The sequence below is a fragment of the Panthera leo genome, chromosome A1 (assembly GCF_018350215.1).
Source record: "Panthera leo isolate Ple1 chromosome A1, P.leo_Ple1_pat1.1, whole genome shotgun sequence".
NCBI lineage: Eukaryota > Metazoa > Chordata > Mammalia > Carnivora > Felidae > Panthera > Panthera leo.
The window spans coordinates 193462113-193521695 of NC_056679.1; the positions used below are offsets into that span (position 1 = coordinate 193462113).

General features: G+C 39.1%; 1 long non-coding RNA gene across 2 annotated transcripts; it reads right to left on the bottom strand.

Annotated features, from left to right (window-relative positions):
• Positions 1-32031: 32031 nt before the first annotated feature.
• LOC122201674 lies at positions 32032-48441 on the bottom strand. Of its 2 annotated transcripts, none has more exons than XR_006194294.1 (3): positions 48245-48441; positions 44727-44774; positions 32032-32427 (listed from the first exon to the last, which is right to left on the bottom strand). It is a non-coding gene; the product is annotated as an uncharacterized LOC122201674 (long non-coding RNA). The 2 variants fall into 2 exon arrangements; XR_006194293.1 differs by lacking the exon at positions 48245-48441 and adding an exon at positions 47676-47921.
• Between the last annotated feature and the right edge of the window lie 11142 nt (positions 48442-59583).

Genomic DNA, 59583 nt, shown 5'->3' on the forward strand with positions numbered 1-59583 from the left:
AGGAGAGTGGTCCTGTGGGCCGTGGTTCAGGGCTCATGCATCATGCTAAACGGGGTAGGAAAGTATGGGGGAGGTTTGGCTTTGGGTGTCTTATGACACCACAAGTCTTACCCTTGAATTCACACTGAGCTGAACGGTGGAGAGCACTCAGAGGGGCTGGGAGAAGTGGGTAAGGAGTGTTGCAGAGAAAGGTGCCCTTCTCCAAATCCACCAAAAAGGGACTTTGAAAATGCAAGTACCGGGCATGACCTTATTATTTCCTAACTTCTGCCTGAAAATCTGCCCCTGTGGTCCCACTAGGGCCCCAGTGATGACAAATCCACATCCAGGTAGTTTTTAACCTGTGTTTTCTGAGGCAGACGTAGAGCTCTGCTCTTTCTTGCTCCCTCTCTGGCCTCTGATGAAAGAGCAGCCAGAGCCTACAGAATGATTCGCTGTGATGCTTTTGGCAAGCTGGAGGTGTCTTCACCCCATACCAGGTCCTCCACGTTGTAGGCAAAGAATGAATACTTAAGGATGAGCCGCTTTAGAAGCTGAAGGATAGGAGACCAGACCCTGTTTGGAGGCATTTAAACTTATTTCACAGTTAATACAGCATCTGGGGCACATTTTCCTACTTTTATGCCAATTTTTATGTGTTTCTGCCACACAGTCGGAAGCCGGGATCATAAAAAAGAAGGAAAACGGTACAAAAAATAAAAGTAAATAAGCGCATTCTGCTTTAACACTCCCCGGAGCACCGAGTCCGGCAAGTTTATGAGTTGGAGAAAAACAAAACAAAACAAAAACCTATACCACTGTGTATAAAGGAAAGGAAATAGTCTACCTTTGTATTCGAGTACATCAAGCAAAGACAGGACAGGAAACTCGGAGCAGACAGTAGGCAGAGCTGTGTTAAGTCTAGAATGTACCCCCAGTTATCCAAGGGGCTGGGACTCAGCTGAACCTCTTCTATGGGTCTATTTCTTATAAAATACAGGTTTGTACTAAAATCATTTCTAAGAGTTTCTACTTCTATAATTATGTTTATGATCCTTCACACTGTGCTGGGCACAGGGGATCCAGGCCTAGATAGAGACCTGATGCCTGACCTCAGTGAATCGAAATATGTTGTAAAAACAAGACTTGCTTTGCCTTACCTCCTTGAAAGCAGGGATTTCTTTTTTTTTTTTTTTTAATTTTTTTTTTTAACGTTTATTTATTTTTGAGACCGGGAGAGACAGAGCATGAACAGGGGAGGGTCAGAGAGAGGGAGACACAGAATATGAAGCAGGCTCCAGGCTCTGAGCTGTCAGCACAGAGCCCGATGCGGGGCTAGAACTCACGGACCGCAAGATCATGACCTGAGCCGAAGTCGGCTGCCTGACTGACTGAGCCACCCAGGCGCCCCAAGCAGGGATTTCTTAAACTACACTGCTATGGAACAGACTGAAACCCTTCTTAAAAACTGAAAAATGTCATTTGACTTCTAATTTATAGAAAGAAAGCAAATTAATGGACGGCATTTTCCGTGTTGAGGACTCTAAAACAGATCTACACCTCAGTTTATACTAGATGATGTAATTTAAAATGTTATGTAGCAGCAGGTGATATATGGCTATTTTGATTTAATATAACATGTTTTACGACCTTCCATAAATAGTTTAGACTTTAAGTAGGCAAAAGCTCAGGGGTTAAACCAGGAACTTCTATGTTATGCTTGAATTTGGGTTTAGGCTCTGACATTCTAGCCGAGTCTTTGAGAAAAGCCGTTTCCGAACCCATTTCTTCAACTACAAAATGGGAGTAATAATAGTACCTACCTCACATATGTATTGCGGGGATCCAGTCAAGTAAAGGCATGAAGCATTTGGCACAGTGTTTGGTAAAGTATGTGCAATGTTAAGTGTTAGTGGGATACGTCACATGGATCGTAACTCGGTGAGTTTGAACTGGGCTTTGAAAGAGGAGTAAGACTCAAAATAAGGAAACAATCCCATTTGGCAGTTACAGTTGATTGCAAAAATAGCCCTGATGCTCCATAACTTCTTGTATTCACACCCTTTGTAATATAGCTTTTTTAGCTCCTCCCACGAAGAGATGGAATCTGTTTCCTCACCTCTTGAATATATAGGTAGTTTTATAACTCTCTTTAACCAATAGTGTATGGCAGAAATAGTGTTATGCCAGTGTCTTGCACATTGTTACTCATTCCTTTGGCATTCAGCCTCCATTATAAGAACAAGTCCAGCTGGCCAGCCATAGGATAGAAGTCATGTGCAACAAAGTACACTCAGCTAAACCGTCCAAGCTGAGGTCCCAGATACCTGAGGGGTTCAACTAGAACCCCCTAACTGGTTTTAACTGATCTCTGATGTGTCAGTAAGCCCTGCCAGTCCAGCTAAGATCAGCAGAGGAACCCAGGAAACCAGATGTCTGAGAAATGATTGTTGTTTTAAGCCACTAGGTATTGGGTTGGTTTGTTACACAGCAATAGCTAACAGATAGTGTGCTGGTGGTGGTAGTAGAGAAAAACGAATGGGAAAATGGTTTCAACCGCAGGAGGAGATTAAGCTGAGTAAAATAGATGCTGTACATCTATTAGCTGGAGAATATTAGGTTTTGTGGCAGAAAAAAAGACAAGTTATGGAGTATATTACAATGTACACAAAAAATCAAGAGTCATTTATTTTTTATTTTTTAAAACTTTTTTAACTTTTTTATTTATTTTTGAAGGAGCATGAGTGGGGGAGGAGCAGAGAGAGAGAGGGGGACACAGAATCTGAAGCAGGCTCCAGGCTCTGAGCTATCAGCACAGAGCCTGACGTGGGGCTCAAACTCACAGACTGTGAGATCATGACCTGAGCCGAAGTCAGACGCTTAACCCACTGACCCACCAGGCACCCTAAGAGCCATTTATTATAATTTGGGTGAAAGTGAGATTTTCTGAGTGAAAACACCACAAACTGGAGTGTAAGAAAAGGGACAAATGATCTTTAGAGCAAATGGCATTAAAGATTAATATGCTTAATATTCTGAATTTTAAGCTATCAAGAAAGAGGAACCTCCCTCCAAACCTGTTAAAGCCAATAGCAAGTATTCCCCTTTTCTCAGGCCTGTTGTGCATGTTGTTAGCAGCCTCCTTCCATCAACCTAGCTGATTTTATTCACATTTTTTATCTTAGTATCTTTTCAGGGAAGCCTTTCCTGAACCTCCAGATTATATTATAATAGGTTCTCCTGATAAATGCTACCAAAGCCACCTGCTCTTCTCATTTCACTTCTCATTATTTGTGCAATGTCTGTTATCTCCACTGGATTGTAAATTCCATAAGGCACGAACTGAAACTATTTTGTGCACCAATATAATCCTGGCATCTGGCAAAATACCTGACACGGGATAGACATTCAATAACTGTTGGAAAATAAATGAGCCCTTGAGTGAGGGCCGTAAAACAAAATCACTTACCAAAAAAACAAATAAAAATAAAAACAAAAGTATGATTACAAACAGCCAGTACCCAAGAATGAAAAGTGCAGTCCAGCCACACGTGTAATCAAGAAATGCCAATGAAAACAAGATATTTAATGTAGCTGAAAAATAAGGGCTGCAAATAATAAGGCTCCATGTTAGAGAGTTTGTGATAAGCATGTAGAACTAAATTGATTATCAGCTGATGCGATTGTTACAGAAAGCAATCGAACGAAGTATTGATTCAAATCCTCACCTCCTTTAACCTAGCAATTGCGCTTCTAGAGAACAAACAATCAGGTGTGGCCTGTTTTAGGACCGAAGATGACTATTGATCCTAATTTTAATAGAAACAACATGTATGATAGTAAAATTATTGTATTTAGAGACCGTATGCTTTAGAAGTTTAGCACGTGAGGTCTGCAATGAAATAGAGAATTCTAATCCTGGGTCCCCCAGTTAGCAACTCCATGCTCACAGCCTCATTCAACTCACTGGCCCTTGTGGGTTCATATGCAATGGTGACAGTGCATTAATCCATTAATGGCTGGGGTTTAGGAACTAGTCATTTACCTCATTCTCAACTTACACCCTGAGGAAGCTATAGCTTGCGTTACTTCGGATTCGGAGTTTGCTTTTCTCTTCTTTATAGCCCTAAGCAGCTGATCAAGTTGGGTCTGTTTTGTGTATTAATGTGTTTAAATGTATCTTAGAACTACCAGAGGCAACAATGAGTAGGCAATAAGGAAAGGGCTTCCTTTTCACCCTCCCTCCCCCTCTCTTTGCCTCCCTCCCTCCCTCTCTCCCTCTCAATCTCCCTCTCCCTCTCCCTCTCCCTCTCCCTCTCCCTCTCCCTCTCCCTCTCCCTCTCCCTCTCTTTTTTCTCTCTCCCTTTCCTCTTTCGCTGCCATGGTTTCCTCTATTCTGAGGTACTTTTGTACTCACAAATAAGAATCTTTACTTGAACACAAAGTTTTCCTCCCTGCAAAAATTGTAAAGCAAAAACCAAACCAAAGCAAACAAAAAATGAGCTAATGGCTGGGACTAATAATCATAACTAAGTTTACTGGGCTGTGTTGCCTGTCTCAGTTCTTGACAAAAGATAAGACTAAACCACTAAAAATAGGCCACAAGTGAGATATTCTTAGATGTTAGTGTTATAGAGCTAACATAGCACTTCCATGGTTAAAAAAAAATTTTTTCTGAAACATGCTTTTGTTATGGAAATGAACTTGACTTTAGAAATTAAGCTATCTAGCAATCTCACTACAATTTTTTACAAATTTTTGTTCACACGATATATTTTCTTCAAGAACAGATTGCAGGAAGTATGGAATTCATGGTCAATAATCCTAAATGGTCTGATTTTGGACTTTAAAAATAATTTGTTTTATACTTATCAGGCAATTTAAGCTCCATGTAAACCAAAATACCATTGTATGCCCCTTGGAAAATAATTGAACTGTTTGAATCTTTTCAAACTAAACTTTTTATTAGGGAATAGTTCAATTTACAGAAAATTGCAGAGTAGGACAGAAAATTCTCATATATCCCTCACTCACTGTCTCCCATTGCTAACATCTTACATTTCTATAGTACATTTATCTAAAGTGTGAAGCTGACGTTAGCTATTAACCACACTCCAGATCGTACGTGGATTTCACCATTTCTGTGGTGTTCCTTTCTGGTCTAGGATCCAATCCAGGGTAGGAACCACTCCTCCTCTGTCCCCTTTGGTCTATGACACTTCTAAGTCTTTTCTTGATTTTCATGACTTTGACCGTGTTGAGGAGTATGGGCATCCTGTGAAATATTTCTCAATCCAGGTTTGTGTTTGTTCTTCTCGTGATGAGACTAGGATTCTGGGTTTATGGAAGAATTACCACAGAAGTGAAGTTTTCTGTTTTCAAGTATCACAGGAACCATGATATGGACATAATGTAACGGAAGATGGTAATCTTCATCACTTGGTTGAAGTGGTTTTTGTCGGATTTCTCCACTGCAAAGTTACCAGCTTTGCCTTTCTCTGCTCTGTTCTTTGGAAGTGAGTCACCAAGTACAGTCCATATTCTAACAGAGCAGGCACTATTCTTATCTCCAGTAGGAGGGAGTATCTAAATATATTATTTGTAATTCTTTGGTGAGAAAATGTACCTCTTCTCCCTTATTATTTATTCAATAACTTATTTGAATCAGTATGGACCTACAAATATTTATTTTATACTTTTATATAGTATAATATTATAACATGCAAATAGATTTTTGTTTATATTATTGAAGATTCGGTTATTAAGAGCTCTTTTGGATTGGCCCCTTTGTCCTTTTTCGGTATTTTCTTCTCCGTTTTGGTAAAATACAGAAACATAACTATCTTAATTATTTTTAAGGGTACACTTTAATGGTCTTAAATATTACCACCTTCCATCTCCATAACTCTTTTCATCTTGTAAAACTGAAACTCTCTTCCTCTGAAACAATAACTTTCCATTCCCACCTTCTTCCCTGCCACTGACAACCACCATTCTACTCTGTTTCTTTATTTTAACTACTCTGAATTCTGTATCTAAGTGGAATCATGCAGTATGTATCTTTGTAACTGGTTTATTTCACTTAGCATAATGTTCATAGATGTTGTAGCATATGTCAGAATGTTCTTCCTTTCTAAGACTGAATAATATTTCATTGTATGCATAGAACACATTTTGCTTATCCATTCATCCATTGGTGGCCACTTGGATTGTTTCCATGTTTTAGCTATTGTGAATAATAATGCTATGAATATGGGTGTATAAATACCTCTTTGGAACTCTGCTTTCAATTCTTTTGGGTCTATCTCCAGAAGTGGCGTTGTTGGAACATATGGTAACTCTATTTTTAACCCCTTGAGGAGGCTTCATACTATTTTCCACAGTGGCTGCACCATTTTACATTTCCACCAGTGTGCAAAGGTTTCAATTTCTCTACATCCTTGCCAACATGTGTTTTCTATTTTTTTGATAATAGCTATCTTGAAGGGTGAGAGGTAGTATCTCATTGTGGTTTTGATTTGCATTTTTCCCAGTAATCAGTGGTGTTGGGCATATTTTCATGTGTATATTATCCATATATATGTCTTCTTTGGAGAAATGTCTATTCGAGTTTGATGCCCTTAGTTTAAAAAATCAGGTTGTTTGTTATTTTATTGTTGAGTTTTAGGAGTTCTCTGTAAATTTGGGGTATTAATCTCTTACCAAAGATATGATTTGCAAATATTGTGTTCCATTCTGTGTGTTGCCTTATTATTCTGTTGGCAGTGTCTTTTGATGCACAATTTTTAAAAATTATCATAAAGTCCAATTTGTCTATTTTTTGTTTTGTGGCCTGTGCTTTTGGTGTCATATCTAAGATATCAGAATCAAGCCCAATGTTACAAAGTTTTTGCCCTATGTTTTATTCTAAGACTTTTATAGGTTTAGGTCTTACATTTAGGTCTTTTATCCATTTTGAGTGAATTTTTGTATATGGTATTCAGTAAGGGTCCAATTTCCTTTCTTTGCATGTGGATATCCAGTTTTTCAAACACCATTTCTTTGAAGAGACTGTGCTTTCCCCATTGAATTGTCTTGGTCAATGTCAAAAATCATTTGACTGTATATGTAAGGGTTTATTTCTGAATACTCTATCCTATTCTATAAGTCTCTATATCTGTCTTTATGCCAGTAGAACCCTGTCTTGATTACTGTAGCTTGTACTAAATTTTAAAATCAAGAAGTATGAAGTCTCCAGCTTTGTTTCATTTTTTCCCCCAAGATTGGATTGTTTTGGCTATTCTAGGTCCCTTAATACTCTATATGAATTTTTTTAAGTAATTAAAAAAATTTTAAATTTATTTTTAAGAGAGAGAGAGGTAGACACAGAATCTGAAGTGGGCTCCAGGCTCCAAGGTGTCAGCACAGAGCCCAACACGGGGCTCAAACTCACAAACTGTGAGATCATGACTGAGATGAAGTTAGATGCTTGACCGACTGAACCACCCAAGTGCCCCATCCATATTCTATATGAATTTTTCATGAGTGTCCTATTTCTGCAAAAAATGTCACTGGGATTTTGATAGTGATTGCCTTGAATTTGTAGATGGTTTTGGGTAGTACTGACACCTTAACAAACCATAAACATGGGATATGTTTCCATTTATTTACGTGTTATTTAATTTCTTTCAGCAATGTTTTAGAATTTTCCTCATGCAAATTTTCCATTCCCTTGGTTAAGTTTTTTTATGTGTGTGTATGCACTATTGTAAATAAAATCATTACTTCATTTCTTTTTCAGATTGTTCATTGTTAGGGTACAGAAATGCACCTGATTTTTGTATTGACTTTGTATTCTGTTACTTTAATAAATTCACTCATTAGTTCCAGTAATTTGTGCATGTGTGTGTGTGTGAGTGATACTTAGGATTTTCTACATATAATCATATAATCTACAACCCATGATAATTTTACTTTTTCTTTTCCCATTTGTATGCTTCCCCCCCCCCCCCTTTTTCTTGCTTAACTGCTCTGGCTAGGACTTCTACTATGTGCAATAGAAGTGGAAAAAGTGAATATCTTTGCCTTGTTTCCTGATCTTACAGAAAAAGCTTTCAGTCTTTTCACTGTAGTATGATTGCTTTTTTTTTTTTCTTCATATGTGGCTTTTATTATATGGAGGTAGTTTCCATGTATTCCTAGTTGAGTGTTTTTATCATGAAGGGTGCTGCTTTTTTTAAAAAAAAAGCATTTTGTCAAATGCTTTTTCTGCATCAGTTGAGATAATCATATGTTTCTTTTTCTTTCATTCTGTTAATGTGGTGTATTACATTGACCGATTTACATATGTTGAAGCATCCTTCTATTCCAGGAATAAATCCCATTTGGTTATGGTGTGTAATTCTTTTAATATGCTGCTGAATTGAGTTTGCTACTGTTTTGTTGAGGATTTTTTGCATCAATATTCATAAGGGATATTGGTCTGTAGCTTTTATTTTTCTTGAAATGTCCTTGTCTGGCCTTGGTAACAAGGTAATGCTGACCTCAAAGAATGAGAATATATTTCTTCCTCTTCAAATTTTTACAAAAAAATTTTTTTAAAATATGAAATTTATTGTCAAATTGGTTTCCATACAACACCCAGTGCTCATCCCAACAGGTGCCCTCCTCAATACCCATCACCCACCCTCTCCTCCATCCCACCCCCTATCAACCCTCAGTTTGTTCTCAGTTTTTAAGAGTCTCTTATGTTTTGGCTCCCTCCCTCTCTAACGTCTCAAAAAAATTTTTTTTAATTCAGGCGTAATTGACATATTATATTAGTTTTAGGGATACAACATAATGATCTGATATTTGTATACACTGTGAAATGATCACCAAAATAAGCCTAGTTACCATATGTCACCATATAGCATTACAAAATTGTTCTTTCTTGTGATGAGAACTTTTAAGATTTACTCTTTTAACAACTTTCAAATACGCAACAAAATATTATTGACTATAGTCACCATGATGTACATTACATCCCCATGACTTATGTTTTTATAACCAGAAATTTGTACCTCTTGACTCCCTTCACACATTTTTCTCACCTCTTCAACCTCCCTCCCCCTCTGGCAACTACCAGTCTGTATATATGTTTTGTTTTGTTTGTTCTTGTGTGTGTGTGTGTGTGTGTGTGTGTGTGTGTGTGTGTGTGTTTTAGATTCCACATATAAGTGAAATCATGACAAATTTGTTTTTCTCGGACTTATTTTACTTAGCATAATGCCCACAAGGCCCATGTTGTTGCAAATGGCAAGATTTTGTTCTTTCTTATGAGTAAGTAGCATGCCATTGTACATTTTCTTTGTCCTTTTCTCCATTGATGGACACATAGGTTATATTCATATCTTGGCTATGTAAATAATGCTGCAGTGAACATGTGGGTGCATATATCTTTTCAAATTAGTGTTTTAATTTTCTTTGGGTAAATACCCAGAAGTGGAATTGCTGGATCATATGGTAGTTCTATTTTTAATTTTTTTGAGGAACCTCCATAATGTTTTCCATAGTGGTGCACCAGTACATGAGGGTACCCTTTTCTCCATATCCTCATCAGCATTTTTTTACTTCTTGTGTTTTTGATAATAGCCATCCTAGCAGATGTTAGGTGATATCTTATTGTAGCTTTCATTTGCATTTCCTTCATGACTGGTGATGTAGCTCGTTGAACATTTTTTCACGTGCTTATTGGCCATCTTCATGTGTTCTTTGGAAAAAATGTCTATTCAGATCCTCTGTGCATTTAATTTGAGAAGGTTGGTGTTAGTTCTTTTTTAAACATTTGGTGGCGTTCACCAGTGCAACCAGCAGGTACAGGGATTTTCTTTGTCAGGAGATTTTTGAATGTGGCTTTATTCTCCTTACTAGTTTTAAGCTGTTCAGATTTTTTATTTCTTTATTATTTAGTCTTGGTAGGTTTTTTTTGTTTCTAGAGTTTTCTTTTTAATTTCATCTAGGTTATTTAATTTGTTGGCATACAATTGTCCATGATACTCTTTTGTAATCCTTTTTATTTCTGTAAGTAGTAATGCCTGCACTTTCATTTTTTTAAATTTAATTTTTAATTAAATTTATGTAATTTTTTAACTTGTAAGTGTAGGTTTTTGATTTGAGATCTTTCTTGTTTTTTTAATGTCAGCATTTATAGCTATAAATTTCCCCCCAATACCGCTTTTGCTGTATCTCATAAATTTTGGTATGTTGTATGCTCATCTTCATTTACCTCCAAGTATTAATTTCCCTTGTGATTTCTTTTTTGACCCATTGATTGTTTAAGAATATGTTATTTAAGGGGCGCCTAGGTGGCTCAGTTGGTTGAGCATCTGGCTCTTGATTTCAGCTCAGGTCATGATCTCTCAGCCCACGCCGGGCTCTGTGCTACCAATGCAGAGTCTGCTTGGGATTCTCTCTCTCTCCTTCTCTCTCTGCCCCTCCTCCCTCTCTCAAAACAAATAAACTTAATAAAAAGTTATTAAAATGATAATATGTTATTTAATTTCCACTAATTTGTGAATTTTCCCATTTCTTTTCTATTCATAAATTCATCTCATTGTGGTCAGGGAAAATGCTTTGTATGATATTTATCTTTTTAAATCTCTTGAGACTTAATTTGACCTAACATATCGTCTATCCTGGAGATTGTCCCCTTTGCACTTGAGAGGAATGTGTATTCTGTTTTCTGTATATATGTTAGATTTAGTTGGTTTATTATGTTGTTCAAGTCCTCTATTTCCTTATTTACCTTCTATCTGTTTGTTCCACCCATTAAGAGTGGGATATTGAAGTCTCCAACTATGATTAAAGAACTATATATCTCTCCCTTCAATTCTATTTTTGCTTCATATATTTTGATGGTTTGTTATTAGGTGTGCAAATATTTATCATTGTTTCATTGTCTTGTTTAAAATCCTTCTTTGTCTCTTATAAACTTTTTTGATTTAAAGTCTATTTTCTCTAATATTAGTATAGCCCCCCCTACTCTGTTTGGGTTATTATTTTCCTGGAATATCTTTTTCCATCCTTAACTTTCAACCTTTTGTGTCTTTGGATTTAAAGTGAGTCTCTTATATACAGCATATGGTTGTATCATGCTTTTTTTTTTCCTAACCCATTCTCTCAATCTCTTTTTTTTCTCTTATTTAACACTCATTTATTGTACAGTATCTTTTTTTTCTTTTGCCTTGGACTGGTATTTTCTTTCTCTTTCATGTACAGACATCAACCACATCAACCTAAGTCATGTATTTTTATTCCTGAAAGACTTTTATTGATCATCCACCATGGTTTGTTGAAAGAAACACTCTTCCTTCCTTTGTGTTACTTACAACACAGTACAGGATACACCAGCATCCTCTCAGTCAGCATAACAATAGCATTATCCAAAAAAGCAGCCTTTAATGAGTGCTTGCTATGCGGCAGGCTGTTTTCCTAAACTTTCCATGTATTAACTCATGCCATCCTCATAACCAACTTGAGAGGGAGGACTCTCATCATCCTGATTTTAGGACGAGGAAATGGGGTACAGAAAGGTTAAGTGATGTTCCTGGGCCACAGAGCTGAAAGTGGTTGTCTGACCAAGTAGCTGGACAATATCAGTGTTTTGATTGGAGAATTCGATCAATTTATGTTTAAATTAATTGCTTACAAAGAGGAAATTAATTATGTTATATTTTCCATGTCTTAGCCTTAGATCAGAATTTATGACTTTTAAATGAGCCTTCCTTGGAGTGCCTTGATTTCCACCATTCATTCCTACCACTTAAGTAATTACCACGCATCAGGCGTTGGTACTATATGTTTAGGTGCTGAGCATACAGATATGGTTGTTTGTCAGTATTCTCTATTTCCCTTTCTCTCTATTTCCAGTGAAATGGTTAGACCAAAAATACTGCACTGGTAAGCAAAATGAAAGATGGTGGGACCATGTCAGAAGCTCACTTCTCACCAATCTCTGTTTCTAAAATCTATAGCCCTTGAAGCTTAGGTAATATTCATTCTGTGGATATTACTAGCCAGTTTTAGGTATGGGCCAATAACTGCAAAATGGTTTTAGAAGGATTCAGATTCCATGTGTAACAGTAAGGAAGTCAGCAGTAGATGATTTGCTATTTGATTCATCATAGGTCTTCTCTGAGATGAGACAAAGTAGTCTGATGGAAGGAAGGGAAAATTTGAAAACACACACTATTTTCTAGACCTTTGTTCCCTCAATCTCTCATTATCATCTCCTACCCCTCTGGTCCTCTAAAGATTCAGGCTGTACTAAACGATGGAAACACTGATGATGCTGAGTCATACACACTCTCCATCAGGATTCTGTTCTCTCTGAGTGTCATTTGCAGAAATATTCGGAGTTGTCTTTATTCACCTTCATTTTATGATGCCAGCAAAGCCAGAGGGTTCCTTCAGCCCAGTCCAGGCTTTCCATAGTATAATTCAGAAAATATACATTTCAAACTACCCCCTTCCCCACGTATGTACATGTAGTCAAATATAGGACATGCATTGGATATTTCCATTACAACCAAAGGATTCACTGTAGCTGCAATGTGCCCTGGGACACCCAAACACCTGCTCTTTATATTTAACCAAAAGGACATAGCCTTACTCCCCTGGTTGCTACTTTTCAAAAAATGTCCTGGCCTTGTATCAAGAGACCTCAGGTCTAGTCAAAAGTCAGCCCTTAGACGATGCATGTTATAGTATCTTGACAACTTTACAACTTATGGGAAGAATAAATGAAATTTGAGGAAGTGCTTGTGTCAGAGATGACAGGATTCTAGAAGTCTAAGTGTGGTCAGTCAACAGTCAATAACAATATGGAATCATGACCTTTGAGGACAGTTGCTGGAGCCCTCAGTTGGCATCCTGTTTCCATCACTCCCTTGTCCACAACGCCACCAAAGTGTTCTTCCTCAATACATCTCCAATGCCGTTCATTCCACCCTGAAGACTCATCCACATATTCTTTCAAATGCTATTGTATCATTTCTCAAATTTTAGGGTGCATTACAGTCACTTAGAGAGTTTATTAAAGTGTGAATTCCTAGAATTCAGTAGGACTGGAATGGAACTGGAACTTTCACTCTTAACAAGTATTCCAGGTGAGGCAGGTGACTTAACAGTCACTCAGAACAAAGCTGGACCACGGGATGAAGTCCAGATTCCTTATCTGGACATTCAAAGCTTTTAAAAATCCAGTCCCTATCACCTTTTCTTATGTTATTTATCTCATATTCCAATTAATTTTGCAACTAACAAAGAATTACAGAATTCTTGTCTGTAATTGTGCCAATATCCGTAAGTGTTCTTCCAGCCTGGCCTCAGTCCCTACCCATCCATGATGTGCTCCCAGTCCTTACTAGCCTATGGCAATGTCTCCCTCTGCTGAGCTTTCATTGTATGAGAGCTACCGAATCAAATCTTGGGAAAAGTGAAGGGAATGGCAATGAGACAAGTTTTCCTAGAAGTACATTCATTTTAGTTAGGACTACGAAGAGGGGGAAAGAGTTTTCACCAGGAGAGTTTAAGCATAAATGAGAAATGGCATTGTAGGTGGAAAATCCGGCACAAGCAAAGGTGGGTTCAGTGCAAATTTTTAAAAATAAGTGGTCTGAGACTAAATCATGCTTAATAAATGTGAGAGCTGAAGGTTAGGCCAAGGTCAAGTCACAGAGAGGAACGTAAGAGCCCTTCAAAACATTTGTTCCTGGCAAAGAGAATGGTTGACCATTTGAGGGCTATTGTAATGCTGGCTTGAAGTACTCCTTTCCTGCAAACTCAGGAAAGGCAACAGAAGCTGTCCTGGAGACTGCTTAGGTTTGAATGGAATTTGTCTATTTCTGAACCGTGTGACCTTGAACCAGTTATTTCATTTCTTTAAACCTATTTTCTGATCTGGATTATGGCAAAAATAGTAGATTTCATTTTATAGCATAGATAGATAGATATCAAGAAAATCAGCTCTGAGTAATTATGTGTTAATAAATACTTAATACTCGTATAGCTTATGGGAAATGGGTATCATCCCTCTTCATAAAAATGAAAATAGTCTTAGAAGGTAATAACTTATGTATGGTAACACAGCTGATAAGAACAGAATTGGGCAGTATCTTGCCCTACATAAAAGCCAGATAGAACTTAGGGGACCATTTGTTTCAAGTCCTTCATTTTGTAGTAAAGAAAACTGAGGATCAGGGTTGTGAATCAATGCAGCCAATGTCACACAGCCTGCAGGTATAATAAGTACGTCCCATTGCTGGGTAATAATGGAGATACAAAGGTGAGCAAGATGTTCCCTGTCCATAATGAGCTCTCAGACCAGCAGGGAAGATAGCAGGTGTGGCAAGGGGGCCTGAACAGGAAGAATTCTTAGGGGCTGTTTGGCCAGGAAAAGGGAGTTGTATCTGTGCCCCCCGACCAATAAGCAGATGCAGGAGGGCTACAGGTCAAGTCTGCTGCATACTGGTTAGAATGCCTTCTCAGCAACATACAGTCCGGTTTTTGAAAGAAGGCAACTTTGGAGCAGCCATGTCCTCCTAAAACTACGGTCTATAATTACATTTGCTTAAAAAAAAAAAAAAAAGTAAAAACTGGAGCAGCAGGGAACAGATCCTGTAGTTAGTCCCAAATCCTACCCCCCACCGCCCCACCCCCACAATTCCCCTGAGGCACATGCAGTGACAGCTGTCACTCCCCAAGCAGCTTAAAATCCCACAGTGGCCTTGAAGCAGAGAGTGGAGCCAGGAAAGCTGCCTCCACCCCCGCAGAGGTGGCCTCACACAGTGTGCTGGCAGCGGCCTTTGAAGCACAGCCTGGAACCCAGAGGCACCACAGGCCTTAGCAGCTCCGCTCCTTCCCCTGACAGGCAACCGCTGCGCATCAGTGTGGGCTCTTTTCTCCGCTGACAAACTCTAAGACAGATCTGAAGGCTGGAATCCCCCTCCAGAGCCTTGTGGGGCCACCCGCATTGCTAATCACTCCCAGGGCCTCATGGGAGAGCAGCTTAGGCCAGGAGGACTGGTCATTAAAAAGAGAGCTTGCTGAGAATAGGCTTTTGGAGATGAACACCTTTGGCCTGTTCCAGGAGCTGGCAATCGGGTTGTACATTTCAAGAGACCCTTAATTTGAAAGAGACTGGCATAGGCTAAATGTGTAAGTCAAGGAGGAAGGGCCAAGTAACTTGATGAAAAATGAGCATTTTTAATGATGAGAGAGAAATCCACCCCCAGCCCCCATGGTCTGCTACCTTCCCTGAAATTCTACCACTAAGAGCATAGATAGGCCTTGTTCCTTTGGGTCCCAAAGATTTTCTGGAAAGGATAGCTCTAGAGTCAAGCTTCAATTATCACCTAATAGCATAAAGAAGAATTTCACTTAGGCTCCCTTCCAAAATCTGACCCATAGGTAAGAAGGAACAGGCCACACTCAACACCACTAGGGTTTGGGGTCACATTAAGGACATTGAAGGTGGCAGGTGCCTTGATTATGTTTTGCCACAACCATGCTTGCATCCTTGTTACTGAAACTGCTGTCAACTTCCTTCATTGAATAGGAATCAGGAAGCGTTTAGTCAGATCTAGCCTCTACTCATCTATTCTGCTGGCTATACTCTGTCATCTCAGCAAGGTGGTTTATTATTATTTGTTCATAACTACAGAGGCCATCCAAATTGTTCTTTTCAGAGCATGTTCTGACTCTTAGTCCTATACATCCTTTGAAGCCCTGCAACGATGCCATTTTTCCCCAGGAACATTCCCTTCCCTTCAGCAGCCACAGAGAAGCTCTTTCTCCTTCAAAATACAAAATACAAATATATATATCATATATACATATGCCATATATATATATGATATATAGGTATCACTCTAATAAATCTAATAGAAGTTGAATTTGTTTTCAATAGAGAGGTATTCTCCTTAGCTGGATGTATATTGCACTTTTTCCCACTCTTAGGAGTTGGTATGAAAGAAAAATCATGAACTCAAACCTTTACTAATTAATTGGCCCCTAATCAAATCAGTGTCCATGCACACATCCCTATCTGCTCAATCAATCTATACCAAGGGTTGGCAAATTTTTCATGTAAAGAGCCAGACAGTAAATATTTTAGGCTTTGTGGGGCATATGATCTCTGTCAAAACTATTCAACTCTACTGTTGTAGGATGAAAGCAGCCATAGACAATATATGCATGAATGGACGTGGCTGTCTGTCAATAAAACTTTAAGAAAACAGGCAGTGGGCCAGATTTTGTTCTTGGGTTGAAGTTTGTTGACTACATTGAAGACCATCATGTCATTTTCATTTGACAATTTTCTGTTGATTGTCAGAGTTTAGTCTTGTAACCCAGTGCATGTACAAAGTCATTTTGCAAACCATAAGACAACATGATATCTATGAAAATGATGGGGGGTAATTGCCTGAGTTACACTTTAGCCATGGACAAATGAGAATTTGACAGAATCAAACCAGTGAGAGAGAGAAAAAAAAAGTCATTAAGTATCATAGCTGCATAGGAGCTTCAAGCGAGAACTTGAATATCAAAAGATATAGAAAAGTCCTTGAGAAAACTGATGAACTATCAAATGTTTTAACAAAAATTATTCATTTTTTATGAAGATTTAAGAATCCAGCATCAAAAAAGGGTGGTATATTTTGCTATCACAAAACTAAAGAAAAATTATGCCCATAGATAAGGTGGTTCATATTTTATGTATTATATAATTAGGTTATTGTTGTAATTTTGAATTAAATGCTGATAAATGAAAATACATACCTGTTTTTTATATTTTAATTTTATCTTTTTCAAGATCAGTTCTTGGCCAAAATTTTTCCCTTATATATTTACAATAAGAATTTGGTCCCAGTTTTAAGAATGTTTACTTTAAATATGAATTATCCTTACATAATAAATACTTCTTTTATGTTAAATCCTCATCTTCTTGAAGGAGTCCTTGAAGTTCTGGAGGGTAATAACCATGTCTAATTCCTTCTTCTTTCCCACAGCTTCTAGAATATTTTACAGCCTGTAGACACCAAATGAAATGTACTTCTTTTGTGATTCATTTCACCAAATTTCTCTTAAAAAAAAAAAAAAAAACATATGCAGTCCTGATGTTAGATCATAGTGCAGGACTATAAAAATGACTGTGTGCACTGTAGCCATGGAAAGCAATCTTAATTATTAATGTAATAATTGTGATTCTAGGACCTTTAAAATTTTTATCAAAACATTAAAGCTCTTCCTATTGGTTATTTATATATAAGGAAATAAAAAATAGTAAATCCAGTATTCGTTCAATGTAACTGAGACATTAGAAACAGTGAGTATGAAAGTATTTTATTTCTTTGTAAAATAATCTAGAGCAGATTGTACACCTGAAACTAATATTACACTATATGTTAAGTAACAGGAATTTAAATAAAAGCTTCAAAAAACTTATCTAGAGTGGTTTGAGCAGCGTCCTTGCCTTCTTCGTGTGATATAATCTACCATCAAGAGTGGACATGTTCTCTCTATCTTGGAGAACTGCCATCCCCTTTTCTAATTCTGGATTAGCTTTTAACATTTCCTCCTTTTCTCTTTCAGTGTAATGAATTATCTCCAAGAGTTCCTTGTGTATGAAGTGTTTTGTTGGCATCACTTTTTATGGGATATCTTCATGCTTTTTTTGGTCAGGAATATTTTCCCAGTTAATGTTGATAAATTTGCATCTATTGAGTCTGTTGAGTGGCAGGAATATCAATATTCCTGTGGTCAGGTCAGTGATTTCTTCTATTAACTCCAGTACATCTGATTCAAATTTCATTGCCATTATCACACATTTTTTCATTGTTATACTTTCATCATTGTGGGCCAATTCCCTTTTTTGATTACCCGTTTCTATAAAATGTCACATGGGCTTATCATTTGAAGATAGGAAGGCAACATAGCTACATACTTTACTGTCTGTGTATGAACTGAATACCAGATACACAATGACCAATTACTGACAGACTTTGAAGGAAGGACGATGTGACTGCTCACTCATTATGACATGCACCTGCTATTTACGTAGTGCTTGTACCTGTTATTATGTAGTGATCTGAGTGAAGAATTAGCAAAGTGTCCACTCTATTCAATGATTCACAATTAATACACTGTGGTAACTGAACCATGATCCATGTTGGGGGACTGGTGTGATCTAATCATGGCAAGAAAAATTCGTGCAGATTCAAACTATGCAAAGTGAGGACTGCCTGTACATAACAACAACAACAACAACAAAAATTGTTTCCAACCACATAAATGTATTATTAATTCAAAACCTCGATAATAACTTTTAAACTTCATTATTTTCCATAGTTATGCTCCCAACAACTTCATGATACCATTACATTTCTGTGTATTTTTCATCTAGTGAGATAAAATTTGCTTCTTGAGCAGTGATTCATCCTATGCCTCACAATGGGGAACACAACTGTCCTTGTGAATGAGCAGATGGCCCTGCCCCACCTTCTGGTGATCCAGAACACAAGGAACTTGTCTACACATCCCTCCTGGGCCCACATCCCAGGCTGAAATATCTGATTAAGTGGTACAGGGGAAGAAGATGGTATCTGTGCTGGGACATGGTGGAGACTAAAGCTGGGCTTGGAAGTAGAAGGTCAAGCAAGCTTTATGGTAGCTCGCACATCATGGTTTGAAACATGATCAAGATGGCCCTTTGATATTTTGTACCATTTGACTATGGAATGACATTTTCAAGGATTTTTCTGTCTCTAGAAATTGACAGATAATGCCTACACATCTCCTGACCCTGAAGACTTTCCCAGTGTAACACCAGTGCTCTGCAGCTCACGCATATATAACTCATTTAATTTTTTTATAACAGGCCAGAAAGGGAACGTACATCTATGTTTCATATGATTTTCCTCTTGGACAAGGGAAGTGAGGTCTAGGTGGTATGCATCATTACCAAAGTCCCACTGATCTCTCTGTGGGAGCATGTCTGACATAGTTGCAGATGCTCTAAAAAGTAAGCTAAAAGGTAAGATTTCTCCTGGGGTGGAGATGACGCTGTTCATAAGCTTATGGAAGATATTCTGTGAGGAAACTACATGGCAAAGTGGGAGCTACCTGGGAGAAAGTGAAACTTGGTACCAAGCAGTTCCCAAATCATTTATGTTGTCCTTGTTTCCAAAGCTTCAATAAGTTGTAAAAGGTCATTGTATTTTACCCTTGGATTATTACCTTGTAAAAGCTAAATTCCAGCAAATTACAGAGCAGTGTGATAGAATTAGCCATGTACTAAAAATGGCTCCTTGGTATAAACACATGGTTCTACAGAGAAAGCCAGAGTTCAGCACATCTTTCCTTTTATGGACTTGTCTCACCTCAGTCTTTCCTCCAGAAACCCAGAAGGAACAGACTATAATGCCTTGGTTATGTCCTTATCACTCTTAGCAACACATCTGTGTCTTGTCTGCCATTTGTTTCCAAGACAATCTTACACAATACGAGGTTGAGTGGCAACAAAACATTTATATTTTTCTTTGGAGCAGGGAAATCTAGGAAATGGCTGCTTGTGTTTGGTGTCAGAGAAACCCCATTTCCATCCACACTTTTTTCTTAGGTTTCCTGACAATGAGAATAATCCTTACAAATCAAATGATAGAATGACCATTGTTAGTGGAGAATGGAAACTCAGTATATGAGAAGGAGTGGAAAGAATTACTCTCAAAAAGTCAATTTTCCTGGCTTGGAAGAAAACATACTGAGAGAATTGTTAAATAAGATTGCTGAACCACTGACTAGTTTTTGAAGAACTTTGTTAAAATAGAAACTGCCATAGATAATTAGAGACAGACCAGGAGATTTAAGCAATGCCTGACCAATGAGTATAATGTCAATTTTGGTAGAAAATGTAGAATAAAGTATGTGAAGGTATGTTTTGTAACCCCTTTAAAGAAGTTGTAATTAGTGAGAACCAACATGGTTTAGTTCAGAATTCTTGGTTTATCCTAAAACATAAATGGAAAGCCATGATTTTTTCTGGATATTCATTTGGATACATTGTTAATGACTCAAGTTTCTGCTTTTATGGTGCCTACATCTAGTGGGGTGAGATAGACCAATAAAGTAAAATACTTTCTGTTAATGGTAAATATTGGAAGCAAAATATATTACGCTTAGGTCATAGTATATATAAATTAGCCCCTTTACCCCTTTTTGATATTATTAGTCCAGAGCATGTGGTTCTCAAATGGAGACAATTTTATATCCCCTTCCCACCACCATGAGACATTTGGCATTGTCTGTAGACATTTTTTTTGCTTGTCACAGATGTATAGAGGAGCTTCTTGTATTTAGTGGGCAGAGGTCAGGAATGCTGCCAAACAACCTACAAAACATAAGACAGCTTCCCACAATAAGAATTATCTGGCAAGACTAAGACTGAGAAACTCTGGTCTAGAGCATGCATTCTCTACAGGGGCAATATTGCCCCCAAGGGGAAGAAAATTGGTTTTTAGAGAGTGAAAAATCCTTACTACGTTTATGTATAAAGCACATATACACATATAGCACATGAATAATATACTGTATATCTATGGTAATAAAATTTCAAGAGGCTAGATGATCAGGGCAAAAAAAGTCTCAAAGGACTCCTTCGTGGAATACAGTGAAAAAAAGGTTCGGAAACCCTGGTCTAGAGCAGGGATCAGCAAACTTTTTCTGTAGAGTGCTAGATAGTAAGTATTTTTGTGTTTATGGCCATACAGTCTGTGTGGCAGCTGTTCAACACTGCCATTGCAGCACAAAAGCAACTGCAGATAATACATTAATAGAGCGGGATGGCTATATTCTGATAAAACTTCATCTAAAAAAAAACAAGAGAAGAGCCGCATTTGGCCCACGGGCCATAGTTTGCTGAATTCTGGTTTAGAACATCAGGAGAAGACAACAAAAATTCAAGATACATACCCTATTAATATTCAGTTACATTAATGATAATTATCAATGTTTGTGTATATGTGAACATTAAGAAAGATTCTGTTATATGAATGAGGAATTCTGTACATTACCTTTTTAAAAATTTTTATTTTAAGGAGTGAGTGAGAGCATGAGCAGGGGAGAGGGACAGAGGGAGGTAGAGAGAGAAAGAGAGAGGGGGGGGGGAGAGAATACCAAGCAGACTCCATGCCCAGTGCAAGCCCAATGCAGGGATCAGTCTCACAACCCTGGAATCATGACCTGAGTCTAAATCAAGAGTCAGACACTCAACCGAATGAGCCACCCAGGCACCCCCAGTGATTTTCCCTTTAGATTCAATTAAATAATTGTCCTCCAAAATTTGATGAGTGGATAGATATGAAACTTGAGAGAAATCTCTGATGATATGTCATAAAATAGTATGGCTGGCCTTTCAGTTAAAAACAAAATGAATTGAGGCTTGCTTATCACAGAGTGAAAGCCTAGGTGTGAGGAGGGGGGAAAACTTGATTAAATGGCAGATTAGGGATCACAATGGACAGAAATGGGTGAGGGGCTGAGTTAGAGAAATATAATGAGGTTTGAGTATCAGACTTCAGTCTCAAAGAGCACCTATCTGCCTTCTAAGATATCATGTGGTATAGTAAGAACAGTTGGCTTTAGGTTATAATATTTATAATCTTCTTCATTTACTACCCAAATACTAAACCAATGTCCTATATTCTGGATATATTTTATCTATTGAACTTTGCCTCTGGTACCAGACCACAGGGAATTGGTACTATTTGGTAAACTGTACATATTAGGTGTATGTAAAAGTCTCGACTCAACAGTTGCTTAAGTAAGGTAGTGTATTTCCCTATCATGTAATTGTCTAAAGATAGGCGGTCAAGGGTATAACAGACAAGCTTGGCTCTCTCAGATCATCCAGGTATCCCAACTTCTTATCTATGAGCCTTATTTCACCTTTTCTGTAAAATATTAATACCATGGTTGTACTGTATATCTGTTCATGTTCTTAATTTGTTGCCCTGCCTTCTGTGATATGGCCTCTCATCTGTGCAATCCAATATGGCTTATTGCCAGGAAGCAGAGTGAAAAATGGGAGGAAGAAGAGCTCCCTTTAAGGTCATGACTCAGAAGTGGTACATATCGCCTTCACTCACATTTCGTTGACCACAGTAGCCACGTAGTCATGTCTGATCCAAAGGAACCTGGGAAATGTAGTTTTTAAATGGGAGTTATGTGCTCACATTATATCAGAAATGGTATATAGACACTGACGGCCAACCAGAAGTCTCTGCCACAGAATTTATTTATTTTTATTTATTTTTTCATTTTATTTATTTGAGAGAAGGCAGGGGAAGCGGGGAAGAGGGAGAGAGAGAGAGAACCTCAAGCAGGCTCCACGCTCAGCACAGACCCCAATAGGGGTCTCGATCCCATGACCCTGGGATCATGACCTGAGTCTAAATCACGAGTCAGACACTCAACCAATTTAGTCACCCAGGCACAGAATTTAAACAAAAGCAAACAATGTGGGTTTAGCTTACCATGTCAGGGTCACCAATTGTGGGTTAGGCTTTTGGCTTTGTCCAGCAAAGCCAAGGATGGTAGAAAGGATTACTCAAGACTCCAAAAGTCAAGAGAGGTGAGGGGGAGGTTAAGGGAAGTCTCGCTCAGCTGCTCTCAACCTCCCGTATTTAGTGGGCATACGTTATAGGGAAAATATTGCAAATATGTCAGTGGTTATGTGCCAGTAAGAATGTATAGAAAGTGTGTAATAAAACAAAGCATTCCCAAGACTAAAAGAGCAGATGCCAAAAGCAGGGTGGAGGACAAGATAAGATATCCCATAGATAACATGGTCTAAGGAATTCATGAGCACAGGCAGCACCAACCCCTATATATGCATTAACTACATACTGGTCCGCTGTTTTCAGCAGGACCAGAAAGCAGTGTGATGCATTCCCTATAATCTCCTTAAGCAGGACATAGCTATTTGGTTTCCCACACAACAAGTTTTTGAACAGCTCAAGGAGGGAGGTCAGTGTGTTATAGGGACTTGCAGCCAGGTCATAGAGGGAAGACAGGGATATTTGTATTATAAAGGAAAAGAAATTGGGGAATCATGAAACAGCCTTAAAGCACTTGGAAAAGAGACGGAAGCTCTTCTGTATGTAACCTGTGAGGTCAGTCCCAGGATCAGTAGCTAGAAGTTATAAGGAGGAAATGAAAAAAACAGGGAAGATTATCTTTATGAGTTAAAACAAAGTAGAACTGGCTATTTGTACAAGAGGGCATACTTCTCATTGGTTAAGTTTACAAACATTATTCTGTTGAGAAGTATATATATTTATTGAGTATCTACATAATACCAAGTGCAGGTGTGTGTGTGTGTGTGTGTGTGTGTGAGAGAGAGAGAGAGAGAGAGAGAGAGAGAGAGAGAGAGAGAGAGAGAGAGAGAAGAGAGATGGAATAAAGTGCTATATAATAAACTAGTAGACAAATTTAAGTGCAGTGTCAGGGACTTTTCTGTATTGCTAAGATGTCTTTATATTTCAAAGAGACAAGACGCTCAGATACAAAGGTTTTCATTCTCTCCTACCAACCAGTTGCCTGAGGATCAAAAGCGAGAAAGAGAAATAGTTTAAAGGATGGTAGCCTTAAAATATTTGATATATAGAACACAACTATCCTTATTTGTTTTAAGGACTCGAAATTAAATATTTTTTCAAGGGAGTCTAATTGGTGGTTGCATTTATTCACAAGTCTTGGCCCTTTTCATCCCTGAAGAAAAAAATAATTCACATGCTGGAGCATTCTGCAATCTGTCCCTGGGGGATTCTGACACCCAGTGGGGAGCAATTTAAATGCTGAGTTCCCTGAAAGGAATAATTCCATCTCTATAAGCACTGCTCTGGAGTCCCTATATGAATAGTTTTTCTCAGCTCCTGAGGAAATCAGAATTCATTTACAGAAATAAAAGCAAGAGATGTTTTTCAGTGAGTGGGAGGAGATACACACAGGATGGCAGAACGACACCTGACTGAAAATAAAATGGGGCCTCGATTCCATGTCAACCCCCACCACTAAGTAACAGTACAACTTTGGCAGATTCCTCTGCTTCTCGGGGCTTCAATTACCTCACCAGTAAACTAGGGGCTTGTGATTCCAATCCGTTCTGCCAATATCAGTTATTTAGTTTATACTTATTTCTTTAAAAATTGCTGGAAAATCTATAGGCAGGATGTGACTTATGCAATACACCACAGTCCTCACCACTCCCTAATGCCATGCCTGGGCCCACTTTCTTTGTGTATATTTACCTTCCAGTTATGCTAAGCATTGGAGTTTGAAGCCTAAACTTATGGTAGTTGAGTACTTTCTACGTGTCAGGCATTTGCAAGCATTTGTATACGTTATTTCACTTAATCTTCACAGCAATCCCCCCGAGAAAGGTGCATTTTATAAAGTAGAAACTGAGCTCAGAGAGTTTATGTTAACTTGCTTCAATGTACGCGGTGGGAATTAGTTGAGACAAGATTGTAATCTAGGCAGTTTGTTCCCAGAACCTATACTCTAAACCACCATGTTCTGTTGTCTAAAAAATTTCTGAAGTCATGAGATCTGCCAGCAGTGAGCAAGGGACGAAAGACCTTGGAGAGGAAGAAAAAAATCTGAATTCACATCCAGATTCCACCACTATTAACCTGCATATCTTGTAGGGTTCTTGTGAATTTTAAATAAGGTGAAGTATATAAACTGAGTGCAGAGAATTTGTTCAAAAAGTAGCCATTTTTATGCTAGGAATGTTCTTGTAATGTAGACAGAAGAAGAATTGTTGAATGGATACTGGACACTCATACACAGAGGCAAGAGATGTTGCTAACCAGTCTTCAATGCACCAGACAGCCCCCACAGTGAAGAATTATCCAGTCCCAAATGTCAGTAGTACCAAGGATGAGAAACCTTGGTCTAGACTAGTGCAAAAGTTCCCTAAAGAGTCAGACTCATTCTCCCAGTTGGGTTGGGCAGATGTGACCAGAAACCAAACTAAAACAAACAAACAAACAAAAAATCATCCTGTGTACAGCATTGCCATGTTCTGCTTACATCCCTCAACCTGAACCTGGCTGGGGCCCACAGCTCACTACTTCTAGTGCAGAGAACTGTAGTAACCATGTGGCACATTCCAGTTGCTCCAGAAAGAAGAGACTAACCCTGGGTGAGGCGGCACCCGCCAGCTCCCTGGCAGAAATCTGAAGGAGGCAGGTTTTTCTTGTTTTGGATTAGACTACATGATGACTAAATCCTCATTTAACTTATATCCATGTTGCCTATTTTATAAAAAGCACTGTGCTATGCACACAGGGAAATTTCAATCCATGGGAAGGATAGCTGAGAAATTATAACTTCCAAAAATATACATACATTATTCACTTGATTCACCCATCTGGCCTCTATCTTAAGTACCCAATTTTTGTTACCCAGATCTAGAAAAACCAGCATTTTGTAAGTATTCTTTCTTCTACTTCGGAGATGGAAATTTCCTTGCTATTTGCTGATTTTCCCCTTTACTGTATATTCCTGACTTAAGAGCCCTATAAAGTTCCTAACTTCAAAGTAGTCTTTTGAGATAAGAGCCAGAGCTGCTGAAAGCCAGAGAAATATTCCAGTTTACTGAACAACCCATATGAAGACCAACCTCAAATATGTTTTTATCATTTGGTGGATTCAATTCACAACTTATTTCATTTAAAATAGGGAAAAAAAAACCCAAACCTCAGCAAATTTAATCCCAGTGGCATCTTAGAGTACTTTAGAATACAATAGCCGTAAGTTGGTTAACCAGATGAAAGATTGTATGTTTTATTCTAGTGCTATTAAACCTCAAAATGTCCCTAGTAAAAAAACATTAAAGTATCATTATGAGCATAAAAAAGATTCTGTTAAAGTGGTATCCTGGTGTTTCATATTTATTCCTTCATCGTGTAGCATTTGAAATCAATTCCACTGTCTAAAATGTAAGCAGTTTTCTCTCTAATTGGTAGTAAGGTACATTGTGACATACCAAGAGCAGATGGGGTAAGGGTTGGGTGATACTATGAGTTCACCTGATTCAACCTTGTAATCTTACAGATGAAGAAAATAGAGGCTAAGGAAAAAATCCAGTTTTGTTCGGGGCCACAGTCAAAATGAGGAGTGTATCTTATCCTCAGACAAGAATCCTTTCTTTCCCTATAAAGCATTCTCTAGTAGAAGGAATTTAAGGTGCTTCTAGTTACCTTCCTAATGTAATTGATCCTCATCACATTTTGGTTGGTTTGTCCTTGGAATTAAACTGAAGATGAAGCATACCTGTGGGATCCTAAACCCCAGGAATATTATTGATGATATGCAGAATCCTGAGTAGGTCATTATTCAAGTATTTATTCATGTGCACCTACTATGTGCAGACCAAAGGGTTATTAGAATGCACAGGACCAACAAGATCCCTATCTTTATGAAGCTTATATTCTACTATAAGGAACGGAATAAGTAAAATAAACATAATAATTGTGGAACTCAACAAAGGCTGTGAAGTAAATAGATTCTGATGGGATAAAGATTATTTGGAGTGAGAAGGCTGTGGGGATCGGTGGAGGCAGAGCTCTTTCAGAAAAGGTGGCCTTTCTTGTGAGGCGATATCTCAGGTGAGACTAGAAGGATGAGCAATTTCTTCCAGGGGAAGAAAACTTCAGGCAGAGAGACTACCAAAGGCAAAGGCAGTGATGAGGTAATGGCCTATGGTGTTTGAAGATCAGAATGAGAGTCATGTGAACCATTCAGTTCATAGTGAGTGAAGGATATCTGGATAAGAGACAACATTTAAGACAAAAGCAGAAGATCAGGTCATGTAGGGCCTTATAAGCCATGATAAGCACTTCTGACTCTATAAATCCATATAATCTACATAAACTACAGTGTATATAGAACAAACATAAAAATAATTTGTGATATCAAAGAAAATAGAGGAGTAAGGACTTCTGAAAATCCTCTTGTCCATAAAAGCAACAAGACTATGGGGGAAAATCGCCAGCATGAACTTTTCCAGAACTCTGGAAATTAACCAAAGACCTGTAGAAATCTGAAGATCACATATTCACAAAATGGCTGAATTGTAAGCCTTGTGGCATTTTAATTTACCCTAGTCCCATCCCACCCCTAGCTCTGCATTAGCCTTGAAAAGGAGCAGAATGCAATGGCAATGACAATCAGCAACTGATAGCCACTAGAGGGGACAGAACACAAATGAGGTCTTGCAGAACTCCATTCTAAGAATAATTACCATTTTTCCTCTCTGGTGGTTTCTTGGAAGGACTGACTTGCAAGACTGACTTTATCAGACCTGACTTGGAGCTTACCCAGTGTGAATAGCCTTTACGCTGAGAATGTTGGTTGAAAACAGAGACAGATTTTTTTTTTTTTAATCACTGCACTAGCATGAGGTGGTGAATAACAGTTGGGGCCAACAATAAGGTAACCAAAAGTCTTAAAAATGGAAAGCTAAGGAAGGAAAAATGAAAAGCTAAGTCTTAAAAATGAAAAGCTATATTCATGGATGGCTTTAAAAGTCTCTAGTATATTACCAGCGACCTATAAGGGCACACACATGGAGCTGTGTGCATGCCTGGGACTACATGCATGTTCAGGGATGATCTGAGAAGAGCTCAAGCTCCATCCCTGGCTGACCCTGAAGCTAGGTGTAAGTGGAATGAAGGCTAAAACAGAGTTGTGAATTTCCTGGCTGAGCATTGAGGGTTGGCCCTGACGTACACATCACAGAGCTCCTCAGCAAAGGCTGGGAGACTTGTTGGTTTGATGCATTTAAAGGAAGTTTCCATCTAATCATCAGCTTAACACTAAGATAACTGAGCAGAGATTTCAATGACCACACAAAAAAATATAGCCTTCAGAGAACTGGATGAGAAAAGTCACTAAACAAATAGATAACCAAACAAAAACATCATCATCAACAACAAAACAACAACAAAACAAACCCTAGGGAGGGGGAAGAAAGTCATCTCCTAAGAAAACAGAGAGTGCTGAAAGAGTCTGTCAACCAAGAATTCTTACATCCAGCAAAACTGTCCTTCAAAAATGAAGGAGGAATTAAGAAACTCCCAGATAAACAAAAACAAAGAATTCATTACCAGTAGAACTGGCCTGCAAGAAATACTAAAAAACAGTCCTTCAAACTGAAATGAAATGACATTAGACAGTAACTTGAATCTACATGTAATTACATAGATAAATATAAGATAGCATAAATGCATTAGTTGTAAGTTTTTTCCTTCTATAATTTAAAATAAAAAGACAGCTGCATAAGGCAAAAGCTATAAATCTGTGTGGATGGTCACCCAGTGTATGAAGATGTAATTTATGTGACAATTAAAATACACAAGCAGGGAGAAGGAATGGAGCTGCCTAGGAACAACATTTCTGTATACTATTGAAATTCAGTTGGTATATCAAGACACAGATGTAAAAGCTAAAACTATAAAATCTTAGAAGAAAACAGGTGTAAATTTTGATGGCCCTGGATTAGGACAATGGCTTCTTAGATATGACATAATTATTAGAAGCAACCAAATAAAAAGTTAGATGTATTAGACACCATAACAAAGCTTTTTGTACATCAAGAATGCTATCAAGAAAGTGGGGGGTGCCTGGGGGGCTCAGTTGGTTAGGCAACCGACTTTGGCTCAGGTCATGATCTCACGGTACCTGAGTTCAAGCCCTGCGTCAGGCTCTGTGCTGACAGCTCAGAGCCTGGAGCCTACTTCAGATTCTGTGTCTCCCCTCTCTCTACCCCTCCCCTGCTCACACTCTGTGTCTCTCTGTCTCTCAATAATAAATAAACGTTAAAAAAATTAAAAAAAAAAAGAAAGTGGAAAAGCAACCCAGTTAAGCAGAACATATTTGCAAATCATATAGCTGATAAGGATGTGTAATCATCAATATAAGAACCCTTACAAATCAATAATAAAGAGATAACCAGTGAAAAAGTGGGTAAAGGATCTGAATAGATAGTTCCACAAAGAAGATATACAAATGGCCAACAAGCATGTGAAAAGATGCTCAACATCATTAGTTATTAGGGAAATGCCAATCACGTCAAAACCACAGTGAGGTACCATTCACATCCACTAGGATCGAATTAACCAAAAGACAAGAAAAAGTGTTAATGAGGATGTGGAAAAATTGGAGCCCTTCTACCTTGCTGGTATGAATGCAGAATTTTACAGCTACTTTAGAAAAGTTTGACAGTTCCTCAAAAGTTAAACATAGAGTTACCATATGATCCAGTAATTGTACCCTTAGGTGTATATTTAAGAGAATTAAAAACATTTTCCATATAAACATTTGTACATGAATGTTGATGCCAGTGTTATTCATAACAGTAAAAAATGGCAGTAACTCAAACGTACATCACCTGTTGAATGGATGATTTGCAGTATGGGAGCATACCACTGGCCAGGTCCAGCAAAGTGTTTTCCCTAATCTATTGCTGAGATGGACGGATTCTTCATGTAACAACCAATGAATGGTGTGGAGGTGGACAAATCTGGTTCAAATAGTTTATAGCTGAAGAATTTGAATGGTATAATCAGATTGATATGGAAATTGGGCATCCTGGTTTCTATTTAGCTCCGCCATTATTAGGTGATGGTGAATGGATTTGAAATTTCATGCTAATTCTAATTGATTTGAAATGAATACCTGGATCATTGTGTTAAAAAGGATTCTGAGGCTCAGTCCAGACTTTACAGGGAATTGGTGATGATTGCCATGGGATCGTGGTGGCACATATGTCATAATGTTACAGTTTCCATAAGTCATTCTGTGACTTGGGACAGATCTTCAAAATATATGGTAGACAGATTCTCAGAAAGGTGTGCTGAGTGATCTTTAGGCATCACTTACTTTTTATAGCTTTGTGATTATATGATGTAATGATCCAATTGCCACATCTTTCAAAAATATGATTTATACAGTTTTTTAAAAAAGAATTAAAAAATAAGCAATGTCAGTAGCAAGCATGCACAGTCTGAAATATTTGAGCTGGAGGAGTATATAAATAGCTGTGGTCGATGATCTTGCCTTGTTCTTTTCTAAATACAGTGCTTCTCACTGCTAGCATTTAATTATGCACTGTACTTGGATAAAAATGGGCATTAGGAAAGATTAGCTTTTATGATGGATATGTTGGGTCCTAAATATGGCTTAAATTTTTGCTACTGCAATTGGAAAACCAACAACCCACAGATGAATGCTCATTTCTTATGGAAGTGCACTGGGATATATTTGCTCTTGTATTATTTGAAGACATATGCAATCAGTACAAACTTTAACACATGACAAGATGGATGTGGCAGTCTTCTAAGGGTCTCTATTTCTAGCCAAAATGTCCCACAAATCATTCCAACTCACTTGGCTTTGTCACTCTCTTACTACAGACTATCCTCTAGTCCACTGATCACTTAGAATGACAGCTTTCAAGCCTCTTTCTTCATCAATGTATAGATCAGATGATATTCAAATGGGTAACACATTCCCACCAAGGTATGTACAAATTTTCTTTAGGGGAGATTTAAATACAGATCTCTCCCTTTAATTAAAAAATAATGATGGTAATAGTAATGGCAATTACTAATATTTCACTTACCATATCTCAGATGCTATTGTAAGAACTTTGTATATATTAACTCATTTAATTCAAAACATCCATATGAGTTATTATTATAATTATCCCACATTCTGTTATGAGGCACAACTGAAGCACAGAGAGGTTAAAGAACTTGCCCAAGATCATGGGATAGTGGTGGCACATATGTCATAATGTTACTGTTTCAGCTGCATAAGTAGCTGATCTAAGATTAAAATCCAGGCTGTCAGCTCAGGTGACCATCTTTCTAACCATGAGAGTATACTGCCTCTTGGATGGATGCTAATGAGAGGGCTATTATCATAAGAATGACTATAAATCCAACTTGATGCATAAAAAAGGAAATTACTATGGTAGTTTGTCTACTGATAAAAATGAATATTTGAGATGGACCTTACAAACTACCTTACAGAGAACCATGACCCCAGTGCATCACCATATTGCTGTTCAGAAGCCATGGTTAAGTATATGCTCCCACATCTGGGTCCTAGAAGGCCAGCACTCATCTATCTAACCAACCTTTCTTCTTGTGAATGGAGTTTCCTACCTCCTTACTGTCTCTTGTGTCAGTGAGCCCTCTAATATAAATAAGAATGGATTTTCTTACTGTCACCCACAAAGCTGTGGACTATTTCCTTTTGTTCTAGAGATCTTATCCCTGATCAGTTTATCATGTTTATAAGATGTGCTTATCTGACTACCAGAAAACAATCTCTGTCCATGCTAGTCCAAATACAACAGAGACATGACATCCAGGTACAAAGCAAAGGTTATTTATTCTTTCCTCTGTCCATAAGTCACCTTCATTTCAGACTCACCCGCTCCTCCTTCTGTCTCATAAGCCTCCTCCTAAAGTGCCCCCAGCCACAGGGGAGCATGTATGATTCACCTGGGCATCATAAAGTGTGCTCTCCATCATAGTGTTTTAGGGTTAGGAACATGCTCTAACTTAGACCAATTGCAATTCTTCCCTGATATATTTTTTTAACTGAAATTGTCTGGCAGGGAAGAGCTCTCTTTGATTTCTGGCTACCCAGCTGTGAGTATGAAAGCTACATAAAAATAATTATACATTTCTGGGGACCTCAGATTTGAGAATGAAGCCAAAACCTAGGGAAAAAGGCAGAAAAGAGTGAGAAAGAACCATGTTTCATTGAAATCCCTGGTTCCAGCTGTCTCTAAGGCCAGATCTTCTTCTCATCTGGGAATCTGATTACATGAGACAACATATCCCCCTTCTTCTGCATGAACTGATTGAATCTGAGTTTCTGTCACTTTCAAAAAAGAGATTTAATATAGACTGAAACTAAAAAGGATATTGACATATAGGAATAGTCTCATAATGGAGCAAAACATTGAAAGAAGAGAGTGTTGAATTAGAGTGGAGTAGCTATGTTTAAATACCAAAAAAGGCTAACTACTAGATGTCTATGCTGTGTAACAAATTACCCCCAAATGCAGTGGTTTAAAACAATCACTATGTATCTTCTTAGATTGTTTCTGAGGGTCAGGAATCTGGGAGCAGCATAGCTGGGTGTTTCTGGCTCTGGGTCTTTCAGTAAGTTTCAGATAAAATGTTGGCTGTGACTACAGTCATCTGAAGGCTTGGCTGGCAATGGAGAATCCGCTTCCAAAATAGCTCATTCACGTGGCTTTTGGCAAGAGGACTCCATTCTTCACTATGTAGACCTCTCTATAGGGCTTCTTGTGTATCCTCACGACATAGCAGCTGATTTTCCCTAGAGAGACAGTCAAAGAGAAAAAGATAGAAACTGCAATGACTTTTATGAACTAGTCATGGGAGCCACTTTCTGTCATTTCTGTAATATTGTATTGGATACATAAGTTTGCCTTATTCAGTATGGCAGGTGGTTATACAAGGGCATAAATAAGGCATAATACAAGGGCATAAAAGAGGCAGGGATCATTGGGGGTCATCTTGGAGGCTGGCTCCCATAGGCTATCACTTGGAAGAGAACTTTAGATAGGTCATATAGATTCACAGGAAAAGTTGGCCACCAAGGGAGCTTCCAGCAGAGTTTTGACTCCATATAAATGAAGTCAGTAATGTACAGGGATGACCCTGAAGCAAAACAAAAACAAACAAAAGCATAATAAAAGATCAAAACTACATTGGCATGTAACATGTTCCCTATAACGCTGAAAGGAATAACAGAGATTGCTATTTTAAGTGATATTAAAGAAAGAATCTTAACTTTGCATGGGCTATAAAAGAAGGGGTTGTAGCTGTGGATGTCTTCTGGGATTTCTTTTATTCCTAAAATGTTGTGATCTGACAGCAGTCTGCAGATAAACCTTTCTTCATTTAACTCCTCTAATGCATTTTAGCCAATCTTGTGAAACACTGCCCATATCCCCTTGGCCTGCTCTGGGGGTTACTGATAGATAATGTCTATATATAATTCCTGTATCTCTCTACCTGAGGTTGTTTCTGGCCAAGAAAAACCCTCGACTGATGAAGGACAGGAGTTATAAGTACCCAGCTTCCCTGCTCTCTGGTGGGATAATTCTAAGCCATGGATCCACAAGGTCCCACAGCAATATCCCTTTAGTTAACAAATCAATTACTCACTTATATTCCTTCTCTATCTCACTCCTCCACTCCTTATAGTGCTTCCTGGAATCACTAACACATTAGAGCTCTCCATGTCCAAGTTCTTCTGTAGGGCTCTTTTTAGGAGAACTTTAAGACACCCCTCCATTCAAAATCTTACAACTGAGCACTTTTGCATAGTTCTGGTTATTTTGATATATATGCACTCAACATATAAACCTCCTACTCTTGAGCAACATATTTTATGTTTTTTGTTTCCTCAAATCTCAGTTATATGCTCCAACTCAAATATGGAGGAGGAATCCCAGAATTGTTGGTAACTTAGAAGTGCATATCGGCACTGGATTAGGAATCACAAGACCTGGTATCTAGCAGTTCTGTTTTTTTAAATTTTTTTCTAACCATGTGGTCTTCTGTAAGTCACTTGACCTCCCTGGGTATCAGTTTGCTCACATTTAATTAAATGTTGATCTAAATAAGTGCTCCTTAAACATTTTGAGCCCTTTAAAAAACACCAGTACAAGTTTTATACCCTCTTCTCTGGAGAAAAACTAATGTAACCAATATTTACACATGAATGTAAATGAATCTGCATAATCTTGGTTATTAATGAGGCCACTGAGGCCTATCCATGGCTTCTAGGTAGAGCCCTCTGGCTCCCCAGTTATGTTCTGTTGGTCTGGATGCTCTTTAACTTCCCTATAAATTTCAACACTTTATGATTCAATGAGTCATTGATTAAAGGTATAATAATTTCTTCTAGACTGCTGTTTCTCAATAAAGCAAACTTCCATCTAAAATTCAGCTACTTTATTAAAACTGACATTAGATTCAATAGCCAATCTATTGGAAATTTAGGCTTGTTCTCCCGTATAGTGTAGCATCCCTGGAAAATAGGGAACATTTATTACAGGGAGACACAAACAGAAGTGTCTCTCAGGCCAAGTCCATATCAACAGGTGGTATTTTTTTTAAGCCAATGGACTACTTTCAGAAAACATGATTTTCTAAAATAAACTTCTTCACCGACCAAACTGCTCAAAGGGAAGAGGAGGCCAGGAAATGCGATCTCACTTCCCAGGAGTAGAAATCTCTCTGTACCACTTTCATCAAGACTTGCCGAAGTCTCCTCTCTGCTATCACAGAGAAAATGATCTTAAATGTGTGCCTGGGTGGGGTGCCTGGGTGGCTCAGTCAGTTAAGCTTCCAACTTCGGCTCAGGTCAGGATCTCATGGTTTGTGAGTTCGAGCCCATGTTGAGGCCTGTGCTGACAGCTCAGAGCCTGGAGCCTGCTTTGGATTCTGTGTCTCCCTCTCTCTCTGCCCCTCCCCCACTTGCACTCTGTCTCTGTCTCTCAAAAATGAATAAGCGTTAAAAAATTTTTTGAAAAATCTGGGCCTAGAATAGTATAGGAGGGAAGAGTGTCTGAAGCCTTGTAAGATACCCCATTTCAAGCGCCACATGGCTGTCTCCATAGTCACTAGCTTTGGTCCAGTTTTCTTGTTGGCTACTGTAAACGAGCACATCTGAGTTGTAACGTTTATTGTAATTGGGTCTCTGGAAGAGGTTATAACCAAATCCTCTGGACCACTCAGAGTCTCAGCCAAGGACATAAAAGCCATTTCCTTTCTTTTCTCACATTATTATTTAGGCCACTCCTTCTCTTTGGTGCCCCCAGAAGAAATATTAATCCAAATTCTTATGCAACTGACCTGCACAGCCTCAGAGGATGAAAACCTAGTTTCAGAGCTTTAGAAAGATACTTAGCAAAAATCTAGCCATGGATCTTTATGTTTCCTCTAGGCTTACATATTTGCTACTCATCTTAAGTGGTGTCTAAATATGTAATCTGAATTGACTAAAAACAAACCAAGTTTGCATTTATGCAAACAAAGATGCGGTAGTAATTGTTACTAAGGAGTTGTCTTTCAAGAACTGGTTTATTTCTGCTAAAGGATGAAGATTTTAATACGTAGCATTGACTTAAACTTTCAGAATAACATATGGCCACTTGTTTGGCTTACTTGTTTCAACTGGGGATGATAAACGTAAGATCAGAAGAGCATAGAGGTTCTGACCATGTATTTAGAGACAAGTAAACCTGAATTTAAATGCTTGGTTTATAGATATCAGATATGTGACCTTGGATGAGTCACCTGACATCCATGAATCTCAGTTTTCTCATCTGGGAAGACTTTTTACCTTGCAAGGTTGAGGAAAAATTAAACCAGATAATGTATATAACATCCTCACCAGTGCCTGAAGCACGATAAACATTCCAACAGTTAATGTTACCTTTATTTAAAATATGCAGTAATTTTAATATATATGTATATACACTAAATAAATATATACTAAATATATATATAATATATATTAAAATATATATATATGTGTGTGTGTGTATATATATATATATATATATATATATATATATATATATATATATATTTTAATGCAGTAAATCAAGTTCCCAAGAAGAAGATGTAACAAAGTGCTTATTTCCACTTTGGCTGAGATCTGGCCCTTGACGGATGATTTAGGGGTTCATCTGCTCTAGATGAGGCTGAACATATTGTGTATAGAGCAGGGACAAGCAGAAGACAAAAACAGGTGTTGGCAACTACTCTACTAAAGCAAAGAAATACTGGAACATATAGTGTACAACTAGAGTAGCTTAAAAGGAACCCTTAAAAAATAAACACAATTAGAGCAATACCAGGCACAGGCAGTTCTGTTGCACAGAGCCCTACCTCAAGCACAGAGGACATTAGGTTTAAATATGGACCAGCAGATCCCCTCTTACCAGTGGGACCCTAGGTAAGAATTGCCGTGGGGGGGCCTTAGCATGGTGCTACCAGGTAATCATCTGTCTGAGGTTTCATGTGAGACTTCTGAGTTGAGCCAGATACTACTTTATCTGTGAAATCCACTGTCCTGCATTCCTCCACCCGGAGCTTCTTGCTTTCATCTCTCTGCTCACAAAAACATTCTACACTACTCATCCCAGTGGATTTCAGGTCTATTTACACAAACATTATCTCCCTTAGACCATAAATGACAGGATCAGTGATCCTGCTTATTTTATTCACCTCCTCTTCACCATATTGGTGAGGGAAGGATTCCCACCCAAGGGTTGTAGGGATGATGGCACATATGACATCTGACACCAGACAGATGGGATCAGCAGCCTATCAGTCCCACGCGTTCCCTGTCTGGTGAAGGATGTGGCGCATGCCTTGCAGGGCCATGTAGGGGTCGTGCTCAGGAGCAGAGTGAACAACTGGGGATGAAATCTGAGAGATTTTCTAGTATAAGAGGGTGGAATGCCCCCGGGCTTCTGGGAGAGGATGTGATTGGCTTGTTTGAGTCACTGGGGAACTGAAACTTGCTGATTATGAGGAATCATCAGGAATAGTGCTTGGTCACCTTGATAAGGAGGGTCACTTGTCTAGGGTCACTTGCCTAGGGGAGATTGGTGTTTAGGACACTTGAGGCCCTCCTGGCTTTACCAGATGTCAAGGCAGCGAATAATTTTGAACCTTAATTTCAGGCCTTACCTCCTGCTTGTCTTCCTTCGGATTCCCAGAAACTGACATTCTGGCTGACTCAAGAAATAAGTAAGCAGAGTATGTACCTTGGTGTTAACTGGGCAAATGGAATACACGGTGGTGATGACGGTGACAGGAGCAACATCCTTATATCATTAATCACCATCACTGCCACTCCCGTAGGGGATTCGCCATGTGCCAGGCACTATGCTTTTCTCATAGCAGTTACTGGCTCATTCAGTCTTTACAACCACTCCTGGGTGTAGAGATAGGCATTACTAGCCTCATTTTATAGGCAACAAAACAGACTGAGACGGTAAATGACTTGCCCGTGTCATATAGCTAGTAAGTGATAGAATGGGGTTTTGAATCCAGTTCTATATACCCCAAAGCCCAATATTGTGAAAAATTTTGAAGAAAATGATTATTCTTGTGTAATGAATGAATACCCTAAGGGTGAAACTTTACTATCATCTAATGGGCAATACACAGAATCATGATTGGAACCCAGGTTCTTGATAAGGACCCCAGTGGCCAGTTATGCCATAATTAATCATTCTGTCCTACCATTTGGGACAATAAAAGAGCATGAGTGTTCTGGTTTCCACTCATCTGGCAGCACAGAGGTGTATCGGATACCTGTGGATGAGGTGCCTATGGGCATGGATGAATATGAAGGTGAGGGTCCAAATACCTGAAATACAACTGATGGCACAGGATGAAGGTGGCAACAAGCACATTTAAGCTGATCTAAAGAATCTAGGAATCAGCATAATATCAGCCACACAAATGGGTATCTTAGAAGAGTCAAAGGCCCTAGGCAAGGCAAAGAACAGAACTCTTGAAATGATTGATGATGATGCTGATGCTATCTTAGCCAGCAAAAAGCCAGGGAACCTGAATCTAGACAAGTTTTATGGGTTTTGAGGATCAGAAATAAATCCCAGCATAGCTTACCTATGGAATCAGGTTGAGGTGGTGAACGATGACAGCCAATGAACAGAGACAACTCCAGAAGAACAGAACCTGGCAATATTTCTAAGCTCGTGTTGCATGAAACATGATCTCCAACACCTACTTCAGGATCATCTGGATTCATGTCAGAAATGTAGACCCCTGGTACCCTTACCAATCCCGCTAAATCAGATTCTCTTGGAAGTTACTTAGGATCAGGAATCCAGTTACAGAGAATCAGTATTTTATTAAGCTCTCCAAGTGGTTCTCTTGCACATTGAATTTTGAGAACCACTGCCCGAGGTGTATCCTGGGGGAAGAGAATATGCCCTAAGCATATCTAGGAGGTGAAAGCTTTTCCTAGGGCTCCAGCTACTTATTCCCTACAATAGTATAATTGACTTAGATGTCTCAGTACTATGTACTATGGTGGTCAGTAACCTCAGAAACTTTGTTGTCTTTTACCATTCTACCCTCCCTATTTTCAGTCTTCTTTCTCCCTCCTTTCCTCTCTCTCTCTCTCTCTCTCTCTCCTCCTCCTCCTCCCTTCCTCCCTCTTTCTTTCTCTCTTTCTCTCTTTCTTTCTCTTTCTTTCTTTCTTTCTTTCTTTTCTTCACTGCTTCTTTCCTTTCTTTCTTTCTCTTTCTTTCTTTCTTTCTTTCTTTCTTTCTTTCTTTCCTTTTTTTTATTTCTCTAGATATTTATTAGCATCCACTATGTGCAGGCATTGTATTAACTAATATGAAAGATAAAATATGTCATTTATTGGTTCTTACATTGTAGGAACTTACAATCTACGTGGGGACATAATACTAAGACATCACTAGATAGGATTCAAGGTGAACAATTCCCAGAGCCCCAAGGGAAATGCATATGAAGCCCCTTAAACAGTAGAGAATAAAAGAATCCCAACTGCCTGGGACAAGATAAATGTAGAATCAAGGAAGTCTTCCTAGAAGAGGGGCACTTGAGAGAATCCTTAAATATAGGTGGACTTTGGATATGGGGATAGGGGCATCCAGAGTAGAAGAAACAAAGGCAGAGAATCTGGAGAGTGGGGGCCATATAGGACCCATTCTGCTTGGCTCTAGTAGGAATATTGAGGGGAAATAGCAGAGCCTTGGGTGAAAAAGGTTGACTCTTCCAAATGTTCCCTAATATTCAAAGATAATCTATCTCATGTTTTGCCCTAAAATGTCCTAGAGTTTGTTCAATAATACTCCACTGAGAAGAAAAAAGAAATATAGAAAAACTGTCCAATATTTATTAATCTGAGGTGGAGAGATTGTGCTGTGCAGAGCTTTAGCAAATTAAAAAAAATGGTTGGAGGAAAGAGTAGCAATGACATTTACATTAGTTGTAGCTAATGTGCATTGATTGGATTAAAATATGACATTATGAATGAAAAAAAGAAAAGGGCTCTGTTGGAAAATGAAATGCCATTGCTTTCAGGGAGGGGATGGGAAATAATGTAAGCAGCCTGGATTCTATTTTGCCTGAATACCCTGGGTTTAGTGGGAGAAGAGTCATTGATTTAAGCTCTTTCTCTGAAAATGCATTAATAAAACACAGTTTTAAAGTTAAATAGAACCCATCTGGGACTTTTTTCCCAAGGATGTATTATTTGTACATGTATAATGCATACATCTGCAATGCTCACCTCAATTAGTTTTAAAAGTACAGTTTCTATGCAAAACAATTTATCCATTGCACTGCACAATTGAAAAATGTCTGCTTGTTTGTACAAGAAGCCACGTTCTGTGAATCAATGCAGGTAATAAATTACAATCACTGTCACTTTCAAAGCTACAAGGCTTGATCCCAACATATGTTAGGGATGCAACTGAACTGAATGTCATTGTTTTGGGGCTGGCCATTGGCTGACTAAAGAACCCCAGGTGTTATATGGGACTGAGAGATTCTTCTGTTGGTGGGCTCAGCTTGCTGTAGGGAAGCTGCTAAATTCTGGGTTTGTAGCTCCAAATGAAAAAATGTCCTGGTCATAAAAATCTTGCTATCAGGTGATAAATACACATGCTCTCCACACTAGGTAAACATTTTCCTGAGCTGGAGACTCAGATAAACATAAATGGTAAAAAGGAAACCTGCTTGAATGTTTTTCTTCTTCCTAATTATGTAAATATGTATTACTTGCTCCCTTTTTTCTTCTGGACTGCTGGCAGCTCCTACACTTGAGAAGGTATGTTTTATTCAGGAGAATAAAACAGGCAGGGACCTGAGACTTTGGTGAATAATAAATTGATTTTGACTTGGCCTTTTAGCTCATTATGAATCTTTAAAATGGTGAAATGTGCTTCTTTTTCCTCTCTGCTGAACTCCCCAGTCATATGTTGGAGTGATAGAGTTGGAAGTAGGAGGTTCAATATCCATTGGAAAATCTGGGATTGAAAGGAAATCTTGAACTTTGATTCAGAGGATGTAGGTATTGTGCTTCTGTCCACCATTTATTCCATCCACCCATCTATCCATTTGCCCTTTCTTTGTAATGGTTGAAACCCTGGGTTTTGGAGCCAACCAGCCAGCTAGCCAGTCAAAATTCAAAGCCTGACTCTGCCACTTAAGATCAGTGATAATAACCAGCCACCTTGGAGGCTCACCGTTCTCATCTGTAAAATGAGCAAAATGAGTATTGTTTTAGGTTTTGAGAAATAAATCAGATATGTATGTAAAGAACTTAAACTTTGTGCAGTGGTTGGCACTTTCAGTAAATGGTATCATTAATTCAACTGATATTTATTAATAATCTATTCTCTACCACATACTAGACTGTTTATGTAAATCTGATGGAAAGCTATCACTCAGGAGCTTTATAGTTTGATAGGGGAGATAAGATGTGTATGCGTGTGGCTTTAGAATAAGGTTGGAAATGATGTATTAAGAAATCATCAGTCAGTTAAATGTCCAACTTCAGCTCAGATCATGATTTCATGGTTCATGAGTTTGAGCCCCAGGTCGGGCTCTGTGCTGACAACTCAGAGCCTGGAGCCTGCTTCGAATTCTGTGACTCCCTCTCTCTCTGCTCCTCCCCTGCTCACACTCTGTTTCTTTCTCTGTCTCTCTCTCTCTCTCTCAAAAAATAATCATTAAAAAATAAAAAAAGAAATAAAAAAGAAATTATCAGATGTAGGGCCATGTTAGTTCAGAAGGGGTTGACCTTTTCTCCCACTGTGGGGAAAGGGTGACGCTCTGTGGAAAGCAGGTGACTGGAGCTGGATTTAGAGGATGTGTAGGGTTCACAGTGGAATATATTAGCAGGGAAAGGACTGTAGCTTGTATTGGCTACCTATCATAAGTCTGCTACTCTAGTAGAACTCCATATACATTATTTTACTGAATCCTCACTACAATTTATACAATGGCTGGGTATATACTATAGTGATTGATAATATCATGCTATCTTGCTGCAGCTTAGAAACATAAAATTACATATCCAAGGGGCACCTGGGTGGCTCAGTCAGTTAAGCATCTGACTCTGGCTCAGGTCATTATCTTGCAGTTCATGAGGTCAAGCCCCACGTTGGGCTCTGTGCTGACAGTTTGGAGCCTGGAGCCTGCTTCAGATTCATTTTCTCTCTCTCTCTCTCTCTCTCTCTCTCTCTCTCTCTCTCTCTCTCTCCCTGTTCCTCCCCTGTTCCTGCCCCGCTTGCACCCTGTCTCTCTCTCTCTCTCTCTCTGTCTCAAAAATAAATAAAACTTTAAAAAAAATTACATACCCAAGATTTAAAACCTGGTTACCTACTTGGTTACATAAAGATAGTGATAGCATCTACCTCAAAAAATGTCTGTGTTGATTAGATACATCAGAGGTATCTCTGGTAATACATCAGAGCATCTAGCACAGTGGAAGCATATAAATAGTAGCTAGAGAATTGTCTGGGGAATGAAGGCATTAATGATAATTATGAAGCTGATAATGATGTGGTAAGGTCGCAAATCCAGTTCAGTTTTGTCTGACTTTGGACACTATCTACTTTCCATGGCTTTTGAAAATGGAGAAAACTATGAAGAAATTGATTGAGGGGCCTCTCACATAAATTGGTGGAGGAAATACTTCTTATTACAGGGATGTCTAGATCTGCTCTGGGCAGAGGTCCCAAATATCAGTGATAGGAAATACCTCAGAGATTGTCCAACTTTATCATTTTCAGAGGGGAATGTGAGGTTGGTGGGGGGGGGGGGGTAAGTCACTCCTAAGGTAACACAGCTAGTTAGAAGCAGATCTTGGTTAAGACCATAGCCTTGAGTCCTAAACCTACAGAAAGACTTCTCCTAAACTATAGATTATCAGGGTCCTTTAAAGTCTAGTTCAACCTTCATTCCTTCTCCCAACTAATTGTTTCTCTAACACAATGTTTGCTGTCCAACAGAAGGAGAACAATCCATGAATGTGAGCCATATAGGTAATTTTATTTTATTAAAAAAATTTTATTTTATTTTTATTGAGAGAGAGAGAGCGAGCGAGCGCACAAGCAGGGTAGAGGAACAGAGAGAGAGAAATAATCCCAAGCAGGCTCCATGCTCTGGGTGGAGTCTGACATGGGGCTTGATCCCAGGACCCTAAGATGATGACTTGAGCCAAAACCAAGTCAAACACTTAACCAACTGAGCCACCCAAATGCTTCCACATAGGTAATTTTAAAGAGTAAAAGGTAATAGGGGTGCCTGGGTGGCTCAAGTGGTTAAGTATTCAATTCTAGATCTCAGCTCAGGTCATGATCTCACAGTTTGTGGGTTCGAGCCCAGCATCAGGCTCTGTGCTGACAGTGCGAAGCTTGTTTGGGATTCTCTCCCTCCAAAAATAAATACATAAATTTAAAAAAAAGTAAAAAGTAATAGGTGAAACTTATTTTAATATATATTTTATTTAGCTCAATATACCCCAAATATTATCAACGTATTAATACAAATTATTGAGATTAATTTGATATTTGATATTTCTTTTTTCCATGGTAAGCCTTCAAAATCTGGGGTATATTTCATAATTATAGCACATCTCAATTTGGACTGGCCACATTTCAAGTGTTTAGTGCTACACGTGACCAGGAGGCTCAACTTCACAGCATGGCGCTAATGCAATTTACCCATGTGACAGGGCTTTCAATCTATGGAAACTTCTGGTCTTTAGAAGGAGTTTCTTCTTATTGACCTGCAATCTGATCCCATATAACATACCCACATTTTGCTCAATTCCACCTCTCGGAGCCACATTGAACAATGCTTGTTTCTCTTCTAAGGTCCAGCACTTCAGAGGGTGTGTGTGTGGCTCAAATGAATCGTTTCACTACAACATTTTAGTTCCTTCAGTCATTTCTCAAGGACAGGGCTTTGGACCCCCTTCTTCATTCTATGCTCTGCTCTGAATGTACTTTGTTTGTCTCCAGGCAGGCCTGGCCAATACAGATAGGTGTATCATTCCTTCAATTTAAATATTCAATTTCTTCTAATGCCCATTTAAAAGAATTAACTTTTCTCTTTGTCAGCCTCATCACGTTGTTTATATGGCATTTATTGCCTATTCAATCTCCCTAAGTATGTTCACATGGGCTATTTCTAGGCTCTGGATCTCCCACCTTCTATTTATGCCATCAGCATTTGGACTCTAGGATGGGACTTTACATTTATTTGTTTCATTTCATCCAGCTATATTAAGCTCACAATTCTGACATATTGAGATATGAGGATGTTGCTTCTATCATTCTGTGAATTCTCTATCTTTTTCTGCCTGGCATTCTGAAGTGTGATAAGCACACCTCCTATAGCATCCTCCAAAGGCTTACTTAATATGCTACTTGGGGGCAGGAGCTGGTCCAAGAAGTTTGTTTTTATGGTTTGTATCTTCATATTTCCTTCAAGCCTACCCTCTTATCTCTGGTTCCCTGTGGCTCTAATGCAATTTACCCACGTGACAGGGCTTTCAATCTACTGTCTACTCTCTGATGAGCAATGGAGTTGAAGACCAAGATTGTTGAGACAAGACTATGCATCCAGCACCACAGGAATAATCCTATTGGTGACTTCTTAACTGTTGAAACCCCCCTCCTCACAGCTCTGTTATCTCTTTCCACCCACTGAGTTTTAACTTCCCTCCAGCTCGGCATCACACTGCCATGGTATATGCCCTTCTTCCATTTCTGATATCTTACATGCCAAAGACCAACTCTCCATTCAAACATCCCATTCTTCAAGATTACTGAGTCCCTATTCAAATTCATTAAGATGATTGGGCTTATGCCTCTTTCTTTATAAACAATTATGAGACATTTAAACCTTGTAAAAGTGGCATAGTATAATGTGCTTTGTGAGCCTGTTTCATGTACCCAGAGCCAATCTTGTTCCATCTTACCTCTGTGTACTCTCCCCTCTATCATTTTGAAGCAAATCATAGATACCATGTTATTTTATACTTAAATATTTATGAATGTACTTATAAATAAAAGGACTATTTAAAAACACAACTAGAGTACCACACCCAAAAATGTTCATAGTCATTTCATACATCATTAAACGTCTTGGATCACTTTTCTCATGTCTAGCTAGACTTCCGAAAGTAGAATGTGTCAAGGAGGATACTCCTTTGACCATAGCCTTCCTAGACAAAATAAGAGATTTTACAGTAGTTCAGTAGAAGAACATAAATCACAAAATCTAGAAATTTATAGCTGTTTTAAAATGTATTGTCTTGGCCATTTATCCATGCAGCTTGAGAGCAGAAGAAGGCAAGGGGAGTGGCAAGAGAAGGATATTTAAAAGTGTCATTCGTTCCTTTGGGAACACCCAGTATGTTCTACTAGTGAAGTGTGTTATAGCCCTAGAAATATCCAAGCTCTCTTTGGACCAACTCCTGGAAAATGTACGTGTGAACTGATAGTTTTTTGTGAAATCTTTCCCAAGAATCTCATATTTTCCCAGCAGGAACAGAAATGTGTAGTTACTTACCAAGAAGAGCAATTTGCCTCAGGCTGTCCAACAGCTGAATTAGTAGATCTGAAAAGAAAAGAGTGAAGGGGTAAAGATCCATTTGAAAATAACTTTCTTGGGTAATTATATCCTATGTGAACATGAAGTTGAGAGTGACCTTCCTTCTTTCCTTCCTTCCTTCCTACAGAACTTTCCTCTCGTAAGCAACAATGTGAGTTGAATTTACCTCCTTAATATAGCTTTACCACTGTGGTCATGAAGACCCAGTGTTGCTTATGGAAAGTCACTTTTGCCAGGAGCAATAGAGTCTAGGTGTCTATAAACTTGTAACCATTTTATAAGACACTGAGTTCATAATTTACTAGTACCATCTGGAAGGGAAGGAAGACAATTTACAGTGTCATTGGTCCACAGGGAGATATGAGACATACTTTCCATCCTGCTCAAATCCTCATCTCTTTCATGAAACCATCCCATAGAACCACAGTTGGGATTAATCTCTTCTTACCCATTCTGTGACTATGTGTGGCCCTTCTATTATAACAATTTTAATAGTCTGACTTGAATTTTGGTTACTTTTATGGGTATCTGTCTCTTGCACTTATGTCCCTATAAAACAGGGACTCTATCTTGCTCATCCAAACATCTGTACCCTGCACATAATAAACAGTAACAGATATTTGTTGAAATGAAATTCTGAAATGCATATTTGATGAAATACAAGAGTTAAAATTAACATTAAAATCCCAAATACAGAAGATTTGAAAATTCAACTCAAACATTTGTTAATATCTACTAATATGAAAAAAAAAAGCGAAATGTTTTGAGAGTTTACTGTGTGTCCAATAATGTGCTAAGAACTTGTTATATGATCTTTTATTACTCAGAATAAATCAATGAGACAGGAACCACAATTAACTCCGTTTTCAAGATGAGGAAACTGAGGTGAGGCAAGTTAAGCACCTACCCAGCACACATGGCAGGTATGGTATTAGACAACTAGCCTGTCCAAGCACAGACAATGGCAGAATTCTTCACCATTGTCTGTGATATCTCTGTTAGTTTTCGTCAAGAGGTACAATTACACATACAAATCCTGTCTGTGCCAGTCTGTTAGAATACAGCTTATATACACTTGTCCAGTTCACCATGATTTACCTATGTCAGTTACAGCTCTCAGTACCAAAATGGTAAGAGAATACTTGAATTTAAGAGCTGGAAGGGATCTCAGGAAGAATCTAGTCTGAATTCCTTTTATACATATATAGATAAGGCCACCAAAGCCTTTTCACTCAGATTAAAGCCCAAACTCTTAAGGGTCTTTAATGCTACTCACTGTCCCCTCCTTACCTCCTCCTTCTCTCTTTGCTCACTCCAAGCTAGCTACCTTGGCCTCCTTGTGTTTCTGAGACACATCCCCTCAGGGTATTAATCTAGGTATTCTCTTGGCCCTGATGCTCCTTTCCCCAATACCCACTGGATGGCTTTCCGCTTCTTTCAAGTCTTTGCTCAAATATAACTTCCTCAATGAGCCTGTTTTTGCTATAACCTGGCCTCTCCCTCCCTAGCACTCTCTGTTCCCCTTCACCCTGCTCAACTTTTTATTTGTTTCATAGGACTCATTATGTGCTAACATACTACATACTTTACTTTGTTATGTTCATTTTTTTGGTCAGTGTTTCCTACTGTTAATACATTTGAAAGCTCCATGAAGGCAGAGATTTTGCCTATTTTTGCCTCTAATGTATTTCCAACCACTGAGAATAATGTCTGAGTATCCAACAACAGTGGATGAATGAATGGATGAATGTACAGCTAATCAGTGCCACGATCTGAACTATACAGCCTTGGTAGATTCCCAGTCTAACATTCTTTCCATTCTTCCATGTTAAAGATGGAAGTCAGAGAGGTGACTTGGCAGAGTACCATTTGAGATAGAGCCAAAGACCGAACCATAGAGAAGAATAGCTATTCAATTCCTTTCTTAGCCTTTGGAGAGAATTTTGGAAACCTGACATATCTATGAAGGGAGAACAGAGACCCCATGAGAAAAGAAAGCTGACATTTGTTGCAAAACTACCATCAGCAAAGGCTGTACAATGTCCTTCATGTATTCATCTCATTTAATCTCTACAAAACATTATTTCAATTCTACATATGAGTAAACTGAAGCTCAGAGAGCTAAGTAATTCTTCTCTGGACACAGTGCTAATATCTACATTCAAATGAGAGGAAGTCTGTTAAGACTCTCAAGCCCAAGACATTTTTACTACCCAGCACTACAACTTCAATGTCTCAAAGGCAGAAAAAATAGTTTTTTTTTTTTAAATGTTTACTAGTTACATCACAGTGATAAATATTTATAACAGGTGTACAAGCAAAGATATTTTCATATTTATTTAATGTGTAATGAATTATTGAGTTCCTGCCACATTCAAAAAGCTGTACCAGGAAGTTATATGTAAGCTATCTATCAATTAAATATTTATTAGTACCTAGTATGTGCCAGGGAATGGGCTAGAGATTGAGGATGCTGATAACAAAACACATATTGCCTACTTCTAAATAATTCACAGTTGGGGTCAGCTTCTCAGTGATAAAGGGGTGAAATGAAACTTAACGGCACAATAGATAATCCATTCATTAAATAAACACTGAGCTTTTAACATACTCCAGGTGCCTTTTTAGGCACTGGGGACAAAATGACTGTGCTTGCTGTGCTATCTCCCTAATGTACCTATTGGAAGACCCCATCATTAATGAAACAATCACCTAGCTGTTTAATTCCCAGCAGTTATAGGGGCTACGATGGAAAATTATAAGGAGCTGAGACTGTAATAGAAGGACCTGCTGTAGACTTGGTAATGGAGGAAGAAGAGTGAGTCAATTAAGGCTCTGTTGAGGAGGGGTCAGAGTAGGAGCCTCAAAGCGCTTTAATACTTTTCAAAGCACTTTCCCATCTCTTACCTCATTGGATCTTCACAAGTTTTGTTGAGTTGTGGGAGGCATGGATTCTCATCTTTATATTATAGGTGGGAAGACTGACAAAAGCCAAAGACTGGAACAGAGTTTCTTTAATTCCTGGCTTAGAATGTTTTTTTTGTTTTGTTTTGTTTTTGTTTTGTTTTTTACTTTAACAAAGTCAGAAAACTTGTCTAAAGAGACTATGTAACAAGCCATGGGGTTGATTTCCATAAGAGCCAGTTTAATTGCCCTTTGTTTCAGACAGCCCTATGCATGCCCCACTCTACTCCCCACCCAGAGTTGTTTCACAAACATATTTCTGATGTCTATGGAAGGATCAGAAGAATGTGTTAATGTTTTATTGAAGTGAATATCTGCTCTTGGAAATAATTCAAATACTGGTGAGTGAGCCAGTAATCATATCTTAGTCTGCTCCAATCTACCCCCTGCCCATCAAGTTCTCCCAGCAAATTATTTGCTTGTCCAATTCCTGTGTAGTATTCAGGGTCCAGCTCAAATAGTTCGTCTTCTGTGAGGCCTTCCCTGTCTCTTCTATTAATTTAATGACTCACCTTTTCTGTTTTGAAGGAAACTGATTCATACCTCCAGTAGAGCACTTACCACATTATGTTATAATTACCTACACTTTCCCAGGCTGGCTATTCCATTTAGAAATGGACTGATAGAATCATAGTAATAGAAAAAGTTATTAACTCATTTTTCAGCCTTGTTTTTTCATGTTCCCCTACCCTTTGCCAAAATTTACATACTGTTTAGAGACCCTGTTGGGAGTGGTATTTCACTTGTGCTCATGAATGTGTCCAGTCAAGTTTCACCTGATGGATGCCATCATTTCCTCTGTGACTCTGTTCTTTCTTGGTCATTTCCACTTGTTGTGACAAGTGGAACCCCCACTCTCTGTGACAACACGTGAAGCTACTTTCCCTCTGGCTCCAGTGCCTTGTTGGGTGGGGTTTCCTGGGAAGTAGACATGAGATGGAGTTGGGAGTGTAAGAGGTTCAATGGGTATAACACCTGTGAAAGGAAGGGTGGATACAAGAGAGGGCAGGGGGAGATGTCAGACCGTGATGCCAGTCAGACAGAGTTTCCATCGGTCCAAGTGGGAACTCAGGAGAAAGGATCGCCTCTCAGAGGAGCCCCACATTTTACAGAAATGGCTGGACTTGTACCATGATTGCTCAGTCATTTGCAGGGACCCACCCCGAGGATAGTATGCCCTTGGCTTAAAAGTTGACACAGATCTTTAAGGTTCTTAACAAAATACATTTCTCACAACCTGGAGTGAGTCTTTTAAAAGAAGTCAGAGTGGAGCACATGTATGCGGTGTGCTGGAGCTGGCTTATACTGGAGCAGATTGTTAACTTTCCAGGAATTGTGCAAGCTGATGGTTAAACACAGCCATTATTAAAAATAAAATCATAGAAATTCACAAGAAATATATTAAAAAGAGTTAATAAGCACTCAAAAGTTCTCGTTGCCGAATTATTTTTTGGCATCTTACTGTTATGTGTGTTCCTGAGGATATGCATGTCACCCGTATAATTATACTATATAAAGGCATGTAGCACACCTCTTTTCCAACTCAATGACTTCATGTTTGGTAGCTTGATATGGGCCACACGGAGAGTGTTTATACCATGGAAACTGACAACATACCATGGAAACATTTACCAGCACAGCCCCTTTGCCTGGTACCATTACCCCAGTACAGTGCTGCAGTCTCCGCTGAGTACCCTACCCGAGGTGCTATAGCTCTCTAGAGCTGCCAATGGGCTGTGACCTCTGATGCTCTCAAAGTGCTAAACCAAGTCAAGGCTGAGACAGAGGTGGCCTCCGTTTTCCTTTAGTGACACGGGTACAAAGGCAATATTGCCTTGCACCTCAATGGCCTCCAGAGTTTTAGTGAAACTCTGCTTCAGTTATGGCTCACAGTATTCCTCCTTCTCTCCCCAAGGACTCAGGCATGAGGCCATGATGAGCTGAGTGAGAAAAAGCCATTGCAGGATGATGCATATTGTGTTAACAACTGCCCATCCGCTCTACCGACCAAGGCTTTGTTACATGTTGTCCACCTCAGTTTCTCTCCCACAAGACTTCTCAGTACTTCATAGTAAGCTATGCTGGTGATTTTAAGTTGCTCAATGTCCAAAGTTTCTTAGAAGCCAGTCATGGCCAGAGCTTAGGACCAAGCTGGGCTTCTGTCACTTCACACGTCCCAATGATACTGTGACCTTCGCAAGGGAAGTAACTTCACCTTTTCATCTGCAGCGCCCTCATATGGCATAATAGGCACTTTACAAATTACAGTCTAATTAATGAATGCCACGCAGCAGATAAGAGAAGGCATCGGAGGTATTAGCTTTGAATCATGGCATTGTCGTTAGTATATGCAGAGAGATATACTCTCCTATTATCTTTTGGTCTGGGCCACATTTCATGCATAAAATGGTTATATTCGAGTTGGAGGTTTAACAGGTTCCATCCTGACTGTAGGGTATGAGAGCAGGAGCCACGTGAATCTTTGAATCTTCCTGTATGTTCTCTCCCAGGTGCTCTATGCTCCCCAAGTCCCATTTGAAAGCTTTCTTTTTTTTCTCATCTTTTAGGCTGCTGTACCCTTTGTCTGGAAACAGTGATATTCCTTTGTTCTGACATTTAAAAACCTGCCTGGCCCTTCCTGTGAGCATAGGCCCTCATGCTTTGGCCTGGTTTTCATATCTCCTTTGTAATACCTTTTAAGGTCTCAGTGTCAGTGGAGGTACTGTCATATCCCTTCTATTATCACGAGTCACAGATTGACCCAGGATGTCCCCAGTGGGGGAGGCAAACATCTCAGAAGTTCTTCAGGTCATTGCCGATTCAGGTGTTAACAAGGGCTGGCAAGATCACTTAAGATGCAGGTGCTATGGATATAATCCTCCTGAAAGGGAAGGAGTCCTGTATCGTTTCTGACCTCAGAAAAGCACAAATTGTTCCCCCATTGCATGCGGTTGAAGTCCCAATTCATTTTTCTTAGTGTTGACAGCAATCACCATTGTGACCTTGATTTTCTTATAAATAAATATTTAACTCCGACTCTGAACCAGCCATTACACTAGAACCTTTCCATAAAATGATAAACAAAATAAATGTGATCCCTGCCTTCTTAGGATTTAAAATCCAACAAAGAAAATGGATTAAAGTAGACAAGTACAATGAAGTGAAAAGCAGAGCATGTGCAGAGAGCAGCCTGGTCCTTGGGCTTAGAAAAAAACTTCTCTGTGTACATAACATCTACTCTGGCACCATGAAAGTTAGTAGAGTCTGGCTGTAATCATTATTAGTGAAACTACCCGTATAGCCCTTCCTATGTTAGACATTGATCTATGCCTTGCTTATAGGCTCATTTAATCTTCAGCCACACAATGATAATAGTGACAATTATTATAAAATGGTGAGAGGGGATTTGTGTAACTTGCTGAAGGTCACACAGGTGGCAAGTATCAGAAGCAAGTTGCAACATAGAAGTCTGGTTTTTCTTAATGAGTTTCTTAAACCTACCTTTCTGATGTGTAAGATGCACTCAATTATTATTCTTTCCATAAATGAAAGAAGGAAGAGGAGAAAGAGACAGAGACACAGAGAGAACAACATTCTAGGTAGAAAAACCGGCAAGTGCAAAGGTCCTGCTGCCGGAGAGAGCAGAATGGGTTGTGTCAGTGAGACATTCACTATCACTGGAGTGTGGGAAAAGGAGCCACAGCAAGATGTTATCTGAGGCTGGAAAGGCTAGAGCATCCATTGGCCCATGTGAAGGACGAGGTCTGCATCTTGAGAGTGGTGTGAGGCTGTTGCTTAGTCTTAGGTGGGAAAGTGACCTGATCAGATACATTGTTTTCAGTGATCACTAGGGCTGCAATGCGGAGAATGGATTGCAATGCAAATAAAGGATAGGGGCAGAACAGTTAGAGGGCTAGTTCAATAACCCAGGTGACACAGGAAAGCATCAGAATGGTGGCAGTGGAGGAGGGGAGAACAAGAAAGGTTCAAGCTATATTTAGAAGGTAAGATCAACAAACACCCTCCCCTCCAGCCAGCTGAGCTCCTTGTGTTTCTCACAACACACCAAGTCTACTACTGCTTCTCTGTACCTTTGCTCACACTGTTTCTGGCACCTGGGATGTCTTCTCACTGCCTTTCATATCTGAACCCCTTCTTTCCTGATGACCCCAGCCCCGACTGCTTTAGTAGTTACTTTGCTTCTGTCTACATGAAGCTGATCTTTGTGTTTTCAGTCGCCATCGTATCTGAATCTATCTTCTCTCTCCATTCAGGTCAGTTTCTGGAGTGCCAAGCCAGCAACCACACCACATGTTTCTCTGTAGTTCTAAGGCTGCTCTTATTCTGTGCTGTGGTTGCCAGATGTGATGTGGTGTGGAGAGGGAACTGCTGTATGTTGTGCAGAGCATGGGGCTAAGAGTCAGATGTTCTGTCCTCATCTAGCTGCATAGCACCAAACAACAAGTCACTTTTGGGGTAACTCTGCTTTCTCATCTGTAAAACAGGTACGATGCACTCTCCGTGAACTGTTTTCAAGGATTCAAGCATTGTCAGGATACAACAGGTGATTAATGTGAAACAATATTTTAAATTAAGTACTTGACAACTTTGTGGGATTATGACTCCTATAGTTGTAGAAGTCAATTATATGGGTTGCAATTGAGAGAAACCCAACTTGAATATGTTTAAAGAACATATGGATTTATGGGATGGATACTGGTCCTGGGATAGCTTACATGATCAAAGATGTCAGGGTGACTCTGCAGCCTTAGGAACTGGAACCAGGGACTCAAATGATGTCAACATCCTCTCGTATATTCTCTCTCTCTCCTTCCCTCTATCCTGTGCCCCTCTTTCTTCTCTTTTTCTTTCTATTTCTGTTTTGATTGCCTACCTCTATATAACACTTACCCTCTCCTCTTTGTTCTATATTCTCTGCAGATGGGCCTTCCCCCCATGGAGGGCATATGTCCACAGGAAACACAGGGCTAATATTTTATTTTGGAGAAGTAAGAAGGAAAGGACTCTTTTTGTCACCTTCACTTGGACAATTCCCAAAAGACTGGTCTGGCTTGTGTCATGGGCCAATCAGGGACCAAGCACTGTGACCAGGGAATGGGGGTATAAGAACTAGAAATTTTTTTTTTAGTATCTATGACCAAAGTTATAGAATATTCGGCTCTGCAGCCCAAACCATAATTTTATGGTTGGAATTCACAAAAGAATGGGATTGTTGTTAAAGAATAAAGAAGAGAGTAATGCCAGACATACAAAACAATTCATGGCCACTGCAATTCATAATAAGAAATGTTTGCAGCATTGACTTAAGTAGGCAAAGCTAGTATGATAGAAAAGAAGCAAGAAGCTATGTTAAACATAAGCAGTATATCGCAAAATTAAGTCACCTTGCACAGATGATATGTTCAGAATAAATGAGCAGAGATGACCTACAAATTTCATCCAAAGACACCTGGATTGATAGCAACTCACAATAAAAGATGGAATTTTGCTGAAGGGAATCAAGACAGATTGAATCATGTAAGATAGTGAAGGGTAGCATGTTAGAAAATGACAAAAAGGCACAAATAAATCAACACATGCAAGGTGTAAGACTATTAGCGTCCTCCCCCTGATGGAGATAGATTCTAATTACAAACAGAAGTCAGTTGATTGTGTGCAGATTTTATTTATGATCAGATCTGATTAGACAAATGATGACAAATGAGAAATGCTTGTAAATTGCCCAGTGATAAGCTCTGTGTTGCTAGGTAACAAACCAACATGATTCCCAGTAGAACCAAAGAGAAGAGAGAAATTGAAAGAACAGAGTATTTCCTGGATCTCTACCCACCCCACCCCCCTTTTGTTAAGGAACTTATGCAGCGTGCCTATGTTTTTAGAACTTCCATTCAAGTTCTCACATGCCATTCAAAGTGAAATACCAGCTTAGTTTCAGTTCTATAACGTGAACTTTCTCCAAAGAACCTAGGTTGAGTGAACTGGAAATGAGCAGGCTTAGAAACAACATAAGAGCTGCCTTCAAATATATTAAATCAATTCATCAAAGGTTCATTCACATTCTCCTATGCGGAGGGCATTGTTCTAGACATGGTAGAGTGTAGAAGAAGGTATACCTCATAATAGCTATTCTTGTGATATTTGGGGACTGGGGCACGTAAACAATGACATGACAATGAAAGAGGTGTGAGCTATGTTGCAGACCAGTCAGAGGTTGGATATGGAGAAATGATGGAATGAAATACCAATATTCAGCTCCCAGCAGAGGAGGCTTTGGAAGAAGGGTAGACCCAAGACAACATTCAAATGTAGAGACATCTCCTGCCGATAATGAAGGAGCTTAGTTCTCTATACCTCCATGGAAAGCACCACTGTCAGTGAGTGAAAACATCAAGGAGGTTATCTCAGTTCCAGGGGAAGGGACTTGCAACTAGAGATTTCCAAGAGTAGGCTCTCTCGTAAGGTTAGGTAGGTCTTCAACCCAGTAGTGACTGACTGTGAACAAGAGCTGATTTCACTGACTGACTCAGTTTCATGGAGTGTGCTGGGTAATGAGGAAAATCTTGTGGTTTACATTTCCCAACGTACATCGTGCAGAATGCTAGGATTGTGGGATGCTCTGTGACAAAAGGAAGAAAGCCTTGCTGTTTTCAGAGGATGTTCTTCATGCCTTGCAGAAATTGTGCTCTGTGGGTGGTATTTTGGGAAAAGTTGCTTTGTTGTATGGGAAGTTGGGGTAATAACTAAGAGTTCCAAGGTGCATGTGCCTTCTCACTTCTCAGACCACAGTAATGGCATTCTCTTTCCTCAGTTCCACTGTTTTCTAACAAGGTTACTGGGAACTCATGCTCAGAAGGGGGATACCAAGAGTATGGGATTAGGAAGCTGTGAAAGAAATGTCTGAACTCTCAGAGAAATCATATTTTAAATGAAAGCAAACAATAAGGCTAAAACAATGCTCTAGATGGTGGTCTCCCTACATGTGGAACACCACTTCACAGGTCTAAAACACCCATTGTTTCTATCCTGGTCATTGCCATTGCGATAAATGGTACCATCATCATCTCTCACCAAAATAAATATATTAGGTTCCCAGTTGGTCTCTTTATTTCTACCCTTACCTCTTTAATCCACTATACACACAACAGGCAAAATATTTTTAAATGTTTATTTATTTATTTTGAGAGGGGGTGGGGAGAGAGCGAGCTGGGGAAAGGCAGAGAGAGAGGGAGGGAAAGAATCCCAAGCAGCCCCTGTGCTGTCAGCACAGAGCCTACTGCGGGGCTCGATCCCACGAAGCGTGGGATCATGACCTGAGCCAAAACCAGGAGTCAGATGCTTAAATGAATGAGTCACTCGGGAGCCCCCAAAATAATTTTTAAAATATAAATCCATATTGCCAACCCTCTGCTTAACGGCCTTCAGTGCCTTCCCATTGCTCCTTGTATTAGTATTCCTACAATGTTTCGTAACAAACCACTAAACCACTAAAGTTCAGTGATTTGGAACATGCGCTTAGAATAACATTCAAACACTTTACCATGGTCTCAAGGCCCCAAACGATTTGGCCCTTGAGTACTTATCCACTGTTGTCCAGTGCTACTTTTTGCCCTTGCCACTATATCCCAGACACACTCATGTTTCTTGTCACACTCCAGGCCCTAAAACCTCAGATTTTCCCTGTGTATAGATTGAATGCTCTTCCCCAGTCCAGATCTATAGACAGCTGCTTCGTGCTATCTTTCCACCTAAATGTTATTGGCATGGAAAGGACTGACCCTCAACCTAGGAAGCCTCCCTTGCCACCCCATCTATTCCTTATTTCCTCCATCTGTTTTTTTTCCTTTTTTTTTCAAAGCATTTATCTGTGCCCAATACATTGTTGTTTATGCATTTGTTGGTTGGATAATTTACTGCTTTCTGTACTAGAAAGTAAGTTCCATAAGATAAGGCACATAGTTTGCCTTGTTCAATTTTGCATTCTTAGGATCTACAATAATGATTGTCACCTGGTTTTGAATGAGTAAGAATATGTAAACACAGAAATATCCCCAGGAAATATCTTCCCAAACAGAATAAATAAGTTCTCTATATGGCAACATTTCTGTCCCTTTCCTTTTTTTTTTCTGTTTATTTACACAAATAATACATTATCCTACAATACATTGTCAGGGGGTAAAAAGAAGGATAAGAGCATGCAAAATCAATGTTAAATCACCAGAAATCACCACGGAGAGAATTTGTGTATATCCTTCCAAGCTTTTTTCTGTGCAAATACGTGCATATGCAATTATTTTTATGCCCATCCTGCTTTTACTTGTTATTTGTCATCTTTTCATGTCAGTAATCACGGTTCTGCATCATTTTCTATTGGATGTGTATTATTTCTTACACAGCCGGGCATGAATATCCTCGTGCTTAAAGCTTTGCACACACGTCTCATTAGTTCCTTAGGATACATTTGAGAAGCGGAATTGCAGGGTCAAAAGGAATTTTGACTTTTCCAAGACTTTTGAAACACATAGCCTAATGATCAAGTCATACGAATTTACACCCCTACCAGCAGTGTATGGGAATGCTGTGGCTACCTGATTTAACATCCCATTGGGCACTTCTAGTCTAATTCAATGAAAAAAGAAGTTAGCATTTTCAGTGTTCCTGACATTAGATGTACCCTGAAGGCCGACAGAGCCTTGCGATGCACTTTGGAAAGGGTTTCTCCAGGTCAAAGAATCTTTTCCATGGATCCCAAAAGAGTCCTCAGAATTCTAGGTCCTCATGAACATGGGTGGCAAAAATACTGCAGCTTTATTTTCACTAAGCCCTATTGTAAATGAGATTTCCTTCATTGCAAATATACACAACAGACCATAATAGTATTGGCAGCACCTGAGACTTTGTCACCAATAGAAACCATAGATATTTTTCATATCTTATTGTAGTTACTATATCTCAATATTTTTTCTCCTTGCTACTTTGAAATTATGGTACTTATAGACATCCTGCCATATCTTGTCATTTAAAGCATCAGCGTAGGAGCACATATATTCCTATTTTCAAATGTATCATCCTTAATATTTTAAATCTATTTTTCAATATATCTGATTTCCAGTGTAATCATATGCATTTTAATTTAGGCCTTAAAAACATTCTGAGAATGAGCCCATAGACTTCATTATCTTGCCACAGGGATCCACGACACAAGAATAGTTTAAGGACACGGACAGGTGAATGGGGTTGGTGTTGGTTAGCTTGGAGACATGGACTACAGCCACATCTAGGGCTGTCTGGATGGAGCTGGGATAGGTAATTCGCTTGGACTCGGCAGGTAATTCTGCTAGAGACCAGCAGAACCAGCAGACAAGAGTCAGAGAAGGACTGCAAAGCTGCAGGAAGGAGTCTGGTGAGCCTCTAGGCAGGTTGATCCAGAAGCAAAATTCTGTCAGCAAATGTCTTTTGGTTGGCCTCCATACATTATTTTTTAATATGAATTTGAGGGGGTGCATGGGTGGCTCAGGTGTTTAAACATCTGACTCTTGATTTCAGCTCACGAGGTTCGTGAGTTTGAGCCCTGAGTGGGCTTCTGTGCTGACAGCGGGCAGCCTGCTTGGGACTATCTCCCTCTCTCTCTGCTCCTCCCTCTCTCTTTCTCTCAAAAATAAACTTTTAAAAAGTATGAATTTGAGGGGCATCTGGGTGGCTCAGTTGGTTGAGTGTCTGACTTCGTCTCAGGTCATGATCTCACAGTTTGTGGGTTCGAGCCCTGCATCAGGCTCTGTGCTGACCGCTTGCTCAGAGCCTGGAGCCTGCTTCAGATTCTGTGTCACCTTCTCTCTCTGCCCCTCCCCCTCTCACGCTTTGTCTCACTCTGTTTCTCAAAACTAAATAAATGTAAGAAAAAAATTTTAAAAAAGGATGAATTTGAATACCATCAAATAGGGACAGTACTCTCTATTTCTTCATGGTGCCTAATACTTCCTTTCATTTTCTGAGTCTCCTTCATTCATTTTTGCAATGCCATGCTCCTTTAAGCATTTGAGGGTTGTAACTTTGAGGAAATTGGTAAGATAATTTGTTTGAAAATTCAGTGAGCGTCACTATGGTGAGGGGCCTGTGTACTTGTTGTGGCCCCTACCGGATTAAAAGTTCCATGAGGAGAGTAATTCTGCCTGTACTGTAAATTTTTGTGGCACCAGAGTCTTGCACACCAAAAGCACTCCATAAATATTTGTCAACAGCCTAGAGGGCCCAGGCCAAATCTGCCATCTCCACAATGACAGGAATACCCAGTGCCTGGAATACTGAGGTCTCCGCCATAGGAGGAAGGGCAAGGACCCCAGAGTCCCGGAAAAGGGTCAAAACTGAGCCTTCTCTGCCAGAAAATGAAAAGGCTGAGTGGCAAAGTTTTCGGTCCAAGTCGTTTAAGGAAAGAAACCAATGTAAAGCAGAATCAACCACACATCTGTCTTACTTCTATGTCTTTAATTTCCCCACTTGAAAATATTGGTCCCAGAGCCTGGGGCAAGATTGAGCTTGCCAGTGGGGCTAAGAGCAGAGATAAATGAACCAGGTAGCAGTTATGGTGCCATTCAGAGAGACCTTGCCTGACTAGTTTCTGCCATGTTGAAGCACGGTATAACTATCTGTATCTGCTGAAGAAAGGAATAAGCTGGGTTACACAGTGTCTTGCCACTGTTTCTTTCTGTGGTCTTCTGCTTTATCTGGGATCACAAAAATCAAATGTCCACAGAGACTAGTCAGGGCACGTGGTGTTGACTATGACAAATGGTCCTTGCTTGGTCTGAAAGGGGGCAGCAACCACTTCTCGCCAATAGATGTCATGAGGATATATGGGTCTAGAAAAAAACATCAACAATGCAACAACAACCTGATTTTTCACAATAAAATGTAATTTTTAAAAAATGTTAAATCTCCCTACTTTTTAAAAAATTAATTAATTTATTTTTGAGAGAGAGACAGGTGAGCAGGGGGAGAGCAGAGAGAGAGGAAGAGAGAAGGAATCCCAAGCAAGCTCTGCACTGTCAGCACAGAGCCTGATGTGGGGCTCAAACTCATGGAACCGGGACATCATGACCTGAGCTGAAACCAAGAGTCCGATGCTTAACTGACTGAGCCACCCAGGTGCCCGTAAATCTCCCTACTTTAAAATGCTGATAGATAATTTGATTAAGAAAAAAAAAAAAGAGGAAGCAAAAAAAAAAAATGTATACACAGAAACCATCATTGGCCGAAAAACTGACTTCTGTACATTGTATATACATATTCACAGCCATCACATTTCGATATTTGCCAAAATATAGGGTGAGGTGAGCAAGGCATTCCCTTTGGGTGTAAAATTTAAAGTGGTACCAAAAAACTCAGCAATCAAGATGAATGGTATTCTAAAATAATGTGTTCAAAAACGGCTCATGCTAAGCCATATTCTAAAGCCTGAGCACAAAGGATAAATCAATAGTATTGATCCTGTCTTCATTTAAAACTAATTTTTTGTTTACCATGGAGTATTGGCATTACTTTCAATTCTAAAAAATATTGCATTAAAATGTTATTTATCTTCATTGCTGAGGTTTTAAAATTTTTAGCCAAGGGCCTCCCCCGTCTCCCCTTTTCCATTCATATCCTACCCCTAAAAAATAAGATGTTTGGGGCAGATCAGTGGTTCTTAAAGCTCTGTAAACCAAAATGACCTGGGAACTTTATCACATGACAAGTTCCTGTGTCTGGCTCCTAGAGAGTCTGGGTCCTCAGGCCTGAGTAGTTCTGGGGAAACTTATTTATCCAAAGGGACCCCTGATAATTGGTTCTGTTTGGA